General features: G+C 48.6%; 2 protein-coding genes across 2 annotated transcripts; both read left to right on the forward strand.

Moving 5' to 3' along the window:
• The first annotated feature begins 5,337 nt into the window (after positions 1-5,337).
• Positions 5,338-21,775, forward strand: LOC135811322 (methyltransferase-like 26). The gene is made up of 6 exons (XM_065324546.1): positions 5,338-5,920; positions 16,614-16,767; positions 17,306-17,365; positions 18,527-18,594; positions 20,422-20,500; positions 21,145-21,775. The coding sequence occupies exons 1-6, from the start codon at positions 5,601-5,603 to the stop codon at positions 21,214-21,216; spliced, it is 753 nt and encodes a 250-aa protein (XP_065180618.1). The 5' UTR covers positions 5,338-5,600; the 3' UTR covers positions 21,217-21,775.
• A 641-nt stretch (positions 21,776-22,416) lies between these two features.
• LOC135811321 (uncharacterized) lies at positions 22,417-59,005 on the forward strand. Its single transcript, XM_065324545.1, has 19 exons — positions 22,417-23,600; positions 25,669-25,774; positions 30,188-30,324; positions 30,752-30,892; positions 31,298-31,417; positions 32,690-32,817; positions 36,464-36,551; positions 40,191-40,355; positions 41,344-41,417; positions 46,654-46,751; positions 48,306-48,438; positions 49,040-49,216; positions 51,014-51,199; positions 51,495-51,578; positions 54,634-54,817; positions 55,307-55,355; positions 56,242-56,359; positions 57,176-57,323; positions 58,398-59,005. Exons 1-19 carry the CDS (start codon positions 22,980-22,982, stop codon positions 58,563-58,565), a joined length of 2,925 nt encoding a protein of 974 aa, XP_065180617.1. The 5' UTR covers positions 22,417-22,979; the 3' UTR covers positions 58,566-59,005.
• The last annotated feature ends 6,556 nt before the right edge of the window (positions 59,006-65,561 follow it).

A 65,561-nucleotide genomic window follows, 5' to 3' on the forward strand; every position in this document is an offset into this window, starting at 1 on the left:
TATCGACTATCGTACGTAAATGTATTGTATGTGCTGGCTCGGACCACTGCGATATTGGGTGTTTGGCTCAAGCCACTATGATGTGTGTGTATGCTGGATGGTGGCAGCTTCGCCAGAACTCAGAAGTGGCCGGTCTCAGTATTGAGTGAAGAGTCATGGCTAGTGAAGTCATTGCTTCTAGATCATGTGCAATCATGTACTGTCGATGTGATTAAATGAAGCCCTCCAGCGGCAATGATGCGTGAACCACAAAGGTACGAACTACCATAGCTATACATTGTACATGTACATGTACAGTAGGTAAGGCCAAAGTGAATCATGGGTATTGTGGGTCCCATCACCATCACCTACATCATGTACATGTACCGGTACGTACGTGTATGTCTATGAGTATGACACCCTGCTTCACCCTCACTGGAAGGGTGGGCCTCACCGCGACTGTATCATGCCAGCGCATGCCTTGTATGGTATACATGTATACAGGCACGTACATGTTGTTGGTTTGACAGCATGAAACAAGGTGGAGGACACCGTGTTCGGAAACAGTGACCTTTCTACAACCGTTCACACGGTTGGTGGGGTGGATGGTTGTAGACCGGGAGTAGTTGGTACTGTACTACTCCCTGGTTCTAGAAAGGTCACTGTTTCTGAACACGGTGTCCTCCACCTTGTTTCATGCTGTCAAACCAACAACAATACAATGTACATGTGTGAAGTAAAACAAGGTTTATCTAATAGTGATACCAGTCATGTACACGCACACGCAGCGTGAATCCGCATGAAACCCCTTGACCGTGTACGGGCAGGAACACCGCACAGATAATTACAATTCATTGTATTCATACAATGATGTGCACAACAGCACGCCGCGTCTTTCTATCTTGTGTAGGAACTGAAAGTACTGCACCCTCTGACATACAAGTACATGTACATGTAGTCTGGTTTTTTTTTTTTTTTTTTTTTACTATGTTCACATTCCCATAGGGTTAAAGTTAAAGGCCTACTAATAAAGGGAGCTTAATATGCAGTCATTCATATTAAAGGGGAAGTATACCCTAAAATCAAATTTTCACCAGTTGTAGTCTTCGGGGTGCTGAGTCGAATGGTCTTGGTCCGAGGAAGCTGCGACGCTCCCTTCCTACTTGAATCCCAATCGAACTCGCGCACTTCCACCGAAACTGGGTGACTGCGCCCTACTAGATGGGGATTTGTATGCAAAATGTCACTAAAAGCGCCATTTCGTTCTTATAAAAGCACGGATGACCGCGATTGGCCCATATATTGTAGTCTTTTGGACGCTGAGTCAATTGGTTTTGGTCCGAAAAGGCTGCGATGCAGCGTTCCTCCTTTATTCCCAATCGAACATGGTTGAAGAAGCGGTCACGTGGTCCTGGGTGCCCAAATCACCTGGTCACCACGCCAGCAGGTGACAACTTTCACACCAAGGTTCAACTCGAGTTCAACTCGAGTGACAGGACTGCACCCAAAAAAGGTCAAACAGGCTAGTAAGTTGTACCCTGCAGGCACGGTGACCAGGTGACTGGTGTACGCAGGAGCACGTGACCGCTTCTTCAACCATGTTCGATTGGGAATAAAGGAGGAACGCCGCATCGCAGCCTTTTCGGACCAAAACCAGTCGACTCGGCGTCCAAAAGACTACAACATATGGGCCAATCGCGGTCATCCGTGCTTTTATAAGAACGAAATGGCGCTTTTAGTGACATTTTGCATACAAATCCCCATCTAGTAGGGCGCAGTCACCCAGTTTCGGTGGAAGTGCGCGAGTTCGATTGGGATTCAAGTAGGAAGGGAGCGTCTCAGCTTCCTCGGACCAAGACCATTCGACTCAGCACCCCAAAGACTACAACTGGTGAAAATTTGATTTTAGGGTATACTTCCCCTTTAATTATTTTCATGTACATGTAGTCATGTACATGTACATGTATCTGTATCTGTATCTGTATAATATTAATGGTACGAGCAACAACACTCATGTCCTATGATTCAAGTTCCTTTTCATCCCCCCCCCCCCCCCCCCTTTGGAACCCCACAGATCAAATGACACAAAGACATAAAATGTACATGTACTTGTAGGTAACTGCACTCTTACCGAGTCGATGAACGTTTCGTGACCACAAACTCAAAGCATAACTACTGTGGTTCTACCGTAACGCGGCACCGATTGTGACCATATTTGGCTCATTGGTTGGAATGCTCTGCGCAGGAGTATAACAGTGAGCCCAAAGTCATACCTAGTCCTAGTGATATGAGCGACAACAGTAATGTAATTTTGTAATCTTTATTGCTAAAAGGATTCCCCAAAGGCTTTCGCCTATCGAGGGGGTTGCCAAACTTTCCACAATGCCATAGCTGTAAAAAAGTGATGAGCAATAGGTGAGCAAAGAAAGAGATAAAGAAATAGTTTAGAGCAGAGCTCTGCGCTTGAACATGATGGTAAGCGTGGATAGTAAATGATGAAAGGTGTGCCACTGATACTTCGAAGTACATGTGAGACTTCCTAGTAGCCTGGTTGTGTTTGTCAACACAATTCACGGTATAGCTGGTTGTAATGATTATGTGGACGTGCGACCTTTGGCTTTAGATGTGGATTTAGGGAGTCAGCTCGCGCTGTCCGCATCTCATACTGCCGATATTGTACAAGTAGTTCATTGGTTTGGCTTGGGAGTCTATCATGGATTGTCCAGTGCTCATTCATACAAGCCGACGACGTACAAAATTGGAATTTCATTATAGTCCTCTGGATTCACTCACCGGAACGAAGTGGACATGGTCACACACTCACAGCAGAGAATACAATCATGATGAGAGTATGTACATGTAGTGGGTGCAACAGGCACAGATCGATCTGCTGTCTGCTGGTCCGACCTCAACAGGCTTGGAGCTACAGACTGTATAGTATTGATTGCCACGCCTTTAGTTTGTAGCTGGTGTGTCTCTTTGTTGTCAGACGTCTCAATCTGCACGATCTGTCCCAGATCTCCTCGGCCTCTCAACTCTCACGAAGCCGTGAAGCTCTCTTGACTCTTGTCTTACCATGTACCAGCATGGTACAGCAGGTTTATTGTAACAATCATATGGGTTGTCCGGTTTCGCTGCGCTTTCCGGCTCTCGGCTCGCCGCCCGGCTGGTCTATACGTACACGCCCGGTCAATGCACAGGCACAAGTGAACCTGCAGAGATGGAACAATGCAGCATGCATGCTTCAAGCCTTCAACTCTCCTTGGCATGTACATGTACATGTATGACTAGGGCCAAGCCGGATGAACGGGCAAATGACAACGGAGGAAAAGAAATGCAGAGGAAAGGAATAACCAGAGCATGTGAGTGTATTCGTAAAGGAGCACAGTACGGGCAAGAGACATTAGAGACCGTTGAAACTGATATCTCGAAGAGGTTACTGTATGAAGGCACAGTCACATAGAAGATACATGTCACACGATACCGTCTGAACTAAACAAGGGGAAGGGGAGACTGATGGGGAAGAAATGGCGAAGGGGAAGACCATGTCAGGTTACATAACTCAAGAGTGGATGCTGGTATCCTACATGTATGCACCCTTGCTTCTTGCTGGAAGTTGCTCTGGTTTTCGGCATTGAACACTCTACAGACTGCAGGCTAGAACCTGGAACCCCTCTGTTTGCATCGGAAATGCCACCATATTCCATGTGACGCTTGCGCCCAGGGAGTCGTAAAATACCGGTATTTTACGACTCCCCGCCATGCTTGTGTCGATTTCTGTGGTCACTCATCGCCCGCACAATGCCAGGCGTTGCTCCGCACCTCGAGCAGCTGGAGTCCACCATCTCCGAGTCCGTGAGTCGTTCATTCCTGCTCTTCTTGGTCGAGTCCTCAGCCCGGAGGGACGGAACGCCAAGTCCTCAGCCCGGAGAGACGGAACGCCAAGTCCTCGCGCTCCCATGCCTCTACGGAGGCATGGGGATTGTCTCCCCAGTATCCCTAGTGAACCAGTTTCCTTCCTCCCTTACCAGCACCGAGAGCTTGGTTCAGTGCATTTTGAGCCAGGATACGCTGCCACAGGGGGAGGTGGACAACACCAGGGCAGCCAAAGCCAAAGCCGGGGCAGACGCCAGGAAGACGGAGCAGTGTCACGCCAAGGAGTTGTGCGATGGCGTGGATGGAGGGAGACCTGCAGAGGTCTATGGATCTTGCGGCTGAAAAAAAGGTGCGTCGAACTGGCTCACCTGTCGGCCACTTTTAAAACTGAGCTTCATGGGCTCTCTCGAGTCTCTACACAAGGACACGTTTCGAGATGCAGCTGTCTGCCTCCGCTGCGGGTGGACTCCGCCCCACCTCCCAAAAGAGCTGTGCCTGTGGAGCGGCCTTCACTGTCCCGTACGCTCTGTCTTGCCCAGCAGGTGGCTACTGATATCCGTCTCGGTGGCACAACGAGTTGCGGGACCTGACTGCTAATTGCTATGATGATACACTGTATCATGAGCTGCTGTCTGCTGATGTGTGCATGGTATACATGCGCACATCAGCAGACAGCAGCATGATACAGTGTATCAGCATTCATTGATCAATGTTGTTAGGTGTTATGCCTGTTTTAATTTCCACACCTCCAGCGGTTATCTGGTGAGAGTTTTTATCACCGGACTGCTATCCGCGAGGATGGTGTCAGGTTGGATGTTGCTGCCAGCGGGGTATGGGGTGGCCGGTTTGAGCGAGCTTTCTGTGATATTCGGGTGTTCAACCCTCATGCTCGCTGGAACTCGGTCCACTCCATCCCCACCGGTGCACCGCATGCCGCATGCGCAAAACATGAGCGTGAGAGGCATCCGCATTATGAGCAGCGTGTTTGCGAGGCGGAGCGTGCCACCTTCGTTCCCCTCGTGTTCAGTGCCACAGGAGGCCAACAAGGCAAGGCGGCAACTGCTCTCTACAACTAACTTGCGGCTTGGACTGATCATCAGTTACCAGAAGAACGCGGCGGAGCCTTACACTATGGCATGGATTAGAATCCGATGCAGGTTGGGGTTCGCCCTTCTTCGCTCGGCCATTATCATGATTATGGCCCTCCGAGGACACCGGTCCGGACGGACCGGAGCAGAGTTGTCAGTTGAAGTCGCTCAACCCTCACATCGACTCAACTACAATGACTGTGTACATTGTAATATACAGTGGCTGCTGAATGCAATTAAAATTATTATTTTGCTTTTAATTTTGTGAACAGCTGCGCATGTGCGTAGTGCTCAGACGAACATGGTCATTTCTGTCGTCCAGGAGAAGAAAATGGCGCCTAGCGCATCGTACTCCATCAGATCAGGCTCCTTGGACACCGCGGTACCGCGTGGGCACGCCAAAAACATGGTACGATAAAAAAAAGAGCATGAACAAACAACCATTGTCTGTTGTGCCTTTCGTGATTTAGCACATGGCCAAGGGAATGTGTTACTTCTCAGACTACATGCGCATCTGTTTTGATCAGTATCCAATTCGCGAACAGTTTGTCCTCCAACTACTTGAAGTAGTTAGCCCTGGCAGTTTTTCCAGTTTCCAAAGTCTGTAATTTTTTGTCTAGCTTTCAAAACAGCTGCAGTACGTTCGGTGTGCATTTGATGACTGCTCCAGTGTTGTTGCTTCATCACGCCTCGAAACCGCTGAGACACGCAGTCATTCGTATATCTCCAGGGAACGCAGACGTATCTCATCGCTGGTCGTCATCCGTCCCTTCTGTTAGGACGAGGATGTTCTTTCCAGCCGCTGAACGTAACAAAAAGGCGATCGTGGATGTGCTTGACGGACACTTGGACAGAAATGGACGGTTTGCAGCTCTGGAGACGGCGTCAGGCAGTGGACAGCACATAGCTGCCTTTGCAGAGCACTTTCCCAACGCAGAATGGCAACCGTCAGAAGTGGAGGAACGATGCATTGATAGGTGAGACAGATTAATTTTCATGGAGTGGGTGTGAGGAATTGTGCGTTTGCGATACTGAGAAACTATTAAAACTGGCTTCAGAGAGCACCAAAGAATGGTCCCAGCCAGCCTATCATGATCTACGAACTCAGGTAGCCTTTGACCCCGGCACATTCAACCAATTCTGCCGAGGGAGCCCAAGGGGAAGTTGTCATACAAACCACACGATCCCTTGAGACCAAGTTTGTTGCTCGACTAGATCTTGCCTGTACAAGCATATGCGTAATGCACGAGGCGGAGCCCACATGCCTTCGTGCACGTGTTTCGAAATTCCAGAAAAGATATTTGACACATGTGTATGAACAGGCGCGTACGCATGGTCACCTCTGGGGGGGGGGGTTCCAACCGAATCACAAACAATTTAAAGCCCAAGGCAATTTTCAAAATTCTGCATTTTTTGTGTTCCTTGTATCATCTTCACACTGTCAGTTCTACTTGCTCAATCTCCATAATCTTGGGCTTCCTCAAAGTGTAATTGAGAGGTATCCGGGAGAGGAAGAGGATGAGGTCAACCATGATAGCCCCGACACTGTACACATGGTACATATACATGTAACCAGCGCTAGAGTGCAGCGACGGTTCGAAATATGCTCCAAAGGCCCAAACGCGTCCTGCTGTTTTCGTCGATCGCAGAGTTTCGATTTTTTCGCAGTGTACTCTTCAGAGTATCACAAGTGAAACCCCGTGCAAATTTGAGCAAGTCAGGGTGACAAAAAGTCTCAAATTCTTGATACTCAAGTCGCACTGCGCGCTTTTGAAATTGCCGAGATCGCAGGTCAACTTGCGAATGATTTATCTCAAGAACCATTGCTCGCAGCGCTTCGCGAATTGTTTCTACCCACAGCTGAGAGTTTTCTATTCGACCTGGATATTTGGGTTGTTGGATTTGAGCGAGATTTGACTGAGTTACGATCTGTTGAAGTTTTGCATTCTTGTCAGATCGATCGCGCGCCCTACCAAAAATGCCCAAAAACATTGCTCGTCTGGACCATTTGGGGGGTGTTTCCGGGCAACGCCCCCCCCCCCCCCCGCGTACGCACCTGATGAAGGAAGGTCAGCATGTCCGCGGGCGCACCAACACATGCACGGAGAATCCGCGCTCTCGCCGCTGTGACAAATTCCGCGAATTTCGACCTTCGTTGCAAATCCTGAAGCTTTCACAACATCGTTGCTTACAGTACGGGGATAAAATGTAGAGCTTGAAGAATGAAGAATCGAAAGTTGTCTTATTGCGCCAAAGAGTCTATAGTGGCTGGTTGTGTGCTGCAGTTTAAAAAACCCTATCTGTTAGAAGACTCGGATGGAGAGCCAAGGAGAAAAGAATAAGAAGAAAAAATAACCAAAGAACTACAAGCTGGAAGGCTGCTGGAGTGCACATCCAAGACGTGCTAGAGCTGATTTGCAGTTAGGTGTAGAACGTCACGTACCGTCGGTCAGTGTCGTGCAATGTTATAGCATGAGCTGATTGTCAAGTAACTGGTGGTGTTAGTGGACATTATTGCGTAACTTGTAGTTCCTTGGTTCTTTTTTCTTTATATTTTTACTGCAAAGTTCCGTGTGGGCAGAAAACTGCTCTGCCCAAATACCGTATTTCCTCGAATATAAGTCGCACCTATTTACACTAAAATTCAAGGGTAAAAAAGGGGATGCGACTTGCAATCGAGCATGACTTGCTACTGAAATCAATATATCAAAACAATATTGCTCAAACCTGAAAATGGGGGTGCGACTTATATTCGAGTGCGACTTATAAGGCCATCATTTTTTATATCTTTGTTTCGCGTCGTCCGCACGCATACGTTTTGATTTTTTTCGGAAAAAAATAAAAAAATCAATCATGCACTGTTTAGTGTACGATCGTGCGAGTCATCGGTGTTGACTGGTTGCATACGGCGAAACTGGGATTCAGAAATGGCCTCGAGGCCAGCGTTGGTAAATCGTTTGTTCGGCATCTGCGAGCAGTATTCTATGAGCTTACAACAGACCGCATCGATCGCCTCAAGCTGAGAGGATGCGTCGTTCCGGAGCTCTTTGCACCGCTGCTGAAGGCTGAGTACAATAATCCAGCGAAGCAAGGGCACCAACCTTTGCCTCCTCTGTCCAAAGTGATGCAGATTTTGTGCTTGGATGTACGATTTTTCTTTCGGATGTACACCATGCACGAGCCATTGAGTATTGTGCTATGTACAGTTCTATACACCTCTGATGAGCCTTTTTATTATTTTGCAACTTTTTTATTTTTTCCACCTCTCGCATATGATTCTGGAAGTTGAACTGACGCGAAACATAGATATAAAAAATGATGGCCTAATCAGGGAAATACGGTATGCTGAAGTTCTGTGTAGCTCAGGAATTGCGATTAAACGGCGAAAAGGTGAAAGATTTCACACTGAATGTGTCAATGTTTTCGAGCTGGGCGTAGCGCTGGCTACTTTGCAGCTAAGGAGATCGGGCATGCTGGAATGATGACCGCTTATGTGATGTGCTGTTTTGTGCGTAGAGGTGTATGGGTGTGCGCGGTTCCCCAGTCTGAGCGGGTTCTATTCTGGCGTGGCTATGTTCGTATTTCCATGGGGTTTTCTTTCTTTTCATGTGAATCAGCGTGGCTGACCTTTTTGAGGTACAGTGAGACCTGTCTAAGACGACCGCTCAAGGGACCTTCGAAACCTGGTCTCTGTTACCAGGTGATCTCCTTATCCAGGGTCATTTGACTGGAGATAGCATTCATTGGTGCTGATTTCAGTGGTCTTCTAGAACAGGTGGTCGCCTTATCCGAGTGGTCACCTTATCCGAGTGGTCACCTTGTCCGAGTGATCGCCTTGTCCGAGTGATCGCCTTGACATGTTTTACTGTAGTTGATTAGGTGTGGTTGGTTGGGTAGTTGACTGGGTCTGATTCGTAACTGAAACAAGGCAACTGTTGCCTCCGTTGGTACATGGGCCTGACTACATATGTGCGCGTGAGATGTGAAGTGAACAAAGCCTAGTCTGTTTGGAAAGTGAGCCCGAGAGTCGAACTTGTCAGGCTTGGTTCAAATTTTGGCGCTCAACCCAAGAAAAGCTATCATTCTTATCGCACGAGATTATGCTGTTTTGGCGGTAGGACGTTGGCATAAAACTGCTCTTTTTTCGGCCTGCATAGGATCATTGTTTCATTCGTACATGTACCTGACGGTGGCAATATTGCCGAAACGTATGTAAAAGCATTGTTTCGGTTTGCAGTGCTTTGGGAATGGGTGTGTCCACCCGACTACTTTCTACAACCCAGAATGGTCAGGCTAATTATTAGTTTGAGTCGTGAATCTCCATCTCCACGAATTGGGCTGCCCCTTTGAGGCTCGAACAATCGAATTGAATCGTTTGAGTGATGGAAGTGTGTCATGTTCAAACCATTGTAACTTTGTCAAGTATTCACCGAACATATCATTCAGAGCAAGGGTGCACTGCTCTAACTCTTAGATTGAAGTATGTAAGGAAGGCAAGTACTCTAATTTCAGAAATTTTCGGTGCTCAATGTTTTCGGTATGAGGGCAACAGGCTAGGTTAGGTGAACAGAAATTTTCGGTACAGAGAAGCAGTTCCCTATTGGATTATGTGTGTTAGTGTTTGTTCGGTGTATTGAAATTTTAGGTGTGAAACAGACACGCCGAAAGTACCGAAAATAAAAGTACATCGAATTTTTTTGAAATTACAGTACTCTAATTTCAGATTTTTTTCACAGTCGTCCGATACGAACTCTAAAACCAGAAAAATAATAATATGTAGCGCAAAATAAAGAGAAGGAAAATAATAACCGGTCAAGCGCTAAATACAAACAGAAGAAAAAGAAATCATAAGCCAAATTTCAGAAATTTTAGGTGCTCCATACTTTCGGCATGAGGGCAAAGGGCCAGGTTAGGCGAACAGAAATTTTAGGTACAGAGAAGCAGTTCCCTATTGGATTATGTGTGTTAGTGTTTGTTCGGTGTATTGAAATTTTAGGTATCGAACAGAATTCCTCAACAGATGCACCAAAAGTACGGAAAATAACAGTGCATCGAAAATTTGTGAAATTACAGTACCTTGTATAGTAAGTACACGTACGCCGTGGAGATGGAGATGGGGTTGGAGATGGGGATGGGGATGGAGCCAGATAGAGACCAAGGGCTCACCGTCAAACAGAAAGAGAGGCAGTGCTCCGCAGTCAATCGCAATCTCTCATCAGCCAATTGTTTTTTTTCTTTTTTCAGAAGTATCTCCTAGTCATGCAGCCAGCTGTTGTGCTACCCAGACGTGCACTTCATGTCTTCAGTCCCGGACTATACATAACATTGTACTCAAAGTAACTGTGTATCTTGCTCCACTCTGCTACCCGTCAGTGGACCTGAAGTGGACCTGAAGTAACCCTGTGACTGTGTGCCGGAGTGTGTGAAATGCCGCGGAATTCTACAGCCTACTGGCATATCATCTCCAGACCAGGTTGCTGGCTCATTGTCATAATAATATTATGTTACATAGTGCCATAGGCATTCGCCCACAGCTAAATGTTTCGAGGGGACTACTCTGATAAGGCAACCACCTGCCCAGAGGGTCACAAGAAAACTACCAGATCTGAGGCCAGAGGGTATCATGTCCGGAGACCAAAGGGTACCATATCCCGGGACCAGAGAGTACCATGTCTCGGGACCAGACAGTACAATGTCCCGGGACCAGAGAGTACCATGTCTGGAGCCCAGGGGGTATAGTGTCCCGGGACCAGAGGGTACCAGTACCATGTCCTGTCAAAAGAACCCTGGTTAAGTTAAGGTGACCACGTGTACGCGGAGACCATGCTTCAGGGGTCCACTGAGCAGCGATCGGTTGGCGTAGACGGCTTTCACTGCACCAACAGTACGTGCACGTATCTGTGTGGTGCTTTCACTCTTTGTCACTGCTCGCCTACGCATCCGCATGCCTGAGTAATGGCCGTGAAGGCCCGTGATACTTTTGTGCTGTGAGACACTCCCAGATAACGGTGCCCATTGTCACGCACACACAGTGACAATGTGCTGAAGTGTGAATGAAGTGTGAGCCATTTACAGTTTACTGGCATGCCACATCCAGGTGGCTCTTTGAGATATCAGGTCTTCAGTGCAGAGATGCCAGCTCTATTCCCGCTTTGATGGTGTACACTCGTACGGTGGGGTGGTATCGATTAGCACATGAATCAAGCTGAGAAGGACTTTGCAATGTCAAGTGCTTCTGCCTGTCAGCTCTATCAAGTGGCGCTTGGTCATCTCCCCAAGTGCTGGAGACACACAGCCCTTGAGATGTTCCTGGGCAGCGCTTAGCTAGCTCAGGGCTTAGCTCGGTGTGTATAGTGTAGACGGTGTTACAGCACAGTACAGGTGCTAGGTGTGTGTGTGTGTATGGATTATGTACAGTGGTGTGTGAACTGTGGTCTTGAATGCTGCTGCTGCTGGCGGTTTAGTGACAAAAGGAAGTGTACATTGTAATTAGGGAGCTGCTATTCACAGCCAGGTGGCTGTGGTTATTTGCAGACTTGAATTCTGAGTTTGATTGAGCGAGATTGGTCATAAATCCCTACTGGAAATTGAGGCCAAGTGGGAATTCATCTTGAATCATGTCTACCATATCAGTCATTAAAAATTATATGCTTGATGATTCTAACATGGAGTGAATTAAAGCAGGTGAGAGCTAAGCTGCGTTGTTCACTGTGCAGTGATTGATTGAGTGCAGGCAGTCTTTCCATGCCAGGTCTGTATGCGTGGCTTTGGATTGGACCCAAGGGTGCCTACCCAGATCTCAGAATTGCCCCGATTTGGGACCAGTTGATTCTCTATATCCACAGCCGTTATGAAAATGCTGGTATATATTTTTTCGGACATGTTCTTCATCTTTTTGGCTCGTGATCATCCCTTTCGCATACATTGCGGAAGGTCTCCAGCAGCTTCCAGTGGACAGAGGTGCCCGGTTTCCGCCCCTGTCCGTTTGTACTTTGAAGTACAGTCAGTTGTATTCATCAATCCATCATCTAGAAAGCTGGTCTCTCCAGACATGTTGGTCTTTCTAAGTAGGTGCAGTGCGTTTCAAAACTATAGACCTCTGGTTTCAAAAAAACGTGAGGCCAGCATCAATACCACGTAAAACCCGTGATCACCTTATGCATGAAAATTTCGAACTTTGGCATTTGTTATCTAATCGCTCAAAAATCTTTCCGAGAGTAATTGGGGGAAGGACCTGAGCAAAATTCCGAAAACGACTCTCAAAACGTTCCAGCCAAATTTGAAATAATATTTCAAATTTGGCTTTTGCAAATTTGTTATACTATGCATCTATAATTTTTGAAATGGACCGTAGTTAGTCTGACTGATATGGAAGGTGCCCGGATAAGAGACATCCGAGTGTACTATACTAGTAGTCTGGGACCTAGCTTGACTGGTCTGTCAAGACAGTTGGTCTGTAGTGTGCACCCTGCTAAACTGTGTAACTACTTGGAGTACTTGGCTGGGTTGTTGGGCTGGCTTGATTTCTGGGACGCGCTAAGCTGCAGAATCTTAGCTCACCTGCCTTCGTCTTTCACTAAAACTTTGATCAGCCACTTTGTCAGTTTTGTCTAATTATCGTGCCTGCGCTTGACCTGGATGGTGCCGTCTAAGTTCCTAATTGCTTGAACGAGCGGGGAGGCAGTTTGTACGTGCCATGTGCTTGGACAGGAAACAGAATGTAGTCGTGCATCGTGTGTGTGTGTGTGGCTCGAGATATCCCCCGCAAAGTCCCTGGCATGTGCCCCGACAAAGCCACACGGAAAATAAAGTGTAGCCCCAGGCTATGCTTAGGCCGCGGTCACACCGAGCTCGATTCAGCCGTTCAGCCGAAACAAGCGCTTGTTTACGTCACTATTACCATGGAAATGGCTGAAAAATGTCCTACAAGCGACTTTCAGCCGTGGCTGACTCTCAGCCGTTTTTTTCCGGCTTGTTTCAGCCACAGCTTGTACAAGCGGCTGAAAGCCGAAATTCAAAAAATAATCTGAGTGCGCTTGGAGCTCCGGAGCACACCATGTAGCTAGTTGACATGATGAACTGATATTGATGTTCTTTCTTGTGTCCGTGGAACCGTGCTATCCCTGTGCCTTTGGTTTTGACCGTGAGTCTGTCTACCCCAACTACACTGTACTCAGTTTGATTTGGATTTTGTCCAACGACCATGGATTTCTGCCGCTGTGCCTCTAGACTGCTGCGTAGATTGTTGGAGCTGTGGTTTGAGGCCAAGACAAGGCACCACACTCACGACCGAATTCATGAAGAAAGCCGGGTACGAAGAAGAGAGTGGATTGCAACTGAGTTCAATAACAGCAACCGGCGGGGCAGAAAGCTCGACATCAGGAAACACCACCCGAACCATCGCGTCCATGCACACCGAACAAATAAAAAGAGCACGACTTCGCAATTCAGAATCCGGGCTTCCTTTGCTTCTTCATCAAAACTGAACACTAGAACAAGTACAGTTTTAGATCGCGAACGTTCTGCTCTCCAGTTTCTTGCAAACATTGGTGTGTTTCGAGATATTCAAAATTTGGCGGGTAAGAAAAACAAGCCATTCAAGCTTTGCACTCAAGGTCTGGTGTGACCGCGTCACAGGGATCACGCAAGCCAGCTGAGCGCCAGCGATAACAAGCCCAAAGTGGCTTGTTTCGGTGTGACCGGGGCCTTAGTGCTAAACATGTACATTGTCGATGAGGTAGCTTGCATTTTTGTATTATTTTTATCTTTTCACCTTGTCATGTCCCTTCCTCCCTCTCTCATAACAGCCACCTTCACTTCCTTTCCCCAGGAGACTCCCTTTGATAGGCATCCATTTGCCTCTGGCGAATCCTTGAAAATATAATATCAATCAAAATCATTGCTGCCCCGGGTTTGCTCCGCTGTAGATTGTCAAACTGAACTTTAAAGGATGTATACTGCTTTTTGGAGACTCATCTTGTCAAGGGAGTCTTCTCACTCACGTACGAGTACCTCGGTCTTCGCGGGTTTTTTTTTTATTCTAGGCACGGTGCTGCTCAAAATTGCTCAAGTCTGCGCCCTGCACCCAGTTCACATCGCAGTGTTCGCAGGTCTGCGCCCAGGGTGGCGCTGACTCGTTTGATCGGGTTTCATTGGGCAGTACTGTAAATAAATAGTTTGATATGCCTCATTTGTGCCCGAAAGTCTTTTTTCTATTTTTGAAAGACTGTAGCAAGGTCTGGCACGATGCAAGGATACGCCAACCCTGTGTGTATGGCTTGCTGTCACGTACATCCTTGGCCAGCCCGGGTATTGGCGGAACTCTAAGTGTAGCCTCAGGCCATACTTAGCGCTAGGTGTGTACGCTGTCGACAAGGCAGTTTGCATTGCTGCCCTGGTTGTGTCCCCCGGTGGATTGTCAGACTGGATGCTTGCAGGCTGCTCTGTAAAGGGCCACCTACCCTCATCCCAGTCACATTTTTAATCATGGAACCCTACGGGTGAACAATGCCTGTATCTTCTAAAAATATGCCTTGAGATCCTGTGAATATTGTGTGGATAAGATCCGAGAAATTGTGTACCATTGGCATTTTAGCAAAAAAAACTAGTTTAATTAAACAGTGAACCATGTCCAACGTTACAACCTCTGACTCTCATACCCTCTCATACTGTCCTGAAAGTATGCAAGGCCAAGTCGTCTTGCTTCTAGACGTACAGTTTACGAGCCATGTTTCTCCAAGACCACCTGTCATGATGCCGGTCTTTGTTGGAGGATGTGAACGTGTTGTGTGACAGTCGTGTCATGTAGCATCAGCCACGGGGACACTTGGGCATTCCTGGCAACATTTACAGGGTGCCTAACATAATATTATGTGTTGAGCTCGAGGTAATGAATTGGGGATATGAACAGTGCAAAGGGATTCGAGGAGCGCCTTAAAGCAATGCATGAAATAGATGTACATTGTATAGTGTGTAGTACAGTGCAGTTGTGGCCAAAGACATCCGACCCGCGAGTCAAAAGTAACATTTAAATTACATAATGCACGGTCCAAAAAATCCCATCTGAGGGTCGCAGGGTTGCTGCTTTCGGCTCGTGGGTCGGTTCTCTGGGCACGACTGTGCTTCGAAGTACTACTGTAGAGGCAGAAAATTTCGTCGGTCAATAATTTCGTCCAACTCCAAAGAAAAGAAGTTCGTCCGGTTGAAAATTTCGTCCATGGATCATAAGAGTGTATAGAAAAGCTGGACAAATCGATATTCGTCCTACATTTAATTTAGTCCAAAAGCTCCTTGGACGAAAAAGACGAAATTAAATTCCAGACGAATATTTCTGCTTGTACAGTATGTACATGATTGTACAGCAATTGGTACTACTATTGCCAGTATTGGTGTGTGTGTGTGTGTGTGTGCGTGTGCGTGCGTGCATGCGTGTGTGAGAGTACCGTCACACCTGGCACATGTGGTGCTGGTCTCCTCAGGAGTTAGTACATGTGATGTATAGTGTAGTCTATTGCTGTATGGGTGCTGTCAGACATGGGCACGCCTGCCACACACACACTTGATGCCAGTGCATACAAGAGTATGCTGTGGAGGAGTGCTGTAGTTCATGAAGTAACAGAGCTGTTCTGAAGTACTTCCTGTTGCAGCGGTGTGACGATACTCAGTGTGGCCGGGTAGCTTCCTGTCCTTTGTGTTGGTGTCAACCACAGGAACAGAGCAGGAATTGGGTGTTCCCCCCTGCCCTTCAAGCATGTTGTGTATGTGTGTGTATGCGTGTGTGTGTGTGTGTGTCATTTTATGCCGATGTACTCGGTGTGGTGTAGACCAGGTGTTCATTGGTGGTCGATTCACATGGCTTCGCCAGTTGTGTGGATTCGACAGTTATCCGGCGCAAGTCTTGATCTGTCTCATTCAGATCTTGTTCGCTATCGTTGCTATAAGAGAAAATCTGTGGGTACACATCCAGTGCACTTGCAGATTTGCGTGCTTCTCTTGCGACGGGCATATACATGGTACATGGTGTGTATGTGTGTGCATATGTGTCCCTTATGGTGCAGTGGTATGTGCAGTCGATTTCCAATCGAAAGGTTGCTTCAATTCCCGACGATTATGGTCGCACACGTCTTTCTTCTCTTTCTCATTCTCCTAGCTCTTCTTTCATTCCCCTGGGTGGTTACCAACAGCCAGTGTATGCCGGAGTATGTGGTGTGGTGTGTGTGTGTCGAAAAAGAAAAGAAGAAGTAAAAGAAAAATGGAAAAATGAAAAATAGGGATTCACTGGCCAGAAAAAAAGTCACTTCAATCAGCTGTGTGGTGGGTACCAGGCTAAAAATAGTGGCGGTCAATTCATCAGCCTTGCAAGCTGTTGAATGGTGCAATCCCAGCACAAGTTGCTATGTCTAACATAGCTGTTCGCTGTCATCGCTTCCGCGATGGGCATGTGTGTGTGTGTGTGTGTGTGTGTGTGTGTGTGTGTGTGTGTGTGCGTGCGTGCGTGCGTGCGTGTGGTGTGTGTGTGTGTGTGCATGCGTGTGCGTGTGTACACGCATATTACACACGCATACTAGTGTACACATGCATGCATCTACATCTATGAATAGTAAAATGATCTTGTACAGGTTAGTGACCTTTGGCATATTGCCCGTCTTGTGTTCTGTTGTGCTTGTGTAGTATTCGCAAGAACGTCGCTAAACTGCCCAATGTGCGCGCTCCGATCCTGCTCGATTGCACCAGTCCAGTCAGCATGTGGAACACACCGCACCGCAACTATGATGTCATCGTATGCTCCAATATGATACACATTGCGCCATTCAATGTCTGCGAGGTATGTGCCGCGCGTCTGGTTCACGGACAGTCCTATGGCCGCTCGGTGGGGAACTGGTAGTTGAGAGGGGTATAGGCAGTTAGAGAAATCCTGAGGCACGGTGCATGATAGCTGAACATGGACAACCTTTCTCTGTTTCGCATGTGATTTAGAAGAATCCCAGAATGATATCTTTACGTCTCTATAAAACGAAGCTTTGTATTTTCTCTCTCTCCCCCCCCCCCCCCCCTTCTTGAAGAACACACATAATTATTATGACATGATTGTGTGCTGCCCGTTGTGCCAATCTATTTTCTACGGGACAACACCATTCTTTTGCAACTCGTTAATGAAAAGAACAGTTCTTTAAAATCCCCCCCCCCCCCCCCTGAATTTCAAAATATTGTTTGTTTGTTTTTGTATTGGAAAAGACATGGTTTGTTAACGGACAGCCCCTTGCACAGTCTAGACCATGCTGCTCATGACGTCTTCCTTGTGTTGTTTTAGTATGTTGTTTCTTCTGTTCTGTTCTTCTGCCTCATGCCGTTGCATCTTGCAGGGGTTTGTGCGTGGTTCCGGGCAGCTGTTGAAGCCTGGCGGTCTCCTATTCATCTATGGGGTAAGTTAGTAACGTTATATCCGTCCAAACCCAAGCTCACCACTAGAGAGGTTACAAGATGCACTCAACATGAACGCGTGAACTTGTGCATGTTGCGTATGCAGGTCGACGCGGTGGAAATCGGTTTTTTTTTCAGAAATGTTTGCCGTTCGCTGAGCAACATGTGTGTAGGTGAGAAAAATGCGTTGCAAAATGTCCAATGTACACGGATCAACCTTTACTCTATCCAAACAGCTAACTGCTTCAACCTCCTTACGTCTCATCGGCAGAGCTCACTATAACTAACTGGACCAATCTCGCATTGAAATATGTTGGACAGAGCAGCTTTTTTTCCAACGTGTTAAAGTCAGAGTGCTCTAGCTGCGAGAAAAGCAAGTTCGATCTTTGTAACGTCCCTGAGTTCGCGCGAAAATAGTTCTGCAGGCACATCACCTCTCTAATATTTGTTTCTTCTTTGTGTGCTTTTAGCACCTACCCTCATCAGCGCTGCATTTCTTGTTCCCAACAAAGCTCTCTTATGTAATTGTAGCGCACCTTGTGCGAGATCTGCTGCTGTATGGCTCCGACCTCCTGGCCTTTTTTGCATAATACATGTGTGTGTATTTGGGTGTGTGGTTTGTGCCAGATTATTTCCCATTTTTACACCTCCTCATCTCACCCCCTTAAGCTCAGGTCACTTGTTTTGATCCACTATTTGCCTGATGATGATCCTGTGTCAACGTGAAACTCGGCGTGGCAGCAGACCTTTCCATTCTATTTGTTGTGCACTCTACATTCCATGCACTCGTGATAGCAAATGTCCTCTAAAGTATCCTCTTCACAACCGTTTCAAGTCACTGTGTACCTGCTATCTAAGCGGCTAACCTGTGGCAGAGACGAGCGGTCTGATAGCTGCTTATCCCTGTGCTTCTGAGCAGCTCAGGTCTTGCTCATAGTTTGGAATGCGATCCATGCCATGTTTGTCCGCACCATTGATGGCTGATGTTCTCCTGTACTCTCTCTCTCTCTCTCTCTCTCTCTCTCTCTCTCTCTCTCTCTCTCTCTCTCTCTCTCTCTCTCTCTCTCTCTCTCTCTCTCTTCTCTCTCTCTCTCTCTCTCTCTCTCTCTCTCTCTCTCTCTCTCTCTCTCTCCCTCTCTCTCTCCCTCCCTCCCTGTTGACAGCCGTTTGCGTTCGATGGCGTACTGGAGCCGGATAGCAATATCCAGTTCCACCGAACACTCGTCAACAGGTTAGTGCAAAAATGTTTCTGGTTGACAGTTCTTGTGGCTAATAATAACATCCAGCCACGTGGTGACAACAATATCCCAGCCAGCACCGTGGTGCTCCTGTACTGAATTCAGTGTTTGTGGTGAATGAAATCCAGCCCCACCAGTATCCCAGCCCTGTGCTGAATTCAGTGTTTGTGGCGATTGAAATCCAGCTGCACTAGTATCCCAGCCCTGTACTGAATTCAGTGTTTGTGGCGAATGAAATCCAGCCCCACCAGTATCCCCGGCCCTGTACTGAGTTCAGTGTTTGTGGCGAATGAAATCCAGCCCCACCAGTATCCCCGGCCCTGTACTGAGTTCAGTGTTTGTGGCGAATGAAATCCAGCTGCACCAGTATCTCAGCCCTGTACTGAATTCAGTGCTTGTGGCGAATGATATCGAGCCTCACCAGTGTTCCAGCCAGCACTGCGGTGTTCCTATACTGAATTCCGTGTTTGTAGCCCAGCACTGTGCTGTTCCTGTGTTTGCATCACTGGTGCCCCAGTACCGCTGCCGCAATGTCGGGATTCAATCCTAGATTTACTGAAAACGAGTCACTCACGCTGGTATGAAACTGCAACCCTACTAGTCCCTGGCTCGGGGAGTGGTTCTGTAGGCTTTTCACACTTGTGCTTTGAAGAATCATTTCCCCGGAATTGCGTTTTGAAATGTCTTTTCGTTATTTTGCACACGCTTGACTGTACTTTTCTGCGCCTTCGCAATCCGATCATCTACAAGCAAATGGACACGGTGAGAAAACGCCCCTGCGTGCCTGATCACAAGCTTCACCTTACATGCCCGCCTGGTCTGTTTGGCGCGCGTCATAATGTGCGTTGTAATCAGCCATGGTGTAGCGTTGATTTGCGCCAGCATCGAAACTCTCTACGCATGTGTATTTCTGCCAGCACATTCACGTTTTAGGTCGACAGTGCCTGCCTTTGTCACCCAGCCATGGCCCAAAAACAAGCGGAGCGGCGTACATGTACAATGTACATAGTATCCACGGACTCTCCGCGGCGTACACGCATGTCGTTTTCCGTAGCCTCGGTTTTTTGGCGAATCTTGTTCTTGCGTTCCGGTCATGGCCGCCTCCGCCACAGCATCTACGATATCCCCCGACGTAAGTGTGAAAAGCCTGGTGCATGCAAAGTGTTTAGAGTTGCAATCATTTCCTTTGCTTCTTTAAAAGGTTTTCTGTTTCCCTCCTCACCTTTCATTTGATTTCACAATCTTGAAGTTGTGTTGTTGGCTACTGAGCAAGAGCCCAAGCACAAGCATGATGGTGTTTTGCACTTTCTACCAACTACTGTGATTATGAATTGCTCTGTGACTGTGATGGATGGCTCTTGCGTGCCTCGTTGTTGTGGTGGACGCCGGCTGTTTATGTTTTCCAACTTTTCCTATGGGTGTGCACCACTACTCAAAAACGGTCTCTCGGCTACAAATTCAAGTTTATGTTTTGGTTTAAAAAATGTTTTTTTCTTAGAGTCAATAAACCAACAGTCATCATTGCAAATTCAAATTTGGACTTCACGGAGAATTTCAAAGTATTAGGAAATTAGAGGCCACATGCCTCGTACTGCTCTTTGCTCTCCGAAACTGAAAACTTGCAAGCCAGATACGAAATAGTTGCCTTGTTATTAGTACATATTGACTGAAGCTATTTTTGTGCACTTTGCTAGCTGCTGTTGTAACTGTGAGAGAATCCTTCCAGTGTTCGACAGTAGGTCTCTTTAAGGTGTTCTAGTGCAGCCCATTCTTAGTCACGTTAATGCAGTGTACTGACGCGGTTATGTTCTGCTCTGTAGTAATCCTGAGTGGGGTGTCAGAGATGTAGCCGATATCAAGGCTCTCGGCAAGGAGGTTGGACTGACGTTCGTTAAAGCGGTGAGTTTCCTCTGTCGGGCGAACCATGGTTCTCTCTCTGTGTTTCTTAGTTCCCGTGTGTCTGTGTGTCAGCGTATCTTCCCGTGTGCCTGTATATCTGCATATCTACCTGTGTGTCTGTCTATCTATCTGCCTGTCTGTCCGTCACTCTCTCTCTACTGTATAAAGTCAACAAATATTCGGCGCATATTTGTTTTTGGCTCTTTTCGGCCTGCCTGGTCATGTTTGGCGAAAAAATTTGCAGCCGAAATTTTGTTTTGCAGTTTTCAGTGTGACAGTGTACACAGACGGCAGCGGTACAAGCCGAAAATTTGATGCGGCCGAAATGGGTTTTAGCCCTGGAAGGCCGAAATTTGAATGGGCCGAAAATTTGTGTACTTACAGACCAGTTCGAGTATTCCATGATTGTCCCCAAATGAAGCGAAGCTTGCATGTAGCAACATGAAGCGGAGCATGTACATGTATGTAGCCTTACGCACGCATCCACATTGTGTGCATGATCTCTAGCTCACTCCTATCGCACCACACCCACGCCCACATTTATGTTTCTGTGTGTGTGTGTGTGTGTGTGTGTCTGTGTGTGTCTGTGTGTGTCTGTGTGTGTCTGTGTGTGTCTGTGTGTGCCTGTGTCTGTGTCTGTTTAGGTTCCAATGCCAGCAAACAACCACACTGTAATATTCAGCAAGGACAAGCCCTCCGAAAAGCAGAGCAGCTAGTAACTGAGTCAGCTCAGCATGGAGTGTCCGGTACCAAGGGGAGAGGTAGCAGCAGCAGCAGCTCTGCAGGAGCAGTAATGACGCTGCTAGAACGGAAAGCTCTCAGTTGGCTTGATTCGTGACCGCTTGAACAGTCACTGGTCCCGTGCCCCCCCCCCCCTCCATTCTCTACTAAAATTATTATTCTTTGGCTGTCACCAGCGCCGTTTGCTTCTCTCTTAGATTGACATTGCTAATTCGGTTTCATGAGAGAGAGAGAGAGAGAGAGAGAGAGAGAGAGAGAGAGAGAGAGAGAGAGAGAGAGAGAGAGAGAGAGAGAGAGAGAGAGAGAGAGAGAGAGAGAGAGAGAGAGAATCACTTTCTGGCATGCACAATTATTTTGCATTGTCTCCTTGTTCTATGAGGTACTAGTCGTACATCAAAGTATTTCCAATTTATTACCGATCTCTTTCTTTCTTTCCGTTCATGATGATGGCGACACAGTGCGCGTACAACAAGAGCATTATTGCGACTGGAATAGCCTCGCCCTTACTTATAAGAATAGCCCTGCCCAAGTTGAGTCCACTTCTATGCGTTGAGTTCTCACACGCCTACGAGGCCTACCAGGCCGGACCGCCGCGTGTGACTTTGTCATTTGCCGCCGGCGTGTTTTGTCTTCGCATTCGTAAGACCCGATGTTGTTGGTGTGGACAGCTGTATTAAATGGCACTATGTGGAAGTCCAATGTGTACTGTTGTTGTTGTTGTTGTTGTTGTTGTTGTTGTTGTTGTTGTTGTTGTTGTTGTTGTTGTTGTTGTTGTTGTTGTTGTTGTTGTTGTTGTTGTTGTTGTATACTTTATTAATAGTGGAAATCAAAACAGGCATATGCAGCCTAATAACAAGAGAGACACCCGCGTACCCGGTACTCTGCACATCATTGTGTAGGCACTCTGATGCAGGGAGTGGTAAAATACCATACGACTCCCTGCTCTGATGTGTATGATGCGTTCTTGACTTCTTGTCTTGCTTGTACTAATCGTGTAGATGTACTTGAAACAAGTAATTTTATTTATTCCCCATGCACTTCTGAATCTGAAGTGAACAAAGCATCAAGCCCCCTCCAATATTCCAATAAACTTCGACTTGTGTAATCACGTGAGTGGCTCAATCATCTCGTCCTGCTTTTCATGTGACACGATATTTTGGGATTGGATTTTTCCTGGTCTCTGGACGTAGTCAGCGTTCACTACAGCAGCCGATCTTTGCGGTGTCTGCTTTCTTCTGTCCTATCCTGACCTGCATAATCATGATAATGCAGCATTCGTATCACGCTACCGAAATCAGTGTGGTGATCTTCAACATGACCTGTTGAGTATTTATTTGTGCAGTTGCGTTTCGAACGAGCAACAGTTGCCTCTCACGATCGATCACCATGATCACCTCGGCTCTAGTCTAGTTTAGCTACTGGAGCTGGCGCACGAGACGTCCAGCCCACGCGTGTTTCGTTCATGCTGCGAAGGATCAAGGATCAAGGATTTCTCCTCTTCTTTTTTTCTCTTCTTCCATCCTCCTGCTGTGCTGGAGCGCGGAGGGGTTTCAAAGGACATCATCGCTGCCGATCACTGCGATCGTTGCGTGTGTCCAGAACCTTTTCACCAGCGATTGTTCAGCACACAGAGTGGAGGTCGCCTACTAAGTAGTGTGAGGTTCCTAGAGTGGAGAGTCGGAAGACGTGTTGCAGACGCACGGATCTCTATCTACCAGCTAGCTGTAGCTGCTGCGAGATGGAAGAGACGAGCTTCGTGGCGGCCGCGTTTGAGACCGCTGGCGGACGATCAGGTGCAGCAGGTAACGATCATGAAGATCAGCAGCAGCGCGCTGGCTTTGCGTCCGACAGCAGTTACGTTTCCGCTAATCGTCGTGCCGTTCTGGACGACGGTAGCTTTGCCGATGCAGAGCTGGCTGGCGGTGCTTTCCCAGCGGATTCGGCGATCGCCGGTGATGGAGCGGAGAACAACAAGCTGTCACGGATTCAGGCAGCTCTCCGTCAGCACTTCTCCAGTACCAGCGGTGCGAGCTGCTCGGACGAGTCGCGTCACAACAGCGCTAGCGATCGCCCAGGGCCAGGGCCAGGCAGTGGGGCGCGGTCGTCGTCTTCCGGAGGGGAGGCGCTCGCTGGCAGCGCATTTAGTAGTGTCAGCGGCAGTCAAAGCTCGGGTAGCACAAGCTCAACGAGCAGCGTAATAATTCACAACCCTCTGCGGAAGAAAAGAAGAGGAGTCAGAGGCAGAGGAGGACAATGCCCAGCGCCAGGATCATCCGGCAATGCCACATCCTCTTCTGCAACATCAGTAGACTTCGATGTGATCGTTGAAGAGGAGGATGACGATGATCCATCAGGAGCGGTGAGATTTGTTTATACAATGTGTCACACGCAGTCAATAGACATGGTTAGCATTTTACCGTTCACGCTAACTTCGACCGTCGACCTGTACCGTTTTTGGTGTGATTTCAAGACATGGTTAGCATTTTACCGTTCACGCTAACTTCGACCGTCGACCTGTACCGTTTTTGGTGTGTTTTCAAGACATGGTTAGCATTTTACCGTTCACGCTAACTTCGACCGTCGACCTGTACCGTTTTTGGTGTGATTTCAAGACATGGTTAGCATTTTACCGTTCACGCTAACTTCGACCGTCGACCTGTACCGTTTTTGGTGTGATTTCAAGACATGGTTAGCATTTTACCGTTCACGCTAACTTCGACCGTCGACCTGTACCGTTTTTGGTGTGTTTTCAAGACATGGTTAGCATTTTACCGTTCACGCTAACTTCGACCGTCGACCTGTACCGTTTTTGGTGTGATTTCAAGACATGGTTAGCATTTTACCGTTCACGCTAACTTCGACTGTCGACCTGTACCGTTTTTGGTGTGATTTCAAGACATGGTTAGCATTTTACCGTTCACGCTAACTTCGACCGTCGACCTGTACCGTTTTTGGTGTGTTTTCAAGACATGGTTAGCATTTTACCGTTCACGCTAACTTCGACCGTCGACCTGTACCGTTTTTGGTGTGATTTCAAGACATGGTTAGCATTTTACCGTTCACGCTAACTTCGACCGTCGACCTGTACCGTTTTTGGTGTGATTTCAAGACATGGTTAGCATTTTACCGTTCACGCTAACTTCGACTGTCGACCTGTACCGTTTTTGGTGTGATTTCAAGACATGGTTAGCATTTTACCGTTCACGCTAACTTCGACCGTCGACCTGTACCGTTTTTGGTGTGTTTGGTTAGCATTTTTTACCGTTCACGCTAACTTCGACCGTCGACCTGTACCGTTTTTGGTGTGTTTTCAAGACATGGTTAGCATTTTACCGTTCACGCTAACTTCGACCGTCGACCTGTACCGTTTTTGGTGTGTTTTCAAGACATGGTTAGCATTTCGGTTTTTGACACAACGATCGACTTCTGACGTAACCCTAGTCGAAATCTTACCGTTCCGGTCTCCCGCTAAACAGAGCTTTCTATCGTCGAAACGATACCACACCGACGGTATTTTGGGTATTAGGTGCGAGTACCGTTGAACGCTAAAATTCTAGCAATGTCTAGTGTTCATCATCCAACATCGCTCTAACTTTGCACGCTATATGCGACTCGGAACAGAAGCCCCGTGTTTCGTGTGTGTGTGTGTGTGTGTGTGTGTGTGTGTGTGTGTGTGTGTGTGTGTGTGTGTGCGTGCGTGTGTTTTTGGGGGGGGGGGGGGTGTTTGCGTTGCGGGTGGAGACTCAAAATAAACACCTGGCCACCTGGCATGGGTGCAGCAGTGACCGTACCGACCGTGTCCGACGCCCCTGGTCTGGTGAACAATTCCCTCTACATGTACGGTGAAACCTGTCTAAGCAGACCATTTAGGAGACCTTCCTAATGTAGTTGCTGTGTGTGGGTGGTTAGTCTCCCTATCCTCAGGGTCTGTTCCTTTGCTCCTTCTTGTAGTGGTTCTCAGAGGAAGGTGGTCGCGTCTTGTCAGATTGATCACCTTGACATGTTGTTATTCTGTATTCGACACTTGCAGAGCATGCAATGGGTGGAGATTGAAGTCTAGGCCATGCATTGATACAGCAATAGACAGATGACATAATAATTATACTGGTCGAATACTTCAAACTTTCAGAGGAAATCCGAGTTCTCCACCCAAACTCGGCCTGACAACTTTCGCCCCTAATTATACCCATGTGGATGCGTGTGTGTGTGCCTCTCTCTCCAACTCTATCTCTCTGTCTCTGCCTGTCTGTGTCTGTCTGTGTCTGTCTGTCTTTCTCTCTCTCTCTCTCTCTCTCTCTCTCTCTCTCTCTCTCTCTCTCTCTCTCTCTCTCTCTCTCTCTCTCTCTCTCTCTCTCTCTCTCTCTCTCTCTCTCTCTCTCTCTCTCTCTCTCTCTCTCTCTCTCTCTCTCTCTCATTTGATTGCTCAGTTCTCAACGCTAGCTCCCATCACCGAGTACCAGCGTGCCAATGCTATATCATACTCTATCAGCGATGAGGGCAAGAAAGCCAAGAGCAGGAAAGGGCTGTTTAAGGGTAAGTCAGCTGCTGAACATTGGTTTCAAATCTTTATTCTCACGATAGCCAGTGGCCAATAAGAGATAATAGTGTAAGAAAGGAGAAAGAGTGAGGAAGAATTGGGTGGGCAGGGCCTAGGGGTTAATGACTACTTACGGGCAGGGGTGGTTGTTGTTATTGTTGTTGATGTTGAATATTGTTTAGAGTCAGGTGCGGATCCCGGGGGGGGGGATCCCCTAAATGTTGCTGATGTACTACTGGGAACCAGTATGCATGTACATGTATCAGCTATTCAGTTTTGGCTAAACTGGAACCCCCTGTAGAGATCTCTGGATCCGCCCCTGAGTCGTACACACACAGTCATACAAACAAACAGACAAAGCTGCGTTCTGACATGAAGCCGGCATACCTGATGTACAGTGCTGCATGTTCACAGTGCGTGCGAATCGCCTTCTCTTACGGGTCATAGCGAATGTGAAAAGTGGCCCATCCCTCTAATGGATACTAGTATTCAGTAAAACATGTCAAGGTGACCGCTTTGATAAGGCGACCACCTGTCCTAGAAGACCACTGCAACCAGGACCAAGGGATGCTATTTTTTCCAGTCCAATGACCCTGGATAAGGAGACCACCTGGTAACAGAGACAAGGTTTTGAACGTCTCTTGACAGGTTTCACTGTAGTTCATTTGGGAGAGAGTGGTAGCAGGGACGTCACACACAGCACGGTCAGTACGACCATGGTCATGTACCACTTTTCATCCAGGATGGTCCGTCCGCCCAGAGCACCTGTAGAACACAGTTGACCGAAAAATCCGATTTTTTTTCCTCCGCGGGACACCCCCCCCCCCCCCCACTGCCCTGTGACGCCCCCCTCCCCCCCGGGCCTGTGACGCCCCCCCCCCCCCCCCGGGCAGTGAACTAAACATCATGATTTCAATTTCAACTTCAGCTCAGATTTAGGTGGCTGTTGTACAGTACTCGTATATTGTCAAACTCTTAAAAGCAGGTGGAATGTGTCGTCCAGGGTACGCTTTGTTATGTGTTCGCTTGGGGAGGAAATGGGTGCGAAAGACGGCACATTCTGTAAGATATGCGTTTCCGCAGCGACATGTGATTTTGTGTGTGTGTGTGTGGGGGGGGGGGGGGGTAAGGGAAAAGTGCCAATCAATTCCTGGTGCCACAATGCAGGATGCCCCCACAGTACTGGCGCCGGGTTTGGGGTTCTGCCTCAGTCTTTGCTGCCTGTACCATAATCTCCGGTGACTTTGAGGTTGACAAGATGGCGTTGTCTTTGGCGGCTGCCTCCTGCGAACGGCAGATATCCATGATAGATTTTTAAAACGAGGGGCATGGGTGTACAGGCAGTAACTTACGGCACGTCTCCAAGCAACGCACCCCACACATATATCTGGTAACCATCTGTTGCTCCATACAGCAATCGCAAAGTTCAGCATTCTTTGGAGAGGCGTTGAGGGCCACTACGAAGTCGTCGAACGACTCGCCTGCCTCCTGCCGACGCTCCGCAAACACTGTACTGTCCAAGGCAACGTTGCACTGGCTCCTGCGAAATCCATGGATGGCGTCCAGCATATCCGTGACGGACACGCACACACACGAGCCAATATTAATGGCGTGCTCCAGAGTGGCCACGCATGTTACTCGTAAGGCACGTACGCAAATGTGCCTACTGCTCACGGATACGGATACTTAATCTGTCCAATCGGATTAGGGTGACATAATCTTCCCACCGGGCTCGCCACCCAGAGAAATGGTGCAGAGAGATTCTAGAGTGTAACTCAGGGGGAGGCTTGGCGTTGGTCACCCGTCCAATAATGCTAATAGATTCCTTCGTCATACGCCCGCAAGCGTTAACCTCTGGGTGAGGCGAGTCAGAAAACCCGACGGGGGTGCAGGACACACGCTCGTCCGTATCAGCGGAAGACAACACCCATCGCCCATCACTCACAACGAGGTACTACACGTAGGTTCAAACTGCGAACTATACACACACACAATCCTGTTGACTGCGCCATGTTATGAAAATCCGATGGGGGTGCTGGACTCCCAGCTCGTCTGTATCGGCGGAAAAAGACGCCGGATCACGTCGTGGGTGAACTGGCAATTTATCCAGCAATGCCTCCTCCCGTCGTCGGCTGTCATCCTGCCTCCTCCCATCGTCGGCTGTCATCCTGCATCCTCCCATCGTCGGCTGTAATCCTGCCTCCTCCCATCGTCGGCTGTCATCCTGCATCTGCTGTAGAAGGGGTAGAAGCCAAGCCGGTGGCGCGTATGCATGGATGTCCTCACTGAAGGACGCCGTGCTGGCTGTTTGCCTCTTGCTTCTTCTTGCCCATCACCGACACAGCGGGGTGCTGCTACATGTAGGCTCAAGCTGCGGACTATAACTACACAAAACTGTTCACTGCGCCATGTGAGCCCGAGCACGCTAAAACATGACCACAGCTTTTTTGGAAAAAGTCGAGAAAATCGTGATTTGAATTCCGCGGCAAAAAATACGAAATGCAGTGCAACACGAGTCGCTGTTGTTGTTCTCCTCGGTCGACTGGACTGTTCCGGATGCATTTCTTTGTTGCAAGTAAGTTTATTTGTTTGAGTTTGTATTCCATGTTGCGCTGAGTCGCCTAAAACTGATCGTCATCGATGTATCGACGGAAGAGCCTAGTAGTAGTAATGTACTGCGGAGCGGAAGAAGACGACATCCTCGCACTCCATGCGCAGGATAAAATATTTTGAGGATTCGGGTCGGAAACAGAAGGAAGACGATGATGGCTACAGCGACGAGTCATTTGAGGGTGACACTTTCATCGACTGTAAAATAATTGATGCTGGTAGTCCCACGATCTGCAGTGACGAGGAATTCTACTCTGATGACAACCTGGCAAGCGATTGGCATCGACACTGACTTGGGAGGTGAGTCGGCCGATGATTTGGCCAGAACGGACATCGCTGCACATATCCGGGACAATGCCAGTATTGGTTGCAAGTGCAAAAACAATCGATGGACTCTGCTGCTTCAACTTGCTCAAGTCGATAATTTGAGTAACCTTATGCGGAACATCGCTAGCACGAGCAGTAGGCAGCGAAAGCAGTACTCTCTGGCGAGCGGAGAAAACTGTGTGCAGATGGGCTTTGGTGTGGGGAATATGAGTGCGACGTCAAGTATGTTGAGGAAAACTGTGTGCAGCAGTGTATACTGTATATCTGAAAGTACAGGTGGAATGTGATGGAGAGGACGTGGAGTGCCAACTTCTTCAGCCATCTACAGATGTTGACCGTATTTTCGCTGGCGGTTCTCCAATGGTGCTCCACACAGGAGGTATTTCGGACACCCAGCTCGGTGCCTATAGAAATGTTGGATGTGGCGCAGTACCTGTCAGCTCATGCTATAAGACCCTGGACAGAGGAACTGACCCAGAAAGGATGAACCAATGGACATATCAACTGTGTGCAAAAATGACAATCCCATTGCTGTACATAGAATTTCACCATTTCAACAGTGCTGCATATAATACCATTGTAGCACCACTTAGACATGTCAGATCAATCCAAAACTGTCAGATAGTGAACATTAGGTGTGTTTGATCATTTTTGAACAAAAAACTGAAAATCGAATTTTTGGTCTGTGGTCATATTTTAGCGTGCTCTGGCTCATGTTATGTTCGCCTCTGGCCAGCTCTCTGTCTGGCTCGCTTTACTGGATTCTAGACTGTTTCACGTCAGGCTCAACTCGCATTGCATACTACCTTGTGTTTCCAACTTACTAACAAAAGAAGACTCGGCCGAAAGGAAAAGCACCATGGTATGTAACACAGCAGGGCAACATAAAAGGCACAGCAGGGCGGCATAAAAGGCTCATGTGAAACGTCGACCCATGGAAATGAGGGCCGCTCTATCGCCTGACATGGATGCGTACAAAGAGAGCGTAAGCAGACAGCTTTGTCGTGCACTAAGATGCCGACGCGCGTGACCGTAACACAGCACAACAATGAACATGACAGCCAGACTACTCCAGGCATGAATGCAGGAAACCAGTACACGTGACCATGCGTGCACAGCCTCCGCGTGTCCGACTCACACTCTCTAACAGCACACGGAATCCCTTGACTTTACAACTGGCTTCTTGTTGAAACTCAAACAAATATTATAAAATGAGCTCAATGGGGGGGGGGGGGGGGGGTTGCAGTGTTGGTATATGTGTACAGTCATGCACTCGTGCGGTTTGCTCTTGCATAATATGTGTTTTTGTGACTGTCTGTGACTGTCTGTGTGTGTGGTTGTGTGTGTGTATGTGTGCATGCGTGCGTACGTTGTGTGTGTATGTGTACGCGTATGTGTGTGTGTGTGTACACGCGTGCACGTGTTTCTTTGTTTGCGTGTGTGCGCGTGCGTGTGTGTTTGACGATGGTCAGGCCTAACACGTCTGACACGTAACATAATGCCGTCGCGACCCGCCGGTGACCAAGCCGGAAGTCCGGACAAGAGGTCCAACACCGTGTCGGCACAGGATGTGTTTGACGACGACAGTGATGCAACCTTCCTACAGGAGGTGGGTGGGAAAGTACAGGTTTGACTGCCCGTATGTGCTCTAGCCTGTTACAGAACTAAAGCACAACCTGTGTTCGCAGGACACCTGTATCGAGCGGAATCCTGTCGTATCAGGACAGTTTCCGATGCACCAAGGGCAGTTAGGGCAAGCTTCACTGAACTTGTTACACGGTTGATAGTGGCAATCCATCACTTAGACTGGGGAATTTTCAACAATGTCCACGCTGTTTTCAATGTGGTGGTGGAAGTGTTACTGAAGTAAATTAAAGAGATAATTAATTATTTCTACACTGCTTATTGAGCGCATGCCATGCATTGTCGTATAAGCAGGGTAACGGAGCCCAGGCTGAGGTTCCCCCTGCTACCACTCCTTATAATTCACTTCCAACAATCCCTGTGGTAATGTTTGTGTGTCTTCGCTTCCCCAGGTGGAGTGCCTTCGGCAGAACGAAGGACTTCCGTACGAACAGGCTCTACACCAATGCCGGGTCAAGCGACTCATTGCGGAGAAAGGGTCAGCCGAGAATGCTCTGTTCTTCTTGCTGGAAAAGTCTTCCCTGGGTTTGGAGGTGAGTATGCCGTGCGTGCGTGTGTGTGTGTGTGTGTGTGTGTGTGTGTGTGTGTGTGTGTGTGTCACTGTTTGTGCACTTTCACGTGTCCGCTGGAAGTAAGCGGTGTGCAAGTCATTGACACTCCATGCAGAGTTATTTTGCTTTTACTTGGAATTTTGCACTACTCTGCTCGACCCACCGTCTTTGAAATCGCACTTCACTGAAACTCAAACTCAGAAAGTTACACTGTCTCGATATTTACTCGTACAGCTAGCAAACTAGCTTCTTGCCAGTGAGAAAATCCACGTATCACGGCAGAACACTGATGAATATCACAGAAGTCAGTTGCTTTTTCCATATCCCGAGCCACCTTTGTGCAATTTTCTCCCCTGTATGATGTCTGCCATGTGTGTGTGTGTGTAGGTGAAAGCTATGCTTGATCTCGTTTTCAACTTGGCCACTATTGACGTTACTCAGGTGGACGAGGCTGGCAAGACCTTTCTTCACTACGTCGCACGGGGTCGATCGCTGGAAGCGGCAGAAGTAAGGCTTGTATTTTTTAACCATAACTCAGTGGTCAGAGCATCGCTGGCCTCAAGCCAAGGTCCCTGGGTCGAGTCCTGGTGGTGACAGTCAATTTTTCTAGTTCAGATTTTTCCGTTTTCCATTCCCTCAACTAGTAAAGAAATTACTACCTCCGACAAGCGAAACTTGGCGTGTTTTTTTAATTTGTTTGTGTTGGTACCAAAACTACAATTGTACTTCACAAGGCTGTGAGGTACGACCTACTTGTACTTTGTAGCTCCATGCAACCGGGTGCAGGAAGCCAAGCGACGAGCTGGTGAGTGGCACATGGCTCAGACTTAGTCAGAGGCAAGCGTGTCTATCGTGTACCAGCAAAACTGTGCGCGCGTCCATTCTGCGAAGGAGAATTGTCGTGCTTTCGCGTTGCAATGCAAAACCAAGGAGTTCTCTCTCTCTCCTCTTGGTCACTCCGCCAGCACAGAGTCCATGCGTCCATGCCAAACAATCCTAGCGTCTTTCAACAGCCACCAGAGCGATGTCTATCGTGTCTATCGTGTACCAGCAAAACTGTGCGCGCGTCTATTCTGCGAAGGAGAATTGTCGTGCTTTCGCGTTGCAATGCAAAACCAAGGAGTTCTCTCTCTCTCTCCTCTTGGTCACTCCGCCAGCACAGAGTCCATGCGTCCATGCCAAACAATCCTAGCGTCTTTCAACAGCCACCAGAGCGATGCGTCTCTGGTGGCTAAGGAAAATCACCAGGAATTGCTGCAGGCAATTTTGGACAGTTGGCGAGAACACCCTGCAAAACAGTTGGAGTCCAGGCGCTTGTGGAGGTGTTGCACAGTTCTTACCACGTCAATCTGGATAGTGGCGGCGGAAACGACTACGACACCGTGGCTCGAGCACAGCACACAGGAGCGACATCGAGATTTTCAGAGCGATTACAACACAGGCACTTGCTGCAACTGAATCCGCTCTAGTCGCACTTTCGTCTCAAAACAGGAACAATTCCTCTCCAGAAGAAACTGCTATCTCTGAATCAGAGGAGAGTTGTTCAGCCTAACAGATGTCTCTAATGTCCTTGTTGAGCAATACAAAGTTGAATTTTGGTGAGTCAATCATTAGTTTTGATTGTAAAGTGTGAGTTCTTTCGAGTAATTTGAAGTATAAAAGCGCGCCAAGTTTCGCTTGTCGGAGGTAGTATTATTTTTTCATACTCCCATTTCCATTGAGCTTGTTCTAGTCCTCGTCTCTGTGTGTCTGTTTCCTATTCTTGCGATGTGACTGTAGACTCTGATAACACAGAAGGTACCAACGGGTCGTCGTGACGACTCCGGTCGCTATGCCGTCGAGTACGCACTGGACAACAGCCAGGACAAGATGTCCGCCCTGCTCATATCGGCCATGAACAATGAAGAGTTAGTACATGTACATGTGCTGTCTTGCTTGTGTGTACGTGCATCGTTGACCTACTGTACAGGCAGAACGTTTCGCCGGTCAATAATTTCATCCAACTCCAAAGAAAGGGAGTTCGTCCGGTTGTAACTTTCGTCCATGGATCACAAGAGTGTATTGAAAAGTTGGACAAATCGACATTAGTCCGGCATTTAATTTAGTCTGAAAGCTCCTTGGACGAAAAAGACGAAATTAAATTCCAGACGAATACTTCTGCTTATACAGTATGTACCACTTTCTCTGTGAAGGCGAGCCTCACACATGCAGCCTGACAAGAAGAGTTTGATATGTCGATAACCTCCCAATACAGTGGAGATTGGATATAACGACACTCCTTCGGGAGAGAACAGAATGTCACTATATTCGATCTGTCACTATACCCGGTCTTCACAAAGGACTTACTAAACGACATGAGCAACAGAATTGTGTCCAGTCTGTCGTTATATGCAAGGTCATTAGACTCGTTATATCCGATCTCCACTGTAGCGTGAAATAGGGGGGGGGGGGGGGGGATAGGAGAGGAGGAGGGGGGGGGGGGGAGGGTTGAAGCAGCACACAATGCCACTCTGGTCACGACTCAGAGACCAAAGGAAGGAACGTTTGTTGATAGTAGAGTATGCCATGGGGGAGCGAGCTAAGTTTATGATAGATTGCGTTTACACGGTCTGTCTCATTTTCCTGTGCTTGATTTCACTGCCATGCATTGTCTGATAGCAACAGTGCAGAGGATGCAGAGTATGCTGCGCTGCTGATTGGGTACCTGCCACGGCTCGTTTTCGGAATTCCGTAGTTTTCACGATGTACCGCGGCTCCATGCATGCATTGGAGATGTAGGGTTGACAGTGTGCTGCAGTGCAGGTTTGTGCACAGTCGGGTGCACAGTCGGGGGGTGTATTGCATCACAAACAAATGACACAATTCTGAAAATGAGCCGTGACCGGAGGTTTGTGTAGTAAAAGCTAAAAAAATTGCTGAACGCAAGCTTATGTCCCGTAAAATAATTTCCCTTTCGGTACAAGTAGTGCAGTAAGGGGCCGTCCGTAAATATCGAACTTTTTTCACCAAACGAATTATTTTAGTTTAGACCCAACCCCTCCCTCCCTCCCCCTCAGAACGTAAAAAATGTTGACATACATGCATATACAACAGCCATGTACATGAATCAATGTTTTCTGAAACGAAATTGGTCAACCGCCTAACGAAATTATTTCGTTTTGTGAAAAATGTTCGATATTTACGGACGGCCCCTAACAAATTATAAAATAATAATTAAGTGACAGATTGCGTGCAAAATACATTGACACAGTAAGCATAATAGTGTTGTGCAACACCTGGTTCTGCTGCTGTTCCTCGGCTGGAAATCGCCCGCACGCGCGCTATGCCGCGTGAATAAAACCTCTCAGAGCTGCTCAATCCTGGGCCATTGCGGAAGCTTGTCAATAGTAGTGCAGTACTGGAAATTATAACTGAATGTTTGCTGTAGCACTGATGAAACTGGCACCACAATAATTGACAGGCCGCTGTTGCTATTGAACTTGAGTTGGCTGAGGCTACTCCAGCTGGGTGAGCTCCCGCTCTGATCCACTCTCCAGGAAGGGATCCATGTCTTCCTGGTCCGGCTTGAACATGTCATCCACGTTGAAAATGGAGTCGACCTGCTTTTCAGTAAAGAGTGGATCCTTTACTGGTGAATCAGTTGGCTGGCTGGCTGTCATCCACGTTGAAAATGGAGTCGATCTGCTTTTCAGTAAAGAGTGGATCCTTAACTGGTGAATCAGTTGGCTGGCTGGCTGTCATCCACGTTGAAAATGGAGTCAATCTCCTTGTCAGTGAAGATCGGAGCATGTACTGGTGGATCTGCTGGCTTAGATGACTTCTTCCCGTCAAGGATGTCAGCCATTGACCGTTGTTGTGCTGCAGTAGGTCGGGAGTAGCTGGACAGGCTCCTGGCGTTGCGGTGACCTGTCACAGCCATGATTTGCCGCTCGTCAATGCCTTCTGCGGACAGCATGGAGACAACAGTTGCTCTCGGGCAATGGTTTGTCCAAGTAGTGGTGAGCTTGGCCACTTTCGAGATGTCCTGCCGCCCGTCATCCTATGCAAAGTACATTTGCCCAAATTAACGGGTCCATCCAGGCGACGGATCGTTAATGAAATTGACCCCGAAATCGGCAGGGCTTTGCCATTCAGGGCGAGGGGCTCCTTTTCCTCCCCAGTAGTTCTTAGTGGCAAAGTCTGCTGAACGGTTCACGAATTGAGAATTTCTCCTTGTGCCTCCTTGACAGTGGACAGGTATTGTGAGAAGGTGACCAGCGTTGCTGCATGCGACGCACGGTGGGAAAGAAGGTCTTCCTTGCGAGTCTAGTCGTGCGAGTAGTCTAACTACATACGAGAGAGAGGCAACTTTGTCTGTTGACGGGCACCCCTGTCTTCATTCTGTGACGGTCGGAGAGCGCCAACGGAATATCTTCTCACCATTTAATGAGTATACATTTCAGAACATCTGCGTACTATTGTGTCATGCTGGGACTTGGGAATGTCTTCTCCTGTCCCAATGTGTATCAGAGAATGTGCTTGCATGTTTCTTTTCACTGGGACACGGCTATGTGTCTCTTACAATCTGATGGTGTGAGAGGAATGTCTCTCCGTGTGTGGCACCGCCATGTGCGGCGATTGTGCCACCTTTCAGGCTGCCAGCTCATGCTGTCAGCCCTGTGGAGAGTTTGAATCTGTGATGTGTGGCGTGATGGAGATTGCTTACCTGTAACTCTGGATCCCTCGCTCATTACACCGCCTTTCTTCATTCCGTGACTGGCAGAGAGCGCCGGTGGAGTGGCTTCTCCTGGTCCTATGCGTATTAGAGAATGTCTTCGTCGTTTCTTTCCACTGGGACATGGCGTCATGTCCCTTGCAATCTGAGGGTGTGAGAGGAACGTCTCTCCGTGTGTGGCACCGCTATGTGTGGCGATTGTGCCACTTTCAGGCTGGCAGCATGCAGCCAGCCTTGTGGAGAGTTTGACTCTGCCTGTGGTGTATAGCTTGATGGAGATTCCGCACCTGTAACACTGGTATCCCTCGCTCATTACATCGACTTTCTTTGCTCCGTGACTGGCACAGAACACCAGCGGAAATCCGTGCACGTTTCTTTCCACTGGGACATGGCGTCATGTCCCTTGCAGTCTGAGGGTGTGAGAGGAATCTCTCTCCGTGTGTGGCACCGCTATGTGTGGCGATAGTGCCACCTTGCCGGCTGGCTACGCGAGAATTTGAATCTCTGGTGTGTGCAGTTTGATGAGGATTGTGGCGCACCTGTGACTCCGTTGTCACTCGCTCATCACCAGCGTGGGTTTGTCTGCCTGACGACACTGACTGGGCTGTTGTTGCTTGCCGCTTGCTATCTTTCTACAGTCAAACATCCTTAGGATGAACACCAAGGGACCAATGATGCCTGTGGGTGTGTGTGTGTGTGGGTGCATGCATGTGTGTGTGTGTGGGTGTGTGCGTGGGGCTTCGGCGCTTGCGTATGTGATCGGCTGGGCATGTGCGTGTACATGTACGCGCGTGTATTGGTTGCTATTGTGATTGCACGTCTGTGCTGTACATGTACAGTGCCCGCAGCCTGTTCCTGTGTGAGCCGGTGGAGGGCGTGCTGCCCAGGTACAACTTCCACGCCATCGTGTCCAACCGCAAAATGAGGGTAAGCAGCGTTGCAAAGATGACTCTTGGCTTGAGACCTCGCCATGTGAAGGTTGGGTGATTACGTCATCCTGTGTGATACGTTGTATGTATGGAACGCCTAGCCATGGCACAGTGGTGCGTTATTTCTGGGTTTCAGACCTGCTGTTTCACAAATTTTGTCACGGCATACCTATCCTAACTTTGTAAAACCTGGCCAAATTTCCTACTCCCTAGTCTTTGACTTTCCCGACCTTGTGTGTGGCTAGGAAAATTTGCATGTGTCAGAAAATGCAGGATGTACAGTTGGCTTCACTTTATCTACCATAGTAGGCGCAAGACATCAAAGAGTTTTAAAGGTGCCAGCTTCGGATCAATGGACTGTGGCCCTAGTTTCCACTCTATACTCTGCGTACAGAGCATATGCGATGGCACACCTCGAAATGCCACTCTGGGCTGGTCATGTCGATATTTTTTATCCAGCAGCCTGCAGATATATACCCATTTGGGCCAGTATGTGTGAACGGGACGACATCCCCTCCACCCCCCCCCCCCCCCCCCCCCCCCACTTCATCTCTCTCTCTCTCTCCACATTCGCATTCTCAGCCGGTGGTGGATGGTGCGCATGCAGCATACTGCGCTTGGTCGATTGTCCACTGTTGCTCAAACGCGCAGCTCCCATCATTCGCACAAGTTGTGCAGCGAGCTTGCAAGCACAGTCACTTCAGCAGCCAATCTGCCGTATTTCCCCGAATAAGTTGCACTTTTTTACTCTAAAACTCAAGGGTAAAAAAGGGAGTGCGACTTACAATCGAGCATGATCTACTACTGAAGTGAATATATCAAAAAAATTAATGATCGCTCAAACCTGAAAACGGAGTGCGACTTATAATCGGGGAAATACGGTATTTCGAAGTAGGATAGCTGATGCTGCTGCTGGTACGCACCAAGATGTGGAACTGTCCTTTCAGTCTGCCGAAAGCTTCTCCGCTACTCTACGAGTGTGAATAAGGCGGTTGTTGACCGACTGCAGCTCAGCTGCCACAGGGGTAGCAAAGCATTGCGTTGTGAATGTGTTGAGGGCAAAAGCGGACTCGGCCACAAGGTACTGCTGGATGGCCATGCCTCCGATTGGCAACGGATCGCTGACCAACCTCACCTTATCCACTATTGTTTGCCTCGGTGCAGATTATTTTACTTAAGTTCACGTTCCCAACTTGTTAGTGATAACAATGGACAAGGTGAGCGAAAGACAAGCCTCGGTGTAGATGTTGGAAGTGTTGCTGCATCTCCAACACATTGCCAGGTCTGCTACAGTTCACATTGATAAAGATGCCTCTTGCATCGACTGTCCCGAGTATCATTATGGCTGGATATTTCTTGTAGCACACCAATACCCATCGCCATGGGCTACAGGCTTCTCTAATTCCATGAACGTGCCGTCGATTGCTCCTACACAATGCAGTAGGGCAGGCCACACAAGTCTTGGAAGTCTGCCATCACTCTCCCTAATTCTGGCCCTTGCGGGAATGTAATCATCTTTGGCACCAACCCTGTCAGAAACACATTGACAGTGGAGTGCACTATGTGGACAGCAGTGCCACCCCACACTCCCAGACCCTGCAGCAATGCAGGTTGGGCAGGGAGCATGGGCAAACCAATGCAACGTGATTGCTAGATGTTTGCTTGGCGACTTGCTCTCAGTCCTCGGCTACGTATCCTGCCTGGCCAGAATGCTCTACACAATCTCGCGGCATCTCCAAAACGCCTCACATCGTGTCCCATGCGGATATTGTGCTTGTACTGACTCTCCCCTCAATCAGCAGCTCCACATGCAGTCATTGTCGGGAGACAGTCCAAAACCTGACTCTGCTAAATACCAGGGCCACGCAGGGCATGCCAATCATACGTTCATGCCCTCCCACATAATCCTTGAACACATGCATGTTCATCAGTGCGACCCACAACAAGCTAATGTCAGGGATCGAGTAGGGTTTGTACACACTGCTGCAAGCTACCAGTTCTGCTCCACGCTTCCCTCTTTCGGAATAATTTCAGGCAGAGCAGGATCATCGATGAAGGATGACACCTTGCGCGTCATCTGCTTCCTGTAGCCACTCTTGAAGGGTTTGATGACCCCAGCATCACATGGCTGTATGATGGACGTGGTATTGGGAGGGATGAATACCAACGACACAAAGTCCAACCTGTCCTTCACAGTGTCACACTTGTGGGCAGGACAGTAGTCGACCAACAGAACGATCTTCTTCCCCTTGCGCTTGGTGACGATTTACATCTTGTAGCAGCCATTCGCGGAACACTTCACGGTTCATCCAGAATTTGTTGTTGCTGGTCCATCGTCCTCCTAACGCAGTGGCAGGGGCAGTGTTCGCAGCAGCTACAGCACGGGGCAAACGGGCAGTGCCTAGGCCATGCAATGGAAGGACGCTGCCATCCATGCAAAGACAAGTGGCGAACGTGGCACGATCCTTCTGGGTCTTACTGCCTTTCACCTTTTTGTCCACTTTTGCCAAAGTGCGATTCGGCAAGGTACGCCAAAACAAACCGGTCTCTTCCATGTTCCCATACACGGCTCGGATCACTGTCCACAGAACGAAACAATTCTGGCCAAACATTTCCGATGAACTCCTTCGCTCCTTCGACATCCGCATCACCAGACTCGCCGTGCGCTTTATTCGTCTTTATCCCTCGTCGATGCAAGTAGCGGTGAACATGGGACTTCCATGCCGTGTCCGTGTCTGGAAAGTCGGATTCAGACGCAAGTCCAGCTCTGACGAGACCAGCGGCTAAATCCTTTCCTTTTTCCATCAGCATGTCTTCTTTTTTCTCCTTTTTTTGTTAGGGTTCCCTGTAAGAAGGCGATGACGCCTGTTGGGAATTCCCTAGTAAAATAAGAATAGAAATAAGAATAAAAATAAATAAATAAATAATGTCAGCATGTAGTAGGACATGGTTTTCAATTTTTTGGCCTTGCCAGCTTCAAAATATTTCTGCAGTCCATCTTCCTGTAAGTCGCATTTTGTTTCTCGTTTTCTTTTCACTTGCGTCAGTCGCTCGGCAGCAAGGGCACTGATGGAGTCACGCCGTTTCAGTATAGAAGAGATTGTCGGCTGCGATGCGGAAAAGTGACGACTAAGATCTCCCAGAGTCTTACCTGGATTGCTATCAACAAAGTTCAAAAATTTCCTCTTGTCGTCCACCGAAAGACACTTCCTCTTTGGCTTCTCTTTGTTGCTCGCCATTGTCTATCTTAACAGAACTGTCTCAAGACCGAAAATAACAAGCCGAAAATGACAAGAGAACGCCAGGAAACAACTGTGCATGTGGCAAACAATATGCGCGCCAGCGGTGAAGAGTACCGTACCGTTACATGTACTATGTACGTGCACGTGAATGCCGCGCATGACACATGTCCCCCCCCCCCCCCCCCCCCCCCGCTTTGCAGGCAGTAATACATTGCATGTAATAATGGCAAGCTGATTTCAAAGACCCACGCTATACGCGATACACACTGTCTGTCTGTGTATCATGCGTAACAGTATGTGTGTGTGTGTGTGTGTCTTTCTGTCTGTTTGTCTGTCTGTTTGTCTGTCTGTCTGTCCGTCCTCTGTCCGTCTATCCGTCTGTCCGTCTGTCTTAGGCCACAGCTCAAGCCATCATGGACACGATGATAGAGAAAATCGATAGCGAGCAGTACAAGTTCTACTTTGCTGTCATGGAAACGGACTCCTCTGGTCGACCACCTGACCATCCTAACTTCAGTGCCAAGAAGGGACTGGCGTATGCCAAGGTGGCTGATAGCAAGGTCAGTGGATTACATCTCAGTGTCCTGACAGCAGCCATGCAATGTGCATACATCTCAGTACCCTGACATCAGCCATGCAATGTGTATGTATTTCAGGCTGCGTTTACACGACAACGAAGTGCGACCGAAACTGAACGGAATCGTTGCGTTTGCTACGATCGTTTACGCGACAACGCACCCCGAAACGGACTGAATAGGAAACGTACTTCAAAGTGTTTGAATCGTTTTTAAAACGTTTGCGTTCTCGTGTAAACGGGTTGAAAACAACTCGAGGGCCGCGCTCGTTTCGTCTCCTTGTAAAAGCAGCCTCAGTGTTCAGACAGCAGCCATGCAATATGTATGCATTTCATCCCTTACAGCTCCCCTCAATGAATCATTACATAGAGAAAATGTTGTCAGAGATGTTTGGATCTGTAACTCTCAGGGAGAATGGGAGAGCCTCAGAGCCACTAAAGTTTTACTTCCACTCTACCATGGGCAGGTTAGGTCAGAAATTGATGGGAGGGTGACGATGAAAGCGCTATTGTCAGTCAGAGAAGCTTCCGTCTTGCCGCTTGCCTCTGACAGAACTGTAGTGCACCACCACTGCAACAATACGTTTTTATTTCATCTTTACAAGTGCCCAATGGGTCCAATCATGTTAGAATCGAGGAACAAAGTGGTGGTGAGACATAGTATACTCGGCGACTGGTCTTAGGCGTCGGCTTCATAGTGTACTAGATGTTCTAACATATGCATGAGAAAAAGAAGCTGATCTTTATTGGATATTATTGTCAGCCTGTGCAAACGTGCCTGTGCTGAGCCTGTGCAAACGCATCAATGTGGTTACCACACGTGTGTTGTGTTATGTGTTGGGTGTGTGTCTGTTTGTCTGTCTGTATGTGTGTGTGTGTCTGTTTGTCTGTCTGTATGTGTGTGTGTCTGTTTGTCTGTTTGTCTGTTTGTCTGTCTGTCTGTCTGTATCTCTGTCTCTCTGTCCGCTGACCAGGAGTTACGATCACACAATCTTCTTCGCATACTCATCCACCATAAGTGGGCCAAGTACGGCGAGTCTAAAGCAATGTAAGTACTCACTCACCACAGTGTGCGGTGCACTCAGGGAGTAATAGCATCTCGGTGGTCTGTGTAGTGTGTACCCAGGGAGTCTTATCACCCTTGGTGTGCTGTACACCCAGGGAGTCATATCACCCTTGGTGTACCGTGCTCCCAGGGAGTCATATCACCCTTGGTGTACCGTGCTCCCAGGGAGTCATATCACCCTTAGGGTGCGTTCAGACTACCGATAAAAAGTGACGGAATGGGAAAGTTTCCAAGGTGATTTGATCACGTGCCGTTACTGGCACGTTACCGGCGTAAAAGTGTCACTGCCGCGTTACTGCACCGGCTGCTGCGGTGGTAACTGCATTCCGGCAGTAAAAAGAGTGCTCAGGCTGAAGGGAAAAGGGAAAATCCCTTCTCAGCGCCGCGGTGAGAACTGCAAAACTTACGTACCGGTAACATCAGTTTATCGGTAGTGTGAATGTCCTTCACGATTTATCGCCTTTCACGGTTTGACGGGATTCACGGCAGTCTGAACGCGCCCTAAGTGTACTGTACGCCCAGGGAGTCATAGCATCTAGGTGGTCTGTACGCCCAGGGAGTCATAGCATCTAGGTGGTCTGTACGCCCAGGGAGTCATAGCATCTAGGTGGTCTGTACGCCCAGGGAGTCATAGCATCTAGGTGGTCTGCACGCCCAGGGAGTCATAGCATCTAGGTGGTCTGTACGCCCAGGGAGTCATAGCATCTAGGTGGTCTGTACGCCCAGGGAGTCATAGCATCTAGGTGGTCTGTACGCCCAGGGAGTCATATCACCCTTGGTGTATTGTGTACCCAGGGGGGGGGGGGGGGGTCATGTAAGTAAAAAAAAGGAAAAAAACAGTCTGGCATAGAACTGTTCCACCTTATGCCCCTAACAGTCCATTACAGTATGATTGTCATCGTCCTCGTCTTCAAGTACTCACTCACCGTTAGTGTACTGTACCCCCGGTGAGTCATAGCGTCTACGGAGACACCCATAGTTCCTGAAACGATGTAGAGTCAACCTCGTGAATAACGTTACGACCTTGGGTAGCGACGTCAGGGTAGATTTCTGCTTTGAGAACCGGTCAGCTATTGTAATACCGTCCGATTCCTGAAGACGGGTAGAGGATGCTGGCAACGCTTGAAGCAAATCGGAGAAAATACAGAGGACTTATTCCAGTCTAGAGTGTGCAGGGTAAGCGTCGCCATGGTCACGAAACACCATACTGTACATCAGTGACTGTTCACAAGCAGAGCGGAGCCAGCGCTTGTGCGACTTCAGCAGCACCTTCACTTCGCATTGCCAGTAGAGGAACACGAGAAAGCGTGTGCACTCGTCGCGGTTTGCGCGCTTCAAGTACACGTACGCACAGAAACAATGCGTCTGTGGGTCCGTACCCATGTCCTGGACAAGAATTTGCCACAGCGGACCGCTGACAATCTTACCAATAATGCCAAGTGCACGACATCCGGCCAGATAATGTGGATCGGCCGGATCTTTCTCCACTGCCTCAATCAGCCTGTTCTTTTCCGCCAAAGAACAGTACTCCGTCATGAGTGCCTTGAGAAAATGAACACCTGCAGCATCGAAGAATATGATGTTGAACCTGTTGCCTTTGAACGCGGCTAACGGTAGAGCGGTGATACCACGGCTGGCGCAGGAGGTAGCAAAGTCCACATGAAATCAACGCCATTACTATACATAAACGTTTTCGTGGTTAATGTAGTTACCCTCACTACACCGTCTTCCTCCAGTTCCTTTCCCATCACCACCCCCTCCTCATATGCTTTCAGATGGTGTTGCTGCTGTAGTGGTTGTGGTGGTTGTGGTGGTGGTGGTGGTGGTTCTTGTTGGACATCATCGGCGTCATCGTCACTATCGCTAATGATGATGACTTGTGGCCAATCGTCCTCATAATCCGATTCAATTGCGCTCTCATCAGCGACTTGATTGCAGCAGAAGGCATGCAGTCCTGGTAAGACGGATGGTGCCAGCCTCTTTATTGTTCTCTGTGCAACTTCTTCTCCCTCCATGGTGCCGCTCTTGCACCTGTGCAGGGCAGCATTGCACTGCTCAGCGAGATTCACCAACGAACATGTGTGCGTGTGTGACCTCCTCACCCGTGGTGTAAATAAAGGTCTTGGTAGTGAAACTGATGACCCGCACGAGGCCATCTTCACGGAGCTCTCTTCGCACCACCACCACCTCCTCATATCCTTTCAGATGATGTAGTGGTTGTGGTGGTTGTTGTTGTGGTGGTGGTGGTGGTGGTGGTGGTGCTGGTGGCCCATCCTCAACGTCGTCATCATCATCATCGCTGATTATTATGACCTGCGGCCACTCCTCCTCCTCCAAATCCGATTCTATGGCACTGTCATCTGCCATCTTCTTCCGCCATATATCTACATGTGGGGGCGGCAACAGTGATCGTTCATCTTGGAGAGCAATGCCTTCTCCTGATCAGGTACTTGGTCCCAGTCAGGAACCTTTGCCGATAGTACGATTGCCGGTACTTGCCGAGGAGTACGTTGAACTTAGCGTTACCTGCAGCGGCAGCACGGTCTGTCGTGGTATTGCGCAGGGTACAGGGCAGCTTCTCGCCTGCGTCTGTTATGCCGCGGGTGTGTCCACCAACAGGATATCCTCAAGAGTGGAGGATTCAGATTCGGACACTACTCTCTGAATAGGAGTGGATGGGGTGCTTGGGCCGTGCGAACAATTCTGCATGTGGCTCTTAACTTAGGTCACAAAGCCTCATCTGCACTGGGCAGCCTATTGCTAGTATTAGTGGCGTCTCGTGAAAATCACATTTTAAGACTGACTGCAGCATAGTGATATCAGCCACAGTAGGATGTGGTGACCCCAAATCAATCTATACACAGTGCATGTTTGCACTGCGGACGTTTCATACTTTGTTCCGGCCAACGTGTAATGCACTTTGCACGAACAAGTGTTTACAACATGGCGTTTCTAGAGCAGCCTCTACAAACGACGAACAAACACCACACATCAATTGTTTATGCTGCTCACGAAAGCGACTTGGAAGGAGCAAGGTTAGCACCAGTTTTCAAGCTTACAGTCGCTATTCCGGTAACATTATCAACAGGAGGCGGGGTGCCGATTACTTCCTTGAGCAATGCCAGTGCGTGCTCTGCCGAACGAGAAACGACATCACCGACTGACATGGTGAGTTGCCCTTCGCTGCTGCCAAGTAGGAAACCCATGTACTTGTGTCCAAACTTGCTTGTTCCGTCGTAATGTAATGTTGTGCCCTCAGCTGTTGCAGCTAGTTCACCGATCTGGGCAATGCTAACGCTTCTGCCCTCTGCGTACGTCTGCTGACGTGTTCCGTAGCTAGGAATCTTGGCGGGATGCTTGTTAGCCGGCTTCAGCACGAAGCGCTCGTGATGGCCTTGTGTCCAGCAGGGGAGTACCTGTGGCGAAAAATACTACACGTCTGCTGCGGAGCGTGATACGCCGGTGAAATTCACAATGGCAATTGCCACCTGGACTTGCTGTCTCTGAGTGTGGCAGGCCCGTCGCACCGGCTTTGGAGGTGGGGTGGCCATGGAAGGGGGGTGGGGGGGGGGTCGTCCCCCGGAAAAAAATTTAAAAATTGAAACTACAGTCCATTCACAAAAAGATGGGCCCTGGCTCTGGCGAGCTCCCGTATTTGGCGAATTTTCAAGATTTTATCGTACACAGTGCAGTGCTGCGAAGTTTGAAATTTGAAAAAGGGTCCAAAAAGGGTACCTGAACTGGGGTTCGAACCATACAATGCACTGTTGCAGGCAGGATCAAACGGCCTGGATTTTGATGGTCTTTCCCAATTCAGTGCTCTTGGGGCAAAACCTGGCCGAAATACTATTCTTGTTACGGCTTGCTTTTTGGAGAAATAGACTTTAGAAACATAATTGGAAGAGGATTCCATAGGGGATTGCAGAAAAAAATTCTAAAAAAACTCAACGTTTGACCCATTTATGGCCAAAAGCAAGAAGTCCATCTTTTTCTGAAGGGACTGTAATTGCAAACATTTCTGGGCATTTGGTGCCATTTCAGTGTAACTACAATGAAAGACTTTTTGATTCTGCAACAAACCAAGAAAACGCTACGATCGGGGACAAACATGACCCTCCTCCGGGAAAAAAATTCAAAAATTGAAGCCAATTGCAAGCATTTCCAGGCATTTGGTGCCATTTCAGTGTAACTGCAATAAAAGACTTTTTCATTCTGCAGCAAACCACGATCGGGGACAAGGATTTGCCACGTTTGCGCTGAGCTGCGATCATCGCGCTTTGTTGCAGTGTGCTCCAAAAAGAAAAAAGAAAAGAAAAACGCCAAAGAAAGTGGGGCCGCCCCGGCTGTGACGGCCTTGGCGTGGTCCAGCGAAGCGATGCAATAAGCCAGTTACAGCGTGTTTCAATCAGCCTTGCCCCAAGGGCAAATGTAATGTGCCACCCGGGGTCGAAACCCATGAATGCACATGATTTAGCGTTTAAGTCGCCCACGTCGTCTCACAATATACTGTGACTCCCTGGCGTTTGATGACAACCGTTTGTCTCATTTGGCAAAAGCTTGAGTAATATCAACGTGATGATGTACCAGCCCTGATCTCTCAAAATCATCCTTAAGAAGATGTAGACTTTTAAAACAGAGCGGCGGTATAATCAATATTCGTTAGTAGGGGAATGCGGGGGGGGGGGGGGGGGGGTTGAAGAGAAAACCAGAGCATTCTTCAGCTCGCGATATCATATGCTCCTCGCTCTGTTCATCGGGCCACTAGCTTTGCAGATGACTCCTACTCTGAGTCCTAGATCCTGAAGGGGTTGGGTCACACAAACCTAGGTTACTTACAGCAAGGCTGTTGCAGCTCAAAGCTGACCATGGCGGAGAGTTAGTGCTTGTTGCGTTGTCGTTGACAGTACAGTGTTTGTGATATCTGGGTTTGTACTGTGTGTGCACGTGTCTATGTGTGTACATGTGTATGTGTGCATGTGTCTGTGTGTGTGTGTGTGTGTGCGTGCGTGTGTGTGCGTGTGTGTGTGCGTGTGCATGACTGCGTGTGTGCGGATGTGTGCATGTGTGAGTGTCTGTGTACGCGTGCCTGCGTACGTGTCTGCGTGTGTGCATGTGTCTATGTGTGTATATGTATGTGTGTGCGCGTGTGTGTGTGTGTGTGTGTGTGTGTGTGTGTGTGTGTGTGTGTGCGTGTGCGTGTGTGTGTGTTTGAATACAGCAAAGCACTTCTCCTATATCTGTGCTACGTCACTCTCTGCTCCTTTGCATTCATGACGGCTGTTGGCAAGAGAACCAGCTCCTTTCAAGCTGCGACCAGTGAGTTGTTGTTGTTGTTGTTGTTGTTGTTGTTGTTGTTGTTGTTGTTGTTGTTGTTGTTGTTGTTGTTGTTGTTGTTGTTGTTGTTGTTGTTGTTGTTGTTGTTGTTGTTGTTGTTGTTGTTGTTGTTGTTACTACTCGAAGTACGGTGCCTTTCAAAAGTATAGACCTCTGGTTTCGATGATGCTGTTAGGCCAGCATACCACATAATCTGTGATCACTTTGTGCATAAAATTTCCGAAATTGGGCGTTTATAGCAGTGAGAACCGCCTGATCAATATCCCGAAGATTCTTCTCAAAAAGCTCAAACCAAGTTTGAGTTATTTCAACTTATTTGAAAACGTCTAGAGGGAATTGCAGAGGTGAGCAGTTTCAAGTATCTGGGATCCTGGAAGACAACAAACGGTGATTGCAGCCTCGATATTCGGTCAAGAATTGCCATGGCGAAAGAGCGTATGCTGCAGTTAATTGACATCTGGAAAGACCACAACATCTCCAGACAGCTGAAAATCCGGATAATGCATGCCTTAGTGTGGTCTGTCCTGCTGTATGGAGCTGAGAGTTGGACTCTGCGGAAGACAGATGAACGACGAATACAGGCAGCAGAAATGTGGTGCTACCGACGTCTGCTCAGAGTATCCTGGATGGAGAAGCGCACAAATGACAGTATCCTGGTGGAGTTGGGAGTACAGAGACAGCTGCTAGCCAGGGTCAAGATACGCAAACTGACCTATTTCGGGCACACATGCCGCCCATCTGGCTGCGAGCTTGTACGTGACGTGATGTTTGGTGTCGTGGATGGTAAGAGAAAGCGTGGTCGTCCGAAGATTTCCTTTGCTGACAACATCGTTTCGTGGACTGGTATGTCTCTGCATGAGAATTGCCAGTTGGCATCTGACAGAGATGCCTGGCAGTCGCACTGTGCATCTACTGCTTACACAGCTGCATAATGCCGTTTATTATTATTTTTAAAATTTTACTTTTATTATTTTTTCGGCAACGCAGATGATGATGATGATGATGATGAGAGGTCAATGCTTTTGAAATGCAGTAAAACCTGTGACTAACGACTGCCCCTTGGGGCCAGAGAAAGCGGTCTTTAGTGGCAGGTGGTCCTTAGTTAGAGGTTTACACCGCACAACCGTACGTGAATGTGAGACCGTCCGTGCCTGGCAAAGTGGTCTTTAGTACAGGTTTTACTGTATATCATACCATACCAGACGTGGTATTTCTTTGGCAGTTCATCATTTTCTGACACGGCCTGATCTGATTTACTTGCTGGCATATTTCGATCTGAGAAGTATCACACCCCAATAGGGCAGGGGTGGTTTAAGCTGTGCGTCCAGGCACGCACAGACGCCCCTGCCTGTGCCTGAACTGTATGGCTGTGACTTGTTCGCTTATCACGTATCCGTGTACACTTTACATGTGCGTACACACACACACACACACACACACACACACACACACACACACACACACACACACACTCTCTCTCTCTCTCTCTCTCTCTCTCTCTCAAACACACACGTACACGTGTACACACATACACAGATGTCAGTGAAGCCATTCACGGTAACCCGCTACAGTACGACAGTTTCCTGGACTACACGCGACTTGCCATCGAAATTCTCATGCTCATTCTCACGGCCGCCAGTCTCCTAGCTGAGGGCCTGGAACTTAAACAGTAAGAACTGTCCAATTTACAAAGAGTTGGTGGACAAGCCGTTGATTATCCACTCTCAATGTAATATCCAAAAAGTATTCTTTCTAGACCAAAGAGTGGTATATTTTATCCACTGACGATGTTGTTCAGAACAACGAAACGTCTGGAGAAGTATCGTAAATATTTCTATCTTTATTTATCAAATATACCACTCTTTGGTCTAGAAAGAATACTTTTTTGATATCCAGTGTACTTCCAGTAGATGTTACCCTAGTGCACAATGCACACACTCACCGATCCGTAGTAGCCGTAATTATGAGCTCTCAACCCTTACAAGGAACGGATGACAATTCGTCGTCTTTTATTGAGGACCTAGCCGTATGGTTGGATGAGAAGGCAGAAACACCACTGTGTCTAGATAGTGAATAGAAACAAACAGTTGCACTGATGATCGTTACAAGAAACGTTCCGGTAGACCCATACTGGATTTCGTTGGAATGTGGGTGTGTTACGATGACAGCACAGCCAATACTATTGACAGCCATGCCAATGTGGATTAGCCATGCCAATATTATTGATAGCCATGCCGGTGTGTGGATTGCCTTTTTGCCTTCTCTCTCAGGTCTGGTGTGCGCAATTACCTCCGAGAGCCGTCCAATTACTACCAAGTGTTCACCAGTCTGTCGTTCTTTGCGTTGATCCCGCTGAGAGTGAGCCAGTCGTTTGCCCAGTGGGAGTTCATGGCCGTTCTTTACATGTTCGTTACCATGCGCATACTCGTGTCTATCTCCATACTCAGGTATGTGTAGGGCTGTGTGTGTGTGTGGGTGTGTGTGTGTGGGTGTGTGTGTGGGTGTGGGTGGGTGAGTGGGTGTGTGGGTGTGTGGGTGTGTCTGTCTGTCTGTCTGTCTGTGTGTGTGTGTGTGTGTGCGTGCGTGCATGTGTGCGTGCGTGCGTGTGTGTGTCAGTCACTGGGTCGGGTGTGTAATGTCCGTGTGTGTGTGTGTGTGTGTGTGTGTGTGTGTGTGTGTGTGTGTGTGTGTGTGTGTGTGTGTGTGTGTGTGTGTGTGTGTGTGTCTGTGTGGTCCACTGGTTCAGGTTCATGATAACCCTGTGAGTCACTGGGTTATGTGTGTGTGTGTAAGTGTAGGTGTGTGTGTGTGTGCGTGTGTGTAAGTGTAGATGTGTGTGTGTGTGCGTGTGTGTAAGTGTAGGTGTGTGTGTGTGTGTGCGTGTGTGTAAGTGTAGGTGTGTGTGTGTGTGCGTGTGTGTAAGTGTAGGTGTGTGTGTGTGTGCGTGTGTGTATGTGTGTATGTGTGTGCTTTTCTTTCATTCTCCTGGGTGGTTACCAACAGCCAGTGCATGCCGGAGTATGTGGTGTGGTGTGTGTGCGGGAAAAATGAAAAAGACCAAAAAGTAGGGTTTCACTGGCCATAAAAAAGCCACGTCATAGCTGTGTGGTAGATCTATAGACAAGGCTGAATAGTGGCGGTCAATTCTTCAGCCTTACAAGCTGTTGAATGGTGCAATCCCAGCACAAGTTGCTATGGCTTCTGCTGTAGCATCGCTATCTTCGCCTCCGGCGATCTGCGTCAAATGGTCAAATGGTGTGCATCACTGAGTGAGTCCTTGGGTCAGGTGTGTGATGCACTGGGTCAGGTGTGTGATGCACTGGGTCAGGTGTGTGATGCACTGGGTCAGGTGTGTGATGCACTGGGTCAGGTGTGTGATGCACTGGGTCAAGTACGGCTGTGTGAGCCACTGGCCATATTCACCCAAGCAATGTGTTCTCCTTATTCAGAATACAGTAGGAGAGACTGTGCAGAAGGTGTTTGAATGATTTGTGAACTGATTACCGATACAATAAAGCAGTTCAGTATAGACATCGTCGTGCATATCATCTTGTTCTGTAAGTCAACAAGTAGTCAGCACATAATTATTATTTTCGGCTATTTTTAACCTCTTTGGCCGAAATTTTGTTTTGCAAGGTTTGGTGTGACAGTGTATACAGGCAGCAGCAGTAAAAGCCGAAATTTTAATGCGGCCGAAATGTATTTTTAGCTCTGGCAAGTCGAAATTAAAAGCGCCGGAAATTTGTAGACTTTCAGTATAGACTATAGGCTACTTCCCCATCTATGTACTGATTTTATCATCACCCCTCTCGTCTTTCTCTCTCTCTCTCTCTCTCTCTCTCTCTCTCATCTCTCTCTGTCTCTCTCTGTCTCTCTCTCGTCTCTCTCTCTCTTTCCCTCTCTCTTTCTCTCTCTCTCTCTCTCTCTCTCTCTCTCTCTCTCTCTCTCTCTCTCTCTCTTGTCTCCCTCGTCTCTCTCTCTCTCTCTCTCTCTCTCTTCTTCTCGTCTCTCTCTCTCTCTCTCTCTCTCTCTCTCTCTCTCTCTCTCTCTCTCTCTCTCTCTCTCTCTCTCTCTCTCTCTCTCTCTCTCTCTCTCTCTCTCTCTCTCTCTCTCTCTCTCTCTCTCTCTCTCTCTCTCTCTCTCTCTCTCTCTCTCTCTCTCTCTCTCTCTCTCTCTCTCTCTCTCTCTCTCTCTCTCTCTCTCTCTCTCTCTCTCTCTCTCTTGTCTCTCCCTCTCTCTCTCAGGATCACCGGTATCTACCTACAAATTCTAGTCAAGATCATGGTGAGGGACATGGTGCGCTTTTCCATCATCTACTGTATCTTCCTGCTGGCATTCAGCGGCTCCACCTACCTACTGCTGGGTGGATCTGATTACCCGGAGTCTAACGGGCTGACTGGCACGGATCTAGACCGCACTGACGAACTCTCGTGAGTGTTTTGGGATCATGTGTGCGCGGGGTTGCTGGAACCGATCCGGCTTGTCAGGTTCTCATCTGACCATCCTTTTTCCTACTGTTGAGAGCATGTGTACTAGTACCTGCCATATCATACACAAAGTATGAACGGCCATGGTACTACCGTCTTCAATATGCGGAGGCTCCACTGCAGCCGATTAATCATGTCTCATGCTCCTTCTTCACATGTGTATGTGTGTCTGTGCATGTGTATGTGTGTCTGTGCATGTGTATGTGTGTCTGTGCATGTGCATGTGTGTTTTCATTAGGGATTACCCACACATTGTTGTCACTCTACTTCGTATCATGGTTCAGAACGAGAATGTTGGAACGTACTTCGGCACGGGATATTTGTAAGTGCTAGCGTGTGCTCATTCTGTAAACGTGCATCTGTTTCATACACATCTTACTAATTTTGTATGCAGTCGAGACGCAAAATATTTGTACACTCTGGTGACAGAGAGCAGAGTCCTCCGGTCCGATAGAGTGTTCAATGCTGACAAGAGCAGAGCTATACCACAGGGGAGTCACAGAGCACTGCACGGGTCTGGTTAAATTGTAGCTACCGTAACGTAGCGCATATAAGACCATGGTCTTATAATCGAAAAGTCGCTGTTTTCGGTCCTTTCACAAGTGCATTTTCGTTCGATTATAAGACCATGGTCTTATATGCGAGAGACAAACATCGCATCAACATTATATTTTTATATTTTTTTACTGAATACCACAGTACCATCAGATGCTGCACAGCGGGGGCGGTGGCATATTGGATGGAAGTGGGGGCGGGGCAAAAGTAACTCCTCCGACCAAAGGTCTCGGAATCATCGTTACTCCTGTGCGCCGATACATAGGAGAAAAGAAACATGTGCATCCAAGAGGGGAGCACCGGCTTTGCAAACGATAATGGGGAGAATTTGAGATTGGGATAGGACAAAACAATAGTAAAAGCAGTGCACCGTAGGAAGATGGAGTGAACTGATAATCGGATTTTAAGGCTGAGCGAAGGGGATCAAAGAGGGGTAGAAGGGAGCTGGAGTGCGGTCAGTATAATTTGGCAGAGATCATAGCCTGTCTGTGGCCCACTCCCACTTGCTGCGCCGCAAGTGGTCGTTGACGTTTTTCTTGAACGTGTGCATGCCTCTGCGAGAAGGGGGAGACTGCAGAAGGGTAGGTGGGAGCTGATTCCACGTTGCGATGAGGGAGTGGGGAAATGAGCGGAGCGTGTTGTTTCGTGCCTGAGGAGGAAGGATACTGGTGAGTTGCGATGGATGATGTGTTGCAGATCTGGTTGTCTCACGAGTAGGCATGCGGTGTTGCGGTGCGGCTGCTGATGGTGGCAGAATGGCTTTCACCATTTCCGGACCCTCCACAAAGTGCAGCTTGTACAGAAAGCAGAGCCCTGCTACGGTACGGCGAATGTCGAGGCTCAGGAGGTATGATCCATCTCCAATTATGTGCAGGGCACGGCGCTGGATGGCAGTGAGGCGGGCCAAGGTGGTGGGGGCTGCGCTCATCCACACCAGCATGCCATACTCTAGCACAGGGCGGACAAAGCCACGGTACACGATTGCCCGGTGCTTTGGGTCTAGCACAGCCGATGCCTTACGGAGGAAGCCGAGCCGCTGGGCTCCGCGTACTGCAAGCTGTCGGATATGGCTGCGGAATGCCAGCTGCCTGTCGAAGGTGACGCCAAGAAGCTTGAACTCCCCTACTTCTGGCACGACTGCTCCTTGGAAGCGTATTGCGTTCGGGGGGGGGGGGGGGGGGTTGGCGAGCGGTGGTGGCTGATGGTCAATGCCTGCGACTTTGTGGGCTCGAACTTGATCCTCCACCTGCTTCCCCATGCTGCTTGTGAGTCTACTGTCTGCTGGAGGATTGCTGTCTCTTCTGGCAGTCTGAGTCGGGTGGTGATGCACTTGTAGGGAGTTGTGTCGTCGGCGTATACAGCCAGCTTCGCCCCATCAGGCAGGTGGTCTTCTGCGTCGTTGACGTACAGAAGGAAGAGGATGGGGCCGAGGATGCTGCCCTGCGGCACGCCAGATTGGATTCGGTGGGTCGGTGAAGACTGGCCACCTATGACGACACGGGTGTGGCGGTCTGTCAGGTAACTCCGGAGCCAGGCAAGGAGGGGGCCACTTATGCCGCACTGCTCAGCCTTGTAGAGGACGTCGTTGTGCGAGACCTTGTCGAAGGCCCCGGCAATATCTACTGCGAGTACCCTGACGAGGCCTCCACCGGCAGCTGCAAGGCTCCACTCATGCTGAAGAGCAATCAGCAGATCAGAGGTTCCCAGTCCAGTGCGAAAGCCAAACTGCCTGTGAGAAAGGATGTCATTCTTCTTCAGGAAGTTGGACAGGCTGCGGTTCACGATGGACTCCATACACTTAGACATTATGGGCAGTAGTGATATCGGTCGGTAGTTTCTGGGGTTCGACTTGGGGCCTTTCTTGTGTACCGGTACGACGTTGGCAACTTTCCACATGGCAGGTTGATGACCACTGCAGAAGCACAGGGTAAACAGCTTGGATAGGGGCAGAGCCAGAGAGTCGGCACATTTTCTCAGCACTCTAGCGGGTACTGCATCAGGCCCTGTGGCTTTACTTGGATTCAGGGCTCGGAGTGTCCGGCGTACGGTGGCTTGGCGGAAGTGGACTGTTGCAAGCGTATATTGCGGTGCGCTGGCGGACATGCGGGAACGGCCCCAACTGTTCTGCAAAGTCATCGTCTAGGCTGCACTTCTGGGCAAAGTACTTCCCGATGACGTTAGCCTTGTCGTGGCTTTTGGTGCATTCCATGCCATCGGGGTCAACCAGGACTGGGATGGAGCTGTCCCGGCCATGCCCACGACATGACTTTGTGCATACACAATCATATTATTGGTTAATGCCAGTACAATGGAACCATGATGAACATTGTGTGGTTTGTGATTTTACTTCACGTATAAGTGCATGTTCTTATAAGCGAGAGTGCTCTTATATTCCATGAGAATAAGAACATGTCCTTAACTGCGCGAGATTACGGTAATGGTTTCCTGCCAGATCATGGCAATCCTCAGACAACTGAACTGCTCTTTAAAGATGCTGGACCTTCTCTGATGATTCTGTGAAAACAAGACGAAACCGGTCAGCCTTGCCAGGTGTGTAGGAGGTTCGGCCTCTTTAAAGAACCACTCTACGACACGTGTGCCCTGTAGTTAAAGAGCGCTGGTCATCACTTATGCATTACTTTCTTGCCGTTGTGCCATGGGACATCAGCACCCATACAGACTACAGTCCACTGTGCTTGTGTGCTCTACTTCACCACCGACGACTGTATGTGCTTGTGTGTGTGTTCGTGCGTGCATGCGCGCGTGTGTATATGTGTGTGCACGCGTCTCTGACATTTCCACGCATGTTCTTCTGCGCACAGTTGGCCGACGATTCTCCTGCGCATCCTCTATCTCTTCATGGTTCTCATCGTGCTGTTGAACATCCTGATTGCACAGCTGAGCGATACCTACGCCGAAATCAAACAGGATGCACAGTTAAATCTGGAGCGTAACTGGTGTAATCAGCTGCTGGAATCGGAGAAGACGAGATTCTGGGATAAAAAGGTAGGGGGACAGAGCAGCGAAGAAGCCCTGCAAAGCAATGTTATTCTCTTTCCCAAATAAGGCATATGAGGTACATCTAGATGCACACTTTGAATAATTTTCGAGGGGTTGTGAAGGCAAAACTTTTTAGTAGCTTTGGCAGAAGCGGATTTTCGATTATATTCTCCATCTCGTTTAAATTGTGTTGCATCTGCGTGCATTTGTGTACGTGTGTGCGTGCTTGTGTGTATGTGTGTGCATGTTTGTGCATGTTTGTGTGCTTGTGTGTATGTGTGTGTATGTTTGTGTATGTTTGTACATGTTTGTATGTACGTACATGCGTGCGTTTGTGTACCTGTTTTTGCATATGAGTGTGGTTTTCTCGTGTGTGTGTGTGTGCATGTGTGTGCACGCGCGTATGTGTGCTTGTGTACGTGTGTGTGTGTGTGTGTGTGTGTGTGCACTTACGCACGCACTTACGCACATGCGTACACGTATGTAACAATGCAGGGCGTTCTGAAAGTGTATGATGCCACGACAATCGTAGCGTGTCCACAGAGTGAGTACAGTGGAACACACTTAACAGTATGTACTCTGCTAAGACGTGTATCGTAGTGTCTTGTATTAAAGCCTGTCTCATTTAGAAGCCTGTTTTGAATGCAAGCCTGTTTTTTCGAGATGCAGTGTCGTGTCGGTGGGGGGGGGGGGGGGGTTGAGTGAAAAATGATGAAAAAATTGACCTTGGCCTTCAAAACGTTCTCTGTGTTTTCGTAAGAACCATCACGCTTGATTTTCCAGCTTGTGCGCAACTTTGAACTGTTGAGTAGGAGAGCTTGTATAGCTACGCACAAATACGTCTTGGTAACTCAAATATGGAGTGGTTCCGGTTCACGGAACGACATTGCACTTGTTACTTGAAAGGATTAGGTGACTTGAAAAGGAGTGTCACCAGAAAACCTTATTTGAGACAAGTTCTAGTTAGTTGAGACAAGGTGAAGCATGTCAAAGCATGCAAAAGGGGAAAGGCAGCAAAAAAGGAGCCACAGGCTCGCTGCGCATGCTCCGGGCTGAGAGCTGCAAAACGGTGCACGCGATGTGTGCAGCAAGACATCAGCATGACGTCAACATGATGTAACACATAAACAAATAAAGACATAATAATGAGCGTAACGCGGATTCGTGATGCATATTCACGACACAGCTCGAAATCATCAAGTCCTTTAGAATTCTGAAACCTGCCTGAAATATAGACTTCGTTTTTGGAATAGTCAAGTATGCGGTCGGAGAATGTTAATGCGAAGACATCATGCCAGTGGCATGAAGGAAATTCTCAAGGATTGCATGACACCTCTCTGTCTCTCTCTCTCTCTCTCTCTCTCTCTCTCTCTCTCTCTCTCTCTCTCCCCCTCTCCCTCTCTCATCCAACAACGCTCTGTTCCATATAGAACTACTGCTCACCTGGGAGGAACCTGTTGACTTTGAAGCCAAGCTAAATGAGGAACACCAGCGGAGGCTGGTAGAGCAGCAGCTGTACAAGCTGGAGCAACTGCTCTTCTCCATGAGGTTAGTCCACGGGAACAGCGGCAGCAGTGGTGATGGCAGCCATGTCTGCAAGGCTGCTGGCTGCTTCCCATGCCATGGCTACTGGCCAGGGATGCATGAAGTGTCCTACGGTACTGTCGGGCGCCGAAGAACGGAGCGCTGAAGAACAAACACTTGGAACAGGCTAGAATTTCACCAAGCACAGCATACCAATGTACACACAGTGACTCAACTATGCATAGACTGTAGTACATGACAATAAGAACGGCCTAGGCTACGAGGCTGACCACACACACACACGCACGCACGCACGCACGCACACACACACACACACACACACACACACACAGAGTTCTTCGGCGACCGCCAGTACTGTACTTAATGATCTACGCTCTGTCAAGTGTCAAGTGCTGAAAGTGTTGGTCTTTGCTGGCTGGTATTTGGTTGGGCAGCGTTGCATTCAACTAAACTTTTTTGATGCTAGTTTCGCTGTAGGGGAGTGTGGAAAGTTGTCAATGGTACACGCTCACACGTACACATGCATACGTGTGTACTGTGAGTCGACAAATATTCGGAGCATATTTATTTGCGGCTATTTTCGGCCGGGGCATATTTGGCCGAACGTTTGATGCGGCCGAAATGTATTTCAGGATTTTAGCCCTGCGAGGCCGAAGTATCGCCAACGAATTGTAGAGTTTAAAAAGTGCTGTGTAGCATATCTACTGCTCAATACAGCAGAGCGTGAACGGATCGTATTGCAACTACTGGGTGTGAGAGCATGACACCACAGCTTAACTTATTTATATCCACTTTTGCTGTTCTCCATCTCTAACCCAGGTCTCAGCAGATGAACATCATGAAAGCATCAGAAGCTGGTGTCTCAGTGGGCACTCGGGTTGCTGACAACATCCCTGTAGCTAATCTACAGCTGCAGCAAGTCATTCAACAAACCGTGGAGGAGTGCACACGACGGGTTGTTGCTGAGGTACGTTGTAACACATACACTCTGTGTGTGTGTGTGTGTGTGTGTGTGTGTGTGTGTGTGTGTGTGTGTGTGTGTGTGTGTGTGTGTGTGTGTGTGTGTGTGTGTGTGTGTGTGCGTGTGCGTGTGTGTGTTGGCATTGTTCGCATGTCACGTGGCCAAGTGACCACGTGAGCGGCAGCCAAGACTCAAGAGGCGTAGTTGATGTGTCAGCATCAGCGGCTTGCCTTGCCTCCTCTGCTACTGTCGTGGACATGGAAGTCTAGTCGAATGTCCAGGGCCTGCGCCCTCAGCGCGAACAGAACGTTGCATGTTGATCCGATGCGACCAGCGCCCTGCAACGCATACATGATTGTTTGTACCTTAGATCTACACACATACTCACGGCTGCATGGCCAGCACCCTGGGGCCGCTAGACGTGCGAGCGGATTTCCATGTGCACAACAGTACAGTCATGTACACTGCTGCTGTCACAGAGTGTATGCCCTGTGTGTGTGTGTGGGGGGGGGGGGGGGTGGACATCACGTTCATAATGCATGTAGTGTGCTGGTAGTGTGCTGGTGGAACTTTTTAATTCTTTATTCTCACGATGGCACCATCGCCAATAAGAGATAAGTTTATGAGAAGGTGAGATGCTGTGGGTGCGGCTGTGGGTAAAGCAACGTTGGAAAGTAATTTGCATCACTTTGAATTTTACAGTTGGTACGCTAATCGCCGGACCAGCGTTTGGCCATCAGCTCGTATTCAGTGCTGTGTCGGGCATGTACACCCTCCATATCACGGACCAAAGTATGAAAGGCTTGGTTATGACCGGACCAATCAAAAGCTGGTCGCCATAGCGAGCACCCTGGGAGGAAGCTCTCTTGTTTTACCCGCATTGAAAAGGGATAGCACCCCGCATTTTCCTCGTTACTATTGGCTATCAATCAGTGAAGTATTTCTTTGTTTTGGTGTGTATTTTGTGTGTTCATGCATAATTATGTGTGTGTGTGTGTGTGTGTCCGTCCGTATGTGTGTCCGTTCGTATGTGTGTACGTCCGTATGTGTGACGCCGTCTTTCCCGTCCCTGTTTCACAGACATCCGCAGGTCTACAGAACGTGCACAAAGCACTGCGCATGGAGATGCAACGTGAGATGCACACCATGGCTGCCGATACCAGAGAGGACCTGCGGGACCTCAAGCGCCTTGTCGAGAAAATACCCACATCGTTTCCACCACCACCACCACCAAAGGCAAAGAGCTAGGTCACTCACTGGCCCCAAGACAAACACCGACTTAAATCCGTGCAACTAGTGCAGCTACTGCGAACTATACACCTAACGCCATTATAGTGTGCTGGCCACTCCCAACGCAGCTGCCGAGACCGAAGACGCTGGAAACTGCTAGCTTAGTCCGGAGATTCAGTATATCGACTTGCCCCTGGTGCATGTGCCTGCAATCGTAACTTTGTTACACGCTTTTCACTTCCTTGTTCAAGTTAGAACTCCGGGTTTGTAGATTTCTGCTGGCGATATCCTACGATTAGGTTGCTGGCATAGCCGGTTTATGTGAAGAGAAAATCGATTCTGTCCGACCTAGCCATGAATTTCTAGCGTTGTCAAGTCGTCAAAAGCGGCGTCATGTGACGTCAAACGAAGCTGCTTCCTCCAAAGTGCTGATGTGGGCTTTATGGGTGTATTTTGATGGTGATTTCTACATTTTAAAAAAAATTCTTAGAGACTAAAAAACCATTTTTTACACCTTTATTCACTTGTGCTAGTGAGTGGGTATGGGTATGTGTCTGTCTGTGCAGCTGTGCATGTGTGTTGCTATGGCTTCTGCTGTAGCATCTCTATCATGGCCCGTCAAGTGGGCCGTGAACTCGACCAATGTAGTCCTTTTACATACATTGCCGGAGTGATGCGTGTCTAAATTTCTAACCTTTACTCGTTAGACCTTAAAAAAAAGTCTAACGAGTAAAATCCAAGAGTCCATAACCCAAGAGTATGCAACTGTGATCTCTTTTCTATGGGCCAACCGCGCGGCGCGCTGCCTTCATTACATCATTCAGCTGCAGTCCGCGCACTGCGGAAAATCAAACACCGCACTTTCCCTCTAGTTTGAAATGAACTTTCGTACGGAACTGGAGTTCACGCGCCAGAATTCAGAGATTGTGTAGGTACTGGAACGAATCGAGCAAAAACGGATGGGCTCGTGCGAGAAATTGAGAGTTTGAATGCATGCTTTCAGAGCGTGATGAAGGCAAGTTACGTAATGAAGGCAGCGCGCCACGCATGCACCCATAATCACAGTTGCATACTCTTGCCTTGAGTCTTGGGTTATGGACTCTTGGTAAAATGTACAGTAAAAACTTGTCAAGGCGACCACACTTGGATAAGCCTTAAAGGCGACCACCTGTTCTAGAAGACCACTGCAACTAGGACCGAGGGATGCTCAGTATGATTCCAGTCAAATGACCCTGGGTAAGGAGACCACCTGGTTACAGAGACCACGTTTTGAAGGGCCCTTGAGTCGCCTTGACAGGTTTTACCGTATATGTGTCTGTGTCTGTGTCTGTGTGTGTGGTGGGGGGGGGGGGGGTGCTGCATCTACAGACTCAGTGTAGAATCTACACCAGAAAGTCGTAGATCTACCCCCAAAAAGAATGGTTTGGGTACGACTGACTCACTCGGCCTCATGCTCAGTCCATGGTCTACACTCAGTGACTGCACTGATCGATGTCATCCTCTTGACGCGTATAAAACACTTCGCTGGAGAACTGCTTTTCGTAGCGCCTCGACTGCGACCTCACACAACATACAAGTACAATGTCATATGCTCTGTCTTCCGAGAATCTAGTCTGCAGAGTGCAGTGTTGCACTGATGTCCCTACTTCAACTTCAAGTACAGCCATGCAGTGTACTGCATATATGCCAAATCCTGTGCTGCAGACTGAAGTGTTGTGAGAGCAGCTTCGTGGTGAGAAGGTTACCGGTATCATGGACATGGTTATGACTTTATGCTGCCTCAGGCTCAGCTACCAGTAATTTTCTTGCGCAGCGTGCAACACATCACATATACGAAGCTGACAGTGCTAAACGGCATACACACGAAAGACAGGCATGCGACTTCAGTCGGTGATTATGCTTTGACGAAAGCAGGAAGAGCAGTGCGTTCCTCTACTTGTCCCTGTCGTGAAAGACGTGCACAGGCACTGGTTTTCTATGCCTCAGGAAGACCGTTTTCTAGTGGTGCCCGGCGGAACGGCCCGTCCGAACAACAGGATGGGCTCTTGGAAATAGCTTTACACCGTTCATGGCACACGCGCGGAGCTCGCTCCTTCTAGCCATTCCCGTTACTTCTTTACCAACGCAAGACGTCATGGCATTGCGCCGTAGCAGGATATCGAGCCTTCAGTTCAGCCTGACCAGGATGTACCAATACCGGTACCAGGACTAAGCATTTGGACAGGGTTACTACAGTGCATGGCGTAGCTTCTCGAAAGCGGGATGCCTGATGATGGCGATGCTGCCAGTCGATGGTGTGTTGAAAACTGGGCTGTGGCTAGTGGACCTTCTGATTATGGTGTCAACTCCTTGCAGTTCCACGATCTACGGAACGTTTCCACACCACGGATCTACTGAATAGAAGACGGTGTATGTCTCGCGAAGAGGCTGGAAAGAGGGGCAGGAACTAGCTTCGAAGCTTCGCGGAAGGAAGAAGGAATTGGATACTCGACACAAAGGTAAGGACAGTGGTGTAGTTCTTGAAACCATAGTCACAGAGCTTGAAAGTGATGACGTCAGAAGTCAAAATCTAAAGACAAAATTAATAACGACCTTTGGATCGACTTGGGTCCAGTTTTTGTATGGACCAGCCCCATACAAAAACTGGACCCAAGTGGATCCAAAGGTCGTTATTAATTTTGTCGTTAGATTTTGACTTCTGACGTCATCACTTTCAAGCCCTGTTGTACGCGGGCTTCTCGGTAGTTCAGTGCCGGCCAAAGAAGTCCAGCCTCATGGGTAAAATAGCGTTGCCGGGCGCTACGCAGCCCTAGCACTACACATACACTGGTCTGTGAACTCGAACTCGGCACGGCGCTACTTTATTCATGAGGTTGGATTTCTCTGCATGCGGGCCAGCACTGTGACTGCACATTGCAGGGATTCCCATGCACAGTGTAGGTTTACTGTGTACTGCCACTTGGCTGCGAACCGAGAGGTCGCGGTTTCGACGCCCGCCCGCCCGCTGTCGCACAATTGACTGCAAAATCCTCATCGGACAAAGCTCACCGGCACATCAAGCCGGTGAGGGTCCTCTTCACTCAGTTGGGTTCTTCTTGCCTGCCAACTATCCTGATTTGGCTGTGGGACTGTCCTGATATCGAGGGTGGTAATAGGCACCCAAACACGGCGCATTTGTCGCATGCCTCACGGCTACATTTGCATACATGTTCATACCTGGGAATACCTAGGAATACCTAGGAATACCTAGGAATACCTGGGAATACCTGGGAATACCTAGGAATACCTAGGAATACCTGGGAATACCTAGGAATACCTGGGAATACCTAGGAATACCTAGGAATACCTAGGAATACCTGGGAATACCTGGGAATACCTGGGAATACCTAGGAATACCTAGGAATACCTGGGAATACCTAGGAATACCTAGGAATACCTAGGAATACCTAGGAATACCTGGGAATACCTGGGAATACCTGGGAATACCTAGGAATACCTAGGAATACCTGGGAATACCTAGGAATACCTAGGAATACCTAGGAATACCTAGGAATACCTAGGAATACCTGGGAATACCTGGGAATACCTAGGAATACCTAGGAATACCTGGGAATACCTGGGAATACCTGGGAATACCTAGGAATACCTAGGAATACCTGGGAATACCTGGGAATACCTAGGAATACCTAGGAATACCTGGGAATACCTGGGAATACCTGGGAATACCTAGGAATACCTAGGAATACCTGGGAATACCTAGGAATACCTAGGAATACCTAGGAATACCTAGGAATACCTGGGAATACCTGGGAATACCTGGGAATACCTAGGAATACCTGGGAATACCTAGGAATACCTGGGAATACCTGGGAATACCTGGGAATACCTAGGAATACCTGGGAATACCTAGGAATACCTAGGAAGGCCATTGTCCCGGTCTCAGGTTTGCAAAGGTTGGCAGGTATGAGAGTCGAGTCAAGCGAGCTGAAACGCCTGGTGCCTAGAAGCGGCCTTTGACCTTCCGAAGCAGACTGAACACTGTGAGAAGGGCTACGCTACACCCCTGATGCATCGATGAAGGGCTACGCTGCACCCCTAGGCCCTGATGAAGGGCTACGCTGCACCCTGATGATCATGAGTAGACATACTATACAGCTAGTGTAGAGAGGTTCTGCTATACGTGAAACGTAGAGAAATCACATAGAGAGCAGGTGTCTGGGTTTGAGTCTACGGCTTCGCGTGCTTTGGGTCCAGATTTCTACGCGAAGACGAGGTTCTCTACGTTGTGCCACACGCAAAGAAAATGCGTACGGATCAGTCTGCTGGGTATCAATCGAGTGTAGGCAGAAAACTGCCGAATATGGAAGGGGAAACTCCCAGTACACATTCCACGTGACTTCTCTACGTGAAACGTAGAGCAGAACAGGATTTCTTTACGGTACGGGAACGCGAAAAGAGTTCGCGTGATTCTTTTGCGTCGCGTTCCCGAAACGTAGAGCACAACAGGTTTTCTTTACGGGACGGGAACGCGAAGAGAGTTCGCGTGATTCTTTGCGTCGCGTTCCCGAAACGTAGAGCAGAACCTCCCTACTGTACTGGCCGACGTCTTACTGTATGCGCAGCGGGACCGCTGGAAGCAGTTTACACGAGGCTGGAAATCTTGGCGGTACACACCTGTAGCGAAGGCATAGGCCATCTCGAAACCGTCTGCCGGCCTCTGTCAGGTTAAAACTGTAGCGCTTTAAAGGTCTGCACGTCAACCTGGTCCATGCCCCCTTCTCCCGAGCCAACCAGATAGAGTGGTCCCTACTCCCCGGTTTGGCCTGACCGCGTCGTCCGTGACGGGGAAAAATAACTTGGAACGGTACTCCTAACGAGAGAGCTTGAAAGCTCAGGCCGGGCCCTCCGGCGCTATACTTTTTTGCCTGGGTCATCATGCATCATGCGATACTGGCAATAAACAACGGTTATATTTAATAGGCTGAAATAAAGGATACCAATAGATACCACTTGTGACTTGGCTGAAATAAATTGTTCATCGTTGTTAATCATTAATATTTTGTTATTGCATTTAGTTTCCACTTTTTGATATTGCACAAATAAAGTTTCCTAACTGGGCCATGTACATAATTATAATCACGGTCGATTCTACAGCTTGTTAAAATCGTCTCCTTGAAGTCTCTTTATAACAATTACCAGACTATATACTGTAATTTTGTATTGAAATGAAGATTGTAAACGTCATTATACACGGTAGTCGAGTCAGAGAGAAACAATACCATATGTGCAGAAATTAGTGAGGGTTAAAAAATAAGAAACTCGTATGTTGAGCCAATAATAAAGTCAGAAAGTGCGACAACTAGGCACAAAACTGACAGAGTACTGAGACATAATTATGTACATTCGACCTGACAGCTAGCTTCAACACATCTCTTGAATTGGGGGTTATCCTGGTTATGAACTCTTGAATAACTGAACACAGCTGAAATAAAACCACCAGTGCATGCAGTAAACGAATGAACAAGAACATGTTTTGGTCTCGAGTCTCACTCAGATCAGACTCAGAGTCGTATAGTATTCATGGTATTTTACCGTCAAGATGGGGTCACGTGCGATGGCGTCTTGCGGGAGCTGTCCACAAGCGCTTTTAAGCACACCCCAGGAACCATCTAAAAAAATTCTCATTTCGATAATTATTTCAATGAAAAGAGGTTGAAAATGGGCAGTATTGAATACGATTACTACTGTTGTTCGTGATATTCTCCTCAGGGCCTGCAATTGTTTGAGTAGTGTGAAGGCACAGTGATATTCTTCATGTCGCTTCCCCTATGTCGCCTGAACTTGGCGACTGGGCCGAGGCGGGCATGGATTTTTTGGGGCAGTTTTACAAGGACAGTGACATCGACAGCTGCAATTCCGACAGACCGGCAAGAGCAGCAAGAGTATCTGGACACTTTCGGCAAACAGTGGGTGGATGAAACGGCGATGGTGCGCAATATTAGCAGGGATGCTCTGGAGTATGTGCAGCGAGCTATCGCCCTGCCACCTCGCCAGCGCCTGTCCCTCCAACCACCCCAGACGAACGTTGTCCAGGGCAGGAATCTGGCCTTCATCAGCGAATGTCTGGCAAGATCGCTCGTGCAGCCCGGTCAGTGGAGTAAGGAATCCTTGATAGCATTCTCATCGTCGTATCTGCCCCTGGCACAGGAACTTGACCGGCACAAGCCAATGTTACTGCAGCAGATAGTGTTGAAAGCTCTCATTCACCTCCCAACCTCCTACAGCTTGACAGGCGGGGAGATGGAGGCGCTGTCTAAGCTGATGAACGTGTGTCGCTCGGCTCCGCTCACCATGGACCTGGTGCGCGCCGTCTCTCTGCGACGCCACGAGCTGGCCACGCAGCTCCCGCTGGTGCGCAACCCTAGCATGCTGATGGTGCTGTTCACATTGCTCACGCATACACTGCACGGCTCCTGGCATAACGTACCGCAGTCGGATAGGCTGTTAGCCAGTGCGGTGCTGGACCAGCTGTCACATGTACTCAAGGAACACCTGAATAGCGGCGACGCGCACTCGTTCAGCCTGGCGCCGACCGTGCGGACGTTCTGCTCTCAGCTGCTGTTCTGCCGCTTCGACCACACGTCCTGTCTCCATAAACTGGCACGCTGCTTTGAGAAGTGTCTGGAGTCACAGCCGACAACACTGTCGCTGCTGGACTGTGCGTTCATGGCGTTCTTTCTGAGCGTGCTGCGCGTGAGCGCCAAGCCGTTCTTCAACAAACTGCGTCCGGTGCTCTCAACGCTGGTCACGGACGCTACGCTGAGGCAGCACGTCATGGCAAGCGGTACGGCCGTGCCCTACTTGCTGGCCTGGGCGTACCTGGAGCAGAAGCAGACGCTGCCCGGCGAGTGCCTCAAGCTCCTGTCCCTCTACCCGGCGCGGAAGTCGGACGAGTGCTTTGGCATTAGCCACGACATGCTGGCCACGTGTGTGAATCACGTCCGCGCCGTACTG

The sequence above is a fragment of the Sycon ciliatum genome, chromosome 3 (genome assembly GCF_964019385.1).
Source record: "Sycon ciliatum chromosome 3, ocSycCili1.1, whole genome shotgun sequence".
Classification (NCBI taxonomy): domain Eukaryota; kingdom Metazoa; phylum Porifera; class Calcarea; order Leucosolenida; family Sycettidae; genus Sycon; species Sycon ciliatum.

What these genes read in the sequence shown, in the direction of transcription:
- LOC135811321 (XM_065324545.1), top strand. Translation starts at nt 22,980, where the DNA reads ATGGAAGAGACGAGCTTCGTGGCGGCCGCGTTTGAGACCGCTGGCGGA. An exon ending in AGTCTTCCCTGGGTTTGGAG is followed by an intron (nt 30,893 to 31,297) that starts GTGAGTATGCCG and finishes GTGTGTGTGTAG; the next exon opens with GTGAAAGCTATGCTTGATCT. An exon ending in CAACTGCTCTTCTCCATGAG is followed by an intron (nt 56,360 to 57,175) that starts GTTAGTCCACGG and finishes TCTCTAACCCAG; the next exon opens with GTCTCAGCAGATGAACATCA.
- LOC135811322 (XM_065324546.1), top strand. Translation starts at nt 5,601, where the DNA reads ATGACTGCTCCAGTGTTGTTGCTTCATCACGCCTCGAAACCGCTGAGA. An exon ending in GAGGAACGATGCATTGATAG is followed by an intron (nt 5,921 to 16,613) that starts GTGAGACAGATT and finishes GTGCTTGTGTAG; the next exon opens with TATTCGCAAGAACGTCGCTA. An exon ending in CGCCATTCAATGTCTGCGAG is followed by an intron (nt 16,768 to 17,305) that starts GTATGTGCCGCG and finishes TGCATCTTGCAG; the next exon opens with GGGTTTGTGCGTGGTTCCGG.